The sequence below is a fragment of the Solanum dulcamara genome, chromosome 2 (genome assembly GCF_947179165.1).
Source record: "Solanum dulcamara chromosome 2, daSolDulc1.2, whole genome shotgun sequence".
Taxonomy (NCBI): domain Eukaryota; kingdom Viridiplantae; phylum Streptophyta; class Magnoliopsida; order Solanales; family Solanaceae; genus Solanum; species Solanum dulcamara.
Genome location: NC_077238.1, coordinates 73,194,150 through 73,266,238, shown reverse-complemented (window position 1 = coordinate 73,266,238; position 72,089 = coordinate 73,194,150). Strand labels below are relative to the sequence as shown.

At 35.8% G+C, this 72,089-nt stretch overlaps 3 protein-coding genes and 1 pseudogene across 4 annotated transcripts; 2 read left to right on the top strand and 2 right to left on the bottom strand.

Moving 5' to 3' along the window:
* Positions 1–19,472: 19,472 nt before the first annotated feature.
* Positions 19,473–20,636, top strand: LOC129876858 (mitogen-activated protein kinase kinase kinase 17). Its single transcript, XM_055952341.1, has one exon. The coding sequence runs from the start codon at positions 19,500–19,502 to the stop codon at positions 20,538–20,540; it is 1,041 nt and encodes a 346-aa protein (XP_055808316.1). The 5' UTR covers positions 19,473–19,499; the 3' UTR covers positions 20,541–20,636.
* Positions 20,637–31,177: 10,541 nt separating this feature from the next.
* On the bottom strand, positions 31,178–40,838 carry LOC129880706 (uncharacterized). The gene is made up of 2 exons (XM_055954878.1): positions 40,468–40,838; positions 31,178–31,915 (listed from the first exon to the last, which is right to left on the bottom strand). Exons 1-2 carry the CDS (start codon positions 40,757–40,759, stop codon positions 31,380–31,382), a joined length of 828 nt encoding a protein of 275 aa, XP_055810853.1. The 5' UTR covers positions 40,760–40,838; the 3' UTR covers positions 31,178–31,379.
* A 7,859-nt stretch (positions 40,839–48,697) lies between these two features.
* LOC129880704 (DNA repair protein RAD16-like) lies at positions 48,698–66,542 on the bottom strand. 2 transcript variants are annotated; one of them, XM_055954876.1, is made up of 16 exons: positions 66,388–66,541; positions 65,795–65,887; positions 64,385–65,532; positions 60,839–60,961; positions 60,677–60,750; positions 60,389–60,449; positions 60,142–60,288; positions 59,972–60,057; positions 55,744–55,813; positions 52,154–52,279; positions 50,888–51,115; positions 50,225–50,329; positions 49,980–50,132; positions 49,649–49,737; positions 49,499–49,579; positions 48,698–48,999 (listed from the first exon to the last, which is right to left on the bottom strand). In XM_055954876.1, the coding sequence occupies exons 1-16, from the start codon at positions 66,425–66,427 to the stop codon at positions 48,927–48,929; spliced, it is 2,697 nt and encodes an 898-aa protein (XP_055810851.1). In that variant the 5' UTR covers positions 66,428–66,541; the 3' UTR covers positions 48,698–48,926. The 2 variants fall into 2 exon arrangements, with proteins under 2 accessions (XP_055810851.1, XP_055810852.1); XM_055954877.1 differs by lacking the exon at positions 52,154–52,279 and having other exon boundaries at positions 66,388–66,542.
* Positions 54,864–55,649, top strand: LOC129880705 (60S ribosomal protein L23-like; annotated as a pseudogene).
* Positions 66,543–72,089: the final 5,547 nt, after the last annotated feature.

Here is a 72,089-nt window from a genome sequence, read left to right as displayed (position 1 = left end):
GTAGGCGGAAGAGATGAAGAGCAGAATCGGTCCCACTAGGCGTGCCAAATTTATTCACAAAAATTTTTCATAGTGCTAAAAATTAACTGCAATCAAAATAAATAAAAGAAAAAGGTATTTTTATTGATGAATCTTTAATGAGTACAATTTCGTTGTTCTTTTGATTCTTCTCTCCTAATATATTTCCGACAATAGCGTATTTCTTGAGTGTAAGATGATGTAGACTTCCTTAAGATGTGTTTGATCTTCGAAAATGTTGGGATGCACTTCGCTGTTTCAAGTCGATCTATGGGAAGAACTTCGTAGACCACTTCTTCAAAGAACTATGTAGTTGATGTTGTAGCTTTCTCCAATGCTTGTAGAATATCACCTCAGAAAATTATGTAACCCTCCTATTTATAGTTGTAGGAGGGAGGCAGTCCAAATGTGAATGAACTCTTTTGCTTTCTTCTGATTGTTTCATAGAAGTCATCAAGATTATCACAATTATGTGATAAGATTGCTTTTTGATTGGTTGTTGAACTTTGACGTGGATTGCCACATTATTTGAACACATGACATCCTCTTGTTGGTCTTGAACTTGACTGGGATGCCAAGTCACCTTGACACGTGGTATGAGCTTGGGCCTCAAGATGAATTTAATTAAATGGATTTATTTATAAATTGTGCAATCCAAATTAATTATTCAATTTAAAAATATGAATTTAATCTAAATTTGGTATGAATTGAATCCAATAAAATTTATGTGTCTACAAATACGCAGTGGAAGAAAACTTTATTTCTAGTAATAATTACTAGGGGAAAAATATTAAATCGAACCCTATTGAAAAATGAGTTTTTGAACTTGACATTTCAATTTCTTTTAGAATATTTATTGTTCTTGTTAAATTCTGGTTAATGCTATATTTATTAGAAACTCAACTGACAGCCACTAGCAGTTCATTACAAGCAGAAGTAATAGGTAGGAAATCAATGCAAAAGAGTTATTAACATTTGAGTAAAATTTATATACATTTTGTTTAGTACATGCATTCAAGTGAAGTTAGGTTTTATCTATTGTTAAAATTTGTAAATTGTGAAAGCAGAGAAAATACACAATGGTTGTGAAACTGACTTATTAGCTCTTTAATCTATGCGTACATCAATCTAATATATACATGAATTTGTAATTTATAATAGTTCAAATTCAAGAGATATAAGTAGAGGAAATTTCACAAATAGCTATTATAAGTATATTAATTATGCTTCTTAGCTATAACTTGTCTAATTACGTTTCATAACTATAGTTTCGTTTGCTATGTGTATTCCCTCTTGTATAATTTCGCTGTCAATATACAAATAGGGTAAGTATATACAAATTTTGTATTTATACATTTAAAAATTTTCCAGAACTTATACAAATTAAATGTATCAACATGATAATTATATACAAGCTAGGGTAAGCATATACAAATTTTGGACTTATACAATTAGAAAAATTATGAATTTATATAATTAGGAACCGAATTATACAAATTTTGGACATGGGCCACGTAATTGTGATTGTAAATTAACAATGAATGGTAATTTAATCAAACTGTAGTTATGTTAACTAATTACCTAGTGTATGTTCGTTTTATGCTTTTTTTGAGCCGAGGGTCTCTCGGAAACAACCATCCTATCTTGGTGGGAGTAAGGTCTGCGTACACTTTACCCTCCCTAGACCCCACGTTGTGGGATTTCACTGGATTGTTGTTGTTGTTGCATAATTTTTCCATATAATTATTAATGATGTGCGTAGCTATTACTGACTTATAGAAGGGTAAAGGAAAACAGAAAAGAGAGGGACGTAAATTAAGTCAGCATCCAATGAAAATATTAGGGAAATGCACACATGAATTGATAGACGATAACATGTATTCAATAGTCAAGTGCACCCAAAAGAGGTGGGTCTACTCGGTTACGAGCAAGGCAAAATCAAATAATTTAGTACAACTTATTTATTTTTGTCAAAAAAATTCTGTCAACCTTGAACTCCCCTTTTACATAGTTGACTACAAGGGATACGATGACACTATAGAGAAACAAGGTCATGTTTAATCTTATGATGGAGTACATGCCTGGTGGGACACTCACCGATGAAATTAGGAAACGAGGACGATTGAATGAGAAGTTGATCGGATATTTGTAAAGATATGAGATTTGGACCTAACTCAACCACAAAAGCTAGTTTACGAGGGGAGGATTGTCCAAGTCTATATAAGTAGATCGCCAACCAATGTGGGACTTTTACCAACTCTAACACCCCCTTGACACCCAGGCCCAACTGGAGCGTGGATCGAGAGTCCAAACAGGGATGAATCTGGCTCTGATATCATGTAAAGATATGACACCTTGCCTAACTCAACCCCAAAAGTTAGCTCATGAGGAGAGGATTGTCCAAGTCTATATAAGTAGACCACCAGTGCATTCTCCAACCAATGTGAAACTTTTACCCACTCTAACACCCCCCTCCCCTTCACGCTCAAGCCCAACTGGAGCGTGGACCGGAAGCCCAAATAGAGATGGATTTGGCTCTGATACCATGTAAATATATGGCACCTCAGCCGAAATTAACCCCAAAAAGCTAGCTCATGAGGGGAGGATTGCCCAAGTCTATATAAGTAAACCACCAGTCCATTCCCCAACCAATGTAGATCTTTTACCCATTCTAACACCCCCCCTCACGCCCAACGGGAGCCCAAACGGGGATGCTTCTTGCTCTGATATCATGTAAAGATATGACACCTGAGCCTAACTCAACCCCAAAAGCTAGCTCATGAGGCTGGGAGAATTGCCCAAGTCTATATAAGCAGATCACTAGTTCATTCCCCAACCAATGTAGGACTCTTAACCACTCTAACGATATTACATGAAGCAAATTACTCTAACAATATTACATGAAGCAAATTATTCAAGGACTAGAGCACCTACATTCAAAAGGCATAGTACATTGCAACATTAAGGGTCACAACATTTGTTAGGTAAATCTGTTGCCATATATAATTGGGGATTTTGATTATTCTAAATGGGTTGATGCTGTGCCATTTAGAAATTACTCTGAAAATAACATTATTTCTTGTAGGATACACATATTAGAAGTTCAGCAAATAAAATTCACTAATTCGATGTTTGTTTTTTCTCGCTGAAGTTTACCTTCGGACGCATACTTTTTCCTACTAGTTATTTTTCATTTGCTTGCCTTCACCTACCGATCAAAATAGTGTACATTGTGGAATGAGGAGTCGACTAAGATTTATGTACTAACATTTTGTACATTATCAAATCACATAAAAATTAGTAATAACTACAATAAGTTAAAATATATAATAATACAAAAAAAATTGTATGTTGTCAATATATATATATAAGTTTGAGGTGGAGGGTTGGGGCAGAGAGGGAAGGATCTACATCACAAGTTACGTGATAGGCAGAATTCAATTGCTCTGTCCAAACTGCGCATATTAAGTAATTCATTTAATAGAAAATCATCGTCCTATTTTAAAATGCAAATTTTACAAGTTAATATCCAGATTCCGACTCTGATTTAGATGGTTTGAAGGATGAGGGAGAGACAATTCAAGTATTGTGTGGAATTCTTTGAGCGTAAGAAGTGTATTAATGATCACCAACTTTGGAAAGTGATATTTATTTACGTAGGCTGGAGTGACATTTATTCCCTAAAAGATGTACTAAGTTAGGGAATGGATCATATTTTGACACATATATACTTACTAGGTTAGACTTTGGCAAACTAACTTAAAGAATGCTTAAAATTCTTATGTATGATAGGGTCTACCCATTAATGAAAAAAAAAATATCATTATTCCACAACACGTGGTTGCCAAATCTGATTTGGCAATGGTAACAAGTTTTGAGCCAACTTGCATTGGCAATTTGCAAATGTGGACGTCAGGTGAAAATTGCAACAAATCTTCATTTAGATTGGTCCATAAGGAGGTGATCTCTCTTATATAAGTAGATCATTGGCTTCCCATTTCACTACACAGAACACAGAAGCAACCAAGCCTTAAAGCAATTCAAAGATAGAGTGAAATAGTCAGCGAGGAAAAATAAAGAATGTGAGCAATGTTATAGTGAGGTGGAAAAAATTAAAAGAGGGTTAATATCTTTTGAGTGTGTAGTAATTTTTGGAGTATTGTACACATAACTATCAGTGAAAAATTTCTCATTGGATTACTATGCTCCTTTTGAACCCATGCTTTTGTTTTCTTATTTAGAAGGATTTTTCACATAAAAATATTTGTATCCTTGTTGTTCTTTTAATTTTTATTGATTACCGTATCTCTATGCTACATTATTATTTTATTGTTATTATCTTAAACATTATTTCTCTGACGGATTTATTCCCAACAATAGGTGTCAGAACACAAGTTCTGCACATTCACATAAATAATTTTGTGATCGGTAGTGCTATCCTCAAGAGAAAAAAATAATGTCTAAAGTAAAGTACAAGGTAGCTAAATTCAATGGTGATAGTAATTTTTCAACATGACAGAGAAGGATAAAGGATTTGCCCATCCAACAGGAATTACATAAGGTATAAGCGGCAAATCCAAAAAGCCCAAATCTATGAAACATGAAGATTGGGAAGAAATAGATGAAAATGCTGCTAATGCAATTAGGTTGAACCGAACAGATGTAGTCAATAACATCTTCGATGAAGAATGTGCATGTGGCATTTGGTAAAAGTTAGAAAAATCTACACATGTTCAAAATACTAACAAATAAATTGTACATAGAGAAGCAGTTATATGCCCTACATATGTGCGATGCTACAAATTTTTTGTCACATTTGAATGTGCTTAATAGACTAATCATGTAACTAGCGAACTTTGGGGTAAAGATTAATGAGGAAGATAAAGTAATCGTACACTTGAACTCGTTGTCATCTTCCTACGATAATTTGGCAACAACCATCTTATATGGTAAAGACTCTATTGGGATGAAAGACGTAATATCAGCTCTTCCACTCAATGAGAAGATGAGAAAGAAGCCTAAAAATCATGGGCGGGATTTCATCACAGGAAGTAAAGGTAGGAGTCACCAAAGAAGTTCGAGTAATTATTGTAGATCTAGAAAGTTCAATGGAAAACCTACTTATCCAGATGTAATTAATCATTGCTTGTAAAGTACACACTTATCCCCTTTTTCTTAGAGTCATTCTTCATTCATGCGGAGAATTTTTGGGTTTTAAAATATGTGAATGAAAAATGAAGGGTTGTGACTGTGATTTTTTCGAAGGGTTGTGACTTTTCCGATAAGGCACAATAAACGCATGTTCATACTACACTTTGTTGTCTATAAACAGAGTGGTTTCTTCTCATTTATTGATAACAGCCATAAGTTAAGTGTTTTTATTAATATGAAATAAAATTCAATGACTTTGCTAGATAAACTCTCATAATTAAATGATCTTTTAAGATATTAACTCGTGGTTATTATAAATATTCATATTTATTATTGTCGCTAAATATAATATAACAACAATTATATTATTGCCACTAAATAGTTTCACAAAATTCATTAATTGTTGTAATATGATAAATTCAACTACTTAGACTATTACATCTAACTTCTTCAAAGTCGAATGGTATGGTAAAATAACTACAAGTAGTATTTTTAGTTATACTTTCACTCAGATGCCTGCCTATATAGTCAAACAAAATCTTAATCTATTCGGATTGTCAACACATGGTGTTCGATTCGTTCCATACCAAACCCAATAGGTTTCTCACATTAATTTGAAATTGTTCTTTATTTAAGAAATGTTTGTTGTCTAGCTACATATATAAAAATCTACTAGTGATGAACAAAATACCAAAGAGATATGTATATGTTGGGTATACAAAATACAAACTTGAAGAATAAAATAAAAGGAAATCAACTAATGAAGATATTAGAACCTTGGTTATATCAGCTTAAGTGTTGACACCATTCGAGAAGGTTTTGATAATGACAACTGAGAACCAGATTATGTAAAATTGGTTCACTTGCTGGATGGTGCAGTAAGCAGACGCGGGAAATTGGACAAATCCTTGTACAAGTCAAAAATGCAGAAATAAGGAAAGACGCACAATAGGACTCCTATAAGGAAAAACAATAAAAAAAATTATACTTTCCTTGTAGGACTCAACTAGGTCTTCAAAAATCAATGCTATAAAAGGAAAAAGGCGTACAAAGGATTCCGCGGCTTTTTGCAATTTGATATCGAGAGTTTTTTCAAGCAAAAAGGCAAGGCAGCGTTCCAAGAGCAAAACATTGAAGAAAAAAGAACTAGAGTTAGTTTTTCTTTCTGAAAGTTAATTTATGTGTTTGAACTCTACTTAGGAATATTATTGAGTTATAATTTTCTAAGGTAGAAAGTGAGGCTTGTAACAAGAAGTGGGTTTGACTTCTTGGAGAGTTTGAGTTGTGATTATAGTTAATCGTTAGAGTTTAGGTACTTGAGTTAGTTCATTGATTATTGAGTTGTAATCTAAACTGTTCTTTGAAAGTTAGTGAAGTTTGGTGGAAATCCTACGAGGTGTAGGTTGTGGTTTTTCTTCCCTTGAGCAAGGAGGTTTTCCACAATAAATTATGTGTCTTATTTTTACTGTTTACATTTGTATTACTAGTTCAAGAACCTGGTTCTTAAAATCGTTAGGTGGTATAGATTTTTTCAATAAGGTTTCGTGTTGTTCATTGTTAATTGACTAAACTAAAGTGGTTACAACAATACAATAGACATGACTTGATTAGGAGCCCATTTGGATTAGTTGTTTTGTAAATAGATGATAAATTTTAAAGACGGAAAAGCTTTTTAAGTGTTTTAAAAAACAAATAGTTAGATGATTGAATATGTGTTGAAACGCTTCGGAATTGAATCTCGCACAATGCAGTGATTTTTAAGGTTGATGTGGTTTATCACTTTGAAATTTTCAAGTTCAAATTTCAAACTCTATAGTTTTATCAAAAAATAATAATAAGTTTTATAATTACTAATAAGCAATTTATGTATTGAAAAAAAGAGTTGATAAGTTGTTTATTATTTTTAGAATAACTAAAATATCCTTAATTTTTTTGTTAAAACGTGTAAATTTAAAAGTATTAATATAGAGAAAAGGAGGAACAACGGAAAGTGTGAAGAAAAGGTAATGAATTTGTTTTGAGAAGATATGTCAATTACTCAATGCAATATTTTGGTTGAAACTCTGTGAAAACTAAAAAACAAATGAGATGTAACTAACTACTAAAATGTCCAAAACAAATATGCAGAAATGCTAAATTGAAAATCAAACCCAGATAAACCCACTAAATATCCAACTATACACCCCAAATCAATCATGGAACCACTTTACCTTTATTGCTAGGGGTGTCAATATGGGGACGTGTATATATATATATACTGTTTGAAGTTATCGAGTTTCGCGACCCTCTTACCCTTAAGAGTATTATTCACCTCAATTTATTTCTTTCAAAAAGTGTGTATTTTTTAAAAAAATAATTGATGTTTGGCTAAGCTTTAGGAAGTAGAAAGATTTATTTTTTCATAAGCAAAAACATTTTTATTTTTTCTCTGAAAGTACACTTTTGAAAATCACTTTCTGAGAAATACACTTGGAAAAACTTTTTAGAAATTTAGTCAAACACTTCTCTAAGAATATTGTAATGACTTTGAAAGTCAGTTTTAGAAATTTTCATAAAAAGACCATTTTATCCCTCTCGATAGTTTTTCCAAGTCATATTTGATTGATATCTCATGTCGGTTTTGTGGTTTTTTTCAAAAGTTGAGATTTTTGGTAAATTTTGATTTTAGAGGTTTAGAATGACTCAAAAGTGGTATTTGAGGTCATTCGGAGTTGTGAGTCTCGGAACAAAATTTCATCGATTCCATCAGTTTCGGAACGTTGAAATTGGTCTATGAGAATTGGCGGAATCATATTCGGGTTGTATTGTGGATTTGAGGTGTGGAGTTGGAAACATTTGAGTTTTTAGCCATAGGGTTGACTTTGGTCAACGTATGGGGATTGAATGCTCGGAATCAAATTCCGACGAAACCGTTAGATTCAGAGGGTGACTTTACGCCTAGGGAGGTTCCTGTGTATTTTTCGAAAGCTCCAAGGGCGTTTTGGTCTTTTGAGGCAAAAGGTTGGTTTAGCTGTGAATTTTTGGTTTCAGGGTCAAGCAAACCTCGAAATCCAACTTCGATGGTTCTGTTGAGTCCGGAATATCGAATTTTGTAGGATGACATATATGGTTTGTGCATACGGACCTCCGATCGAATCCCGAGGGTCATTTGGAGACTTTGAGACTTAAAGGATATTGTTGATATCTCATGTCAGCTCAACCTTCATCGCGTTCGCGAGACTTGGTGTCGTGCCCGCGATGACTTAACTCTATAAGCCTTTGCGTTCGCGAAGCACTGGCCGCGATCACGGAGGGCCAAGTAGCCCGACCTTCGCGTTCGCGAGGCCAGTTTTGCGATCGTGGAAAGGAGATGGAAGTTATTCATTGCGATCGCGAACTAAGTGAGTCATAATCGCGAAGAGCAAATGACCCCTGAACAATGTAAAGACGGAATTTAGCCTATTTTCACAATTTTTGGTGATTTTGGAGCTCAGGGAGGCGATTTTCAGAGGAGATTTTGCGAGAAAACTTTGGGGTAAGTAATCCTCACCTCAAGTCTTGATTACCCATTGATTATTTAGGATTTCTAGCATGGAATTGAGGTTTTTGAATTGAAGAAATTGGAGTTTTCAACAACTTGAATAGTTGCAATGTTTTGATAATTGTTAGCTCGTTTTAAGTCTGAATCCACTTCCGTTTTCACTAGTAGATACCAAATACTTTGAGGATGTTGTTCATGTAAAACTTTCTGGTATTTTCTGCTCGTTTATGGAATCGAATTTTTCGGGCATTTCGAGTTAGTTTCGGCCTAATTTTTAAGGCTATGATATGGGTGTCGTTGGTTCCGTATTTTGATTGAAAATTTGAATTTGCATAGATTGTGTTGATTTAGAGTGCATTCAGAAGGGGAATGCTCACGTGGATTGATCGATCGCGTATTGTCTAAGACAAATAAACTCTTAAAACTCCGTGAATCTTTTAGAATCCCGAATTTTCCGTGTGCATATGTGTTGGGGAGTAATGAGAATGAGGTTATGGGTTGAATTGTGAAATGAACTAATCTAAAATGAATTGATGGGGTTTAATAAAAGATGATATGTGTTATTGTTGAAAATTGAATATTACTTACTGTGATCTAGATATCTATGTGTATTTGATGAAGTAATTGATAGTCTAATTATGATTGTTGTTTGTTGGAATTGATTATTCCTCGTTACTTGTGTAAGCATATTGTTGTATTGGTTCTGAAACACTGTGATGTGAGATATATGATTGTGAGACCGAGGTCATTTTTTATCAGAGATATTATATTACCGAGGTCATTGCTAGTGAGAGATTGATAGGACAAGATCATTTTCGGTATGATTATATTGCTGAGGTCATTTTTGGTGAGGTTGTGGGACCGAGGTCATTTTCGATCAGAGATGAGACCGAGGTCATTTTTGGTTAGAGATCATGAGACCAAGGTCATTTCCAGTTAGAGACTATGAGACTGAGGTCATTTACGGTCTGAGATTATTAGGCAGAGGTGTTTGTCGGCATGTGCACACATGCATGATCATTGAGTGTGCATATACATGTTCTACATAACTGTGTGTGACAAACTTGATGTTTATATATGACTTGCAATTATATCTATGTTATATCTTGTGATATTGAGCTGTAATTTGAACTTTATTAAACTGTTAGATTGAGCTGATTTCTATACAGGTTTTAGTTACGGAGGTTCGGTTGGGTTGTAAAGGAGTTCGTAATTTTTATTAGATTTACTTACTTTTTCTAGTTAGCTTGCTGGGTGCTGTGTTGTTTGGTACTCATCCTTGCTTCTACACTTGTATAGGTTCTGAGTCTGGACTTTGATCACAGACCCTTTTCTGATCTTCGAGGCTTCCAGGATTTTGGGAGAGATAGTGTAATGACCTTGAAGGTCATTTTTGGAATTTTTTTGTAAATGACCACTTTGCCCCTCCCTCTAGTTGCCCCGAGTTTTTTCTGATTTGTATTGAGTGTTGGTTTTGGAAAAATTCTACGAAAATATTGAGTTTTGGAAATTTTGAGTTTTATAAGTTTAATTGTATAAAAGTGGTATTTTATGTTAACCAAAGCTACGAGTCTCAAAATGGAATTCTGTCGATTCCAACAGCTTCAAAATGGGAAAATTGGTCTAGAAAAGTTTACGGAGTCAGAATTGAGGTCTTGAGTTGAGAATTTGATGAATTTTAAGCCAAGATTTGACTTGGGTGAACTTTCGAAGTTTCAACGCTCGAAATAGAATTCCGACGACTCCATTGGATTTAAGGAATTTTTTTTGGTCTAGAAGAAGTGTTAGTTGAACTTTTAGAGGTCCCGAGCCCGTGTTGATATTTTGGAGGCCTAAGTTAGTTTAGTTGCGACTTTTTGAATTTCAGGTCAAGGAGACCTCGAATTTGAATTCTGATGGCTCCATTGAGTTCGGAACATCGAAATTAGGATAGTAGCATATAAGGTTTGTGTGCTCAGAATTTCGAACGAATTCCGAGGGTTGATTTCGAAAATTGAGACTTAGTGATTTTGCTGTGAGGTGATTCCTTGGGGGAGGGTTTTTTGAGGCAAATCAATTGGGTACGTAATTTCTATTCAATTTCATCATTATCCATCAGTTATGTATTATTTTTAGCCTCTAAATCATGGATTTCTGAACTCAAACCTTGGGGGGTTTTCAAAAGACTAAAATGTCAATGTTTTGATAATTCTAAGTTGGTTTTAAGTCCAAATTCAATTTCGTTTTCACTAATAGTTTCTAAATACCTCAAGGATTTTTTTCATGTAAATTTTTTTAATTTTTGTTCTTTTTTGCAATTGGGTATTTCGGGTTGTTCGGGTCAGATTTGGACTCGATGTTAAAAATTCAAATTTGGTATAGACTCATATTCTTATTGGGATTGCTTATTTGAATAGATTATCTTGATTCGGAATGTCGACGTAAGGTAAGGCTCAGATTCCAGCATAGTTCGATATTGAAATCAAGGCAAGTAAATTTCTAAACCTATGTCTTAGCTTGTAGGATCATGTATTCGTGTTTTTACCTGTTTAGAAGTGATAGAAAGTGATTTTGGGTATTAGTTGAGGTTAATTGATGTTTAAATAAATTGATATGGAGACAAAGGGTAATAGATAGAAAACAAGAGGATTTATACATGTTGTGCCCTATATGAGTTGATACTTGACTTATCGTGAATATTTGAATATACTGTTGTGATATGAGTTGTGATTTGTTGATATTATCATTCCTTTATTGTATTTTACATGGATATTGCCTATTTGCATTGATTCTGATACTTTGAGATGGAATTTGATTTGATGATTATGCCGAAGGAAAATGGTTCTGGCGAGAAATGATTTATGCAGAAGAAAAATGGTTCTGTCAATGCCGAAGGGAAATGGTTCCTGTGAGAGATAAGTTATGCCGAAGGAAAATGGTTTCGACGGATACATGGTCCATGTATGGTCCCATGGGTTCCGACCTGCTAGTTAGCGGATGTGTATCATTTAGGAAATACATGCATCACTATGTGTGACATTGCATTGCATCTTACATCTTTGTCATTTTGGACTGTATTACCCCTGCTATCTACTTGATCTGTATTGACTGTTGAGATCCTATCTAAATAACTGAGTTGTACTATTGTGGAGGCTTATATGTATACTTATATTGTAATGTTAGAACTGTTCGACTGGACTAATATTTATGCAGGTTATAGTCTGAGGTTGGATGGTATGACAGGAGTACGTGTGTCTTATTAGCTTAGCTTAGTCTAAATTGTTCTCTTTTTGGGTATCGTGTCAATGGTATTCACCCTTACTATTTACATTTGTGTAGGTTCTAAGCCTAGACAATGATCACATTCTCTCATCTTCCATTTGTGGCTTACCGAGGAGATTCAAGAGGTAGTTGTTGATGTCGGACATCTTTCCTATTCCTCTTTATCTTTTACTTTGATCTATTTGAGATACAAAGGTTGAGACTTATATTTACTTCAGTTTCTTATATTAGAAGGCTTGTACATGTGACAACCACTCTGTGAGGGAGTTTTGTAATGATTAAGGTCTCCGTTTTATGGGATATTGGCGGCGTAGTTTATGGAATTCGGGTATGAACTATACTCTTGCCCAATTCGGTGCTCGACACTCCTCCCAAGACTCAATATGCACATATCTATCAAGTGAGTAAAATATTTAAAATACTCATTTAGTCTCATTGGACTCTTTTCAAAACTCAATCCATCTGGTCTCATTGGACCTTCTTTCACAATCAACTCATTTCAATAATCAAACTCTTCTTTCTGAATTCGATACCATCTCAACTCAATGGATGCAAAAAATATTAGATGCATTTAAAACATAATTTCAACTCCTCAACTCAAACTCAAATAGACATTTTTATGTAAAAATACTCAACTCGTTTATATTCAAAATACTCATATTCAAAAATAATTAAAAGACTTCTCAAACTCAACTCATGCTTAAACTCTTTTTAAATCATAGGTGAAAATAATCACTTTTTAAACTCAAAATGGTGTATAAATAGTTTATGCAAAAATGTTCACAAATCATTTATTTAAAACTCCTTCTCAAAAGATCATTTATTTTCAAATGTTCATAAGGATCAAATCCACTTCATCACACAACATCCTCATCAACATAACCTCTTCATTCACATCATCATCAAATATCATCATTCACGTCATCATCAAACATCATCATTCACATCATCATCAAACATCTACTTCAAATTCCTTATTTAATTCTATATTCAATTTATAGGGACAAAAGGACATTCTAGCTCTACCAATGTTTCATTTCTTTTTATGCCATTCATATTCATAACTATCCCAATTCTCATATAACTCAAAATCAATTTCATTAAACTCATTTAAAAGAGTACCTCATTTCACTATGAAAATAATATTATTTTTATTATACATAAAAACCATCAATCTCATCCTCAAGATAAATTATGACCAAAAAGAAATCTCATCTTGGGTTCATGTGAATGAATACATAAATCAATGCTCTCAACAAAGTCAACTCAAGAATACCATCAATACATATAAATTCATATACAAAGATTCATTTGTAGTCAATAATATGAAAGATAACTATTCAAGAATTTAAGTCATGAAAATCACCAATCAATTACTAACACATAAAAATATTCTAGAGTTTAGGAAAATTTCAAGAAAACCTTCATAGAAGGTTCAATCCCTTCACAATTTTCATCCAACATATCTATGGGGCATATGGAAGAACTCAATCCATATTTTAGGTTAGCCTTACATACCTTAGAGTAGATTTTTGAAGAAACCTTGTTGTTGGGTGTTCAATGGAAAGCTTAAATCCTTGAGCTTTTGAGAGGATTTTGTTGGAGATGATTTGGAAGAGAAAAGAGGCAAAAGTCTGAGAAAATATGGTACAAAATGTTCCAAGTGAGGATATATAATTAGGGAAAAAGTCCAAGTTGCCCCTCTTCAAAATCTGGAAAACTGGGCAAAAATCTTACTGGCGCTATAGTGGCGCGTCGCGCCACTGCAGCGCCAAGCCAAAATTGGCTTAAAACCCTGCACACCTAATAGTGGCGCATCGCGCCAAGGACCAAACTACTAAGGCTATTTTCTGGTGCTATAGTGGCGCGTCGCGCCCTTGCAACGCCAAGCCTAAATTTTCTGGGTTCTGGAAAATGGTCTTAAAAACCCTGCACATCTAATAGTGGAGCATCGCGCCAAGTTCCGAACTACTGAGGCTTGTATCTTGCGCTATAGTGGCGTGGCGCGCCCTTGCTGCGCCAAGCCTAAATTTTCTGGGTTTAGAGTCCAGGCCTGAAATTCCTGCAATACTAGTCTGTAGAAAAAGGGTCATAACTTTTGACTCCGAACTCCAAAAATTACATTCTTGGTGGCGTTGAAAAGATGACTCAAATACCTTTAATGTGGTAGGTCGTGGGCACTCAGTTCGTTATATTCAAAGAGATATGGTCGTTGGAAGTTGACCATTATACGAACTCATTCGGAAACTTAGTCGAGACTAATTCTTTGGACTCGACTTGGTGTTAAAGATCCCTTATGACCCCTAAACACATCTAACACACTACAAATACTTAGGAATTAATCCTAACTCATATATAAAATTATAAATCCTTCGGTTCGAGTCTACACACACGTAAAAAATATTTGAGTCTTTGCGAAAACAAATCTGGGGTGTTAAAGTTTTAGAGACTTAGAATGACTCAAAAGTGGTATTTGAGGTTATTTGGAATTTTAAGTCTCGAAATGGAATTTCCTCGAATCCATTGATTCTGGAACGTTGAAATTAGTCTAGGAGACTGACAGAATCATATTCCGGGTTGTGTCGTGGATTTGAGGTGTAGAGTGGGAAATATTTGAGTTTTTGATCATAGGATTGACTTTGGTCAACGTTAATAGATCGGATGCTCGAAATCGAATTTCAACGACTCTGTTAGATTCATAGGGTTATTTTAGGCCTAAGAAGAGTTCCTGTTTATTTTTTAGAAGCTTCGAGGGTGTTTTGATCTTTTAGGCATAAAGTTAGTTTGGTTGCAACTTTTTTGTTTCTGGGTTAAGGAGACCTTTCAATCCAATTCCAATGGTTCCGTTGAGTCCGGAATATCAAATTTATTAAGATGGCATGTGCACGGGATTCCGATCGAATCCCGAGGGTCATTCGGAGACTTTGAGACTTAAGGGATATTGTTTATATCTGGTGTCAGCTCACCCTTATCGCATTCACGATACCTGGTGTCGCATTCACGATGGCTTAACTCTATAAGCCTTCGCATTCACGAAGCACTGGCCGCGACCGCGGAGAGTCAGGTAGCCTGACCTTCGCGTTCGCGAGATCAAGTCCGCAATTGCGGAAAGGAGAGGGAAGTTTTTCATAGCGATTGTGGGCTAAGTAGTCGAGATTGCGGAAAGAAAATGACCCCTGAATAATGTAAAGACGGGATTTAGCCTATTTTCACCATTTTTGATGATTTTGAAGCTCGGAGAGGCAATTTTCATAGGATATTTTGCGGGGAAACTTTGTGGTAAGTAATCTTCACCTCAAATCTTGATTACCTATTGATTATTTAGGATTTCTAGCATGGAATTGAGGTTTTTGAATTGGAGAAATTGGGGTTTTCAAGAACTTGAATAGTTTCAATGTTTTGATGATTGTGACGTTTTAAGTCCGAATCCACTTCCATTTTCACTAGTAGATCTCAAATACTTTGAGGATGCTGTTCATGTAAAAAATTCTAAAATATTTTGCTCATTTTCGGAAGAGGGTATTACGGGCATTTAGGGTCAGTTTCGGCTCGATTTTCAAAATTATGATATAGTTATCGGTGGTTTCGTATTTTGATTGGGAATTTGAATTTGCGTAGATTGTGTTGATTTGGAGAGCATTCGGAAGGGGAACGCTCACATGGATTGATCGATCGAGTATTGACTAAGGCAAGTGGACTCTTAAAACTCCGTGAATCTTTTAGAATCCTGAATTTTCTGTGTGCATATGTGTTAGGAGTAATGGGGATAAGGTTACGGGTTGAATTGAGAAATGAACTAATATAAAATGAATCGATGGGGTTTAATAAAAAATGATGTTTGTTATTGTTGAAAATTGAATATTACTTACCGTGATCTAGATATCTATGTGTATTTGATAAAATAATTGATAGTTTAATTATGATTGCAGTTTGTTTGAATTGATTATTCCTCGTTACTTGTGTGAGCATGTTGTTGCATTGGTTCTGAAATATTGTGATGAGAGGTATATGATTGTGAGACCGAGGTTATTTCTGGTTAGAGATATTATATTACCGAGGTCATTTCTAGTGGGATTATATTGCCGAGGTCATTTACGGTAAGGTTGCTGGACCGAGGTCATTTTTGGTCAGAGATATAACACCGAGGTCATTTTTGATCAGAGATTAGGAGACCGAGGTCATTTTCGGTTAGAGATCATGAGACCAAGGTCATTTCCAGTCAGAGATTATGAGACCGAGGTCATTTTCGGTCTGAGATTATTAAGTCGAGGTCTTTTTCGGTAAGTGCACACATGCATGATCATTGAATGTGTATATATATGTTCTACACTGTGTGTGACAGACTTGATGCTTATATGTGACTTGTGATTATCTCTATGTTATATGTTCTGATATTGAGCTATAATCTGAACTTTATTGAACTATTTAGTATGAGTTGTTAGGTTGGGATGATTTCTGTGTAAGTTGTAGTTACAGAGGTTCGGTTGGGCTGGAAAGGAGTTCGTGAATTCTATTAGATTTACTTAATTTTTCTAGTTAGCTTGTTGGGTACCGTGTTGTTTGGTACTCATCATTGCTTCTACACTTGTGTAGATTCTGAGCCTAGACTTGATCACCGACCCTTTTATGATAATCGAGGCTTCCAGGAGTTTGGGAGAGGTAGCTATTGACATTCAACATATTCTCAGATTTTCCTGCACTTTTATGCTTTACTCTATTTGAGAGTTGAAGACATATTGAGACTTGTATTTTATTTCAGTTTTGTTTTCTTTAGCGGCTTGTACATGTGACAACCAATCTTTGAGAGTGTTTAAGTTGAAAAACTTCCGTTTTTGTTTATTATTTACTTATTTAGACTATTTTCCACTTTATTCACCGAAAATATTGAATTTAGGCTGACTTATCCGGTGGAAAAAAACAGATGTCATCACACTCAAATTCGGATCGTAACAAGTACATTTTTGGAAATCACTTGAAAATCACTTTCTGAGAAATTCACTAAGAAAAACTTTTTAGAAATTTAGCCAAACAATAAGAATTTGTTTGATCACAGATTTTGAAAGTACTGTTGAAAATTATTTCTGACAAATATCTATTTAACCATATAATTTGTCTATTTTTAAAAAAAATAATTCAAACGGTTACATTAAGTCTTCAGTCATAAAAAAGTTCCTTTAAAGGGGGTAGAACAAGAGCCATTTTGAATGAAATCATCACTTGATCATGATCATGCTTGCCTATTGCCCCTTATATAGTACTCCCTCCTCCTCTGTTTCAATTTGCTTATATTTAAGTTTTTTTTAGTTTGCTTGAAAAGATTGTCTTTTATTTTTTTGATAATTTTTTAATTTTAATTTTTCACATGATATGTTCGAAATAACAAGATTAGAGGACATTTTAATACATTTTACATAAATTTAGTTTAAGATCACAAAATTCAATAATCTTATTTATTTTCTTAAACAAATATTAAGTTAAAACCAAACAAATAAATTGAAACAGAACAAGTATAGGCCTTTGACTTATTTTTATTATTTTAGCTTAAATCAATTGATTAACTCTTCTTTTAATTTTATTCAAACACTACAAAAATACATAAAAATTATTTTAACTTAAAAATCACTTAAAATAAGTCAATCCAAATAAGCTCTAATAATTTGTTTGGATTGGATTAAAAGTTGGTCAAATCAGCTTTTAAGTTATTTTTTACTCCCTTCATTCCATATTAAGTTAATTTGTGAGGCAATGCACATATATTAAGAAAAATATTCAAGGACATAATTTGAATCATACTTTTCACTATTGCCCTTTGTAAAATCATAAATATAACTTTGCGAGTAGTTTGATTTATCTCCTAGAAAATATAAAACTTCAATAAATGAAAGGGCAAATATGGAAAAAATTTCAAACATCTATCTTGAACTTTGAACAATTCAATTATTTTGAACAATGAAAAATTTCTCAAAAATTCACTTAATATGGAATGGAGGGAGTAACTTTTAAAAGTGTTTGGCAAATCAAAAAAGTGTTTAACATAAGTTAAAATTTACAAAAAGAAGTCAAAAGTTAAAAGTTGGTCCTTCCTACTTTTTTCTAAGGAAAATTTATATTAAAAATCCCTCGAAAATTCAATTAATATGGAATGGAGGGAGTAACCTTTAAAAGTATTTGTCAAATCAAAAAAGTGTTTAACATAAGTTAAAACTTACAAAAAGAAGTCAAAAGATAAAAGTTGGTCCTTCCTACTTTTTTCTAAGGAAAATTTACATAAATGTACTATATTAAGAAAATATTTACCATTTATAGCAATAATATTTTTTTTTCACTGAACACTTATAATACAATTTTAATATATATTAGCGAGAATAATTTATAAAACTCATATAATACAAGTTTTATTCATGAATAATTTATTTATCACATACTTTAATACACTTATAATATATTGTGTCAATTTCTTACCAAACAAGTATAATATATTTTAAAACACTTATAATACATTTATATTGCATGCAAAATTCAATTTTAATACATAGTAGATATATCATAATATTGCTATAATAGCAATAAATAAAAAGTATCACTAAAATCAATAATTATTTATTAAAAAGTATTTTTTCTAATAATTTTTCCTTTATATTTTTTGACTTAAAAGTCATTTTTTAAGGCAACCCAAACAAGCTCCAAGACATTTTTTTTGTTTGAATCGCATTTTGCTTGTTTTCTCTAAAAGGTAGTACAACACAATTATGGTAAATTTTGTTCAAAAAACATTTAAGCCATAATTTCACTACCTACCAGGAAGTAGGTAAAAACTCATCAGTACAAGTTATGTATATCAAACTAATAAATACATGAAATATATCTTCACATATCGTTATCATTAAACCATAATTAGTTCATATATATTCTGACCTTAATTTATCATTTGATTATAATTAATTAATATAATTTTGTATAAATATTGATGCAAGGAACAAGAAAAATCCAATAGCAGCCATTTCTATTGGTCCAATCCAATCCACCCTCTCCAACTTGTTTTTGAAAGATAATTAACATTCAATTACCGATTTTACCATCAAAATATATAGTGCAGTGAATAAGGCTAATTCTTCCTTAATCAGAGTTCTCAGGTTCGAGCACTGGATAGGTAAGGAGCGCTACCTCTCGATGGGGTCCGACCCGGCACGAATTCAGATTAGTTGAAGCGGATACCGAACACCGAGTAATTAACAAAAAAAAAACATTTCACTTTCTCATTCCTTAGTTTGCCACGTGGCATTTTCCTAATAGGGCACATCACATTTAGTCCTCCTCCAGCCTACCCAAAGCTGCCTAAAAGCCACAAGTAATTGGCCATAATTAAAAGAACCAAACTTTTCAAGTCTTTAATAGGAAAAAAGGCAAACCTAAGCCTTACCAAACTAATTTAGACATTCACTATTTTATACTCTTATATAATATAACCACCTCTTTGTAACAGAACATGTCCTAAACTCTTTCCACTTTCTAACTGGCTCCTACCAAATTCTTCTCCAAAAAAAAAAAAATGCACTGGACCAGAGGCCACACTATAGGCCACGGCTCTACGGCTGCTGTCTCGGTCGCCATTTCACACTGCTCCGGCGAGATTTTTGCTGTCAAGTCCACGGAATTGTCTCGGTCTGAATTCTTGCAAAAGGAGCAAAAAATTCTATCAACATTGAACTCCCTTTACGTAGTTGGCTACAAGGGGTACGATGTAACTAGAGAGAACGACAAGGTAAAGTTCAATCTTATGATGGAGTACATGCCCCATGGGATACTCATTGATGAAATTAGGAAACAGGGAGGACGGTTGAATGAGAAGTTGATCGGATACTACACGAAACAAATTGTTGAAGGACTAGATTACCTACACTCAAAAGGCATAGTACATTGCGACATTAAGGGTCACAACATTTTGATAGGTAAAACCGGTGTCAAAATTGGGGATTTCGGATGTTCTAAACTGGTTGATGTCATGACAATTGGTGGCACACCTATGTACATGGCACCAGAAGTGGCTCGTGGGGAAGAACAAGGGTTTGCTGCTGATATATGGGCGTTAGGATGCACGATTATAGAAATGGCCACGGGTGGCTCACCGTGGACTAAAGTTAACAACCCTGCTTCATTGCTTTACCATATAGCATTTTCTGACCAAACACCAGAAATTCCAAAGTTTTTGTCATCACAAGCAAGGGATTTTTTAAACATATGCTTGAGAAGAGATCCAAAACAGAGATGTTCTGCTAAACAACTCCTCAATCATCCATTTCTTGATTTGAACACGAGTTCTCCAACAAGCATTCTTGATCAATGCATTTGGAATTCAAACGAAGAATCAGAAAACATTGATGATCCAACACAAGAAATTAGTCGTCTAACGGATTTTCCTTTACAAAGGGTAAGAAAATTGGAACTACAATCAAGAAAACCAGATTGGGAATTCGATGAGCGTTGGATCACAGTACGAAAGAGGAGTGAAGATTTGCTAACCTGTAAAAATGGCATGACAACAGCTTTTTCAACCTGTAATTGCCAAGATAACATATTTTTATTGCAGTAGTTGTAGAGTAATTAACAATCTCAATTCTGTCACACATAAAAGAGGTTCACCAAATAAAATAACGTGTTCATAAATCTAAATCTCTCTTTTAACTTCCATGACTTACTTTTCTTATTTTGCATTTGCTCATTTGCACTTAAAAGCACAAGAGATTAGCACAGAACTAAAATTCAACACCCAAAATAGTGGTGTAGCCACCCTTATCCAAATGGTGTTAATTGCACCTCTTCCATTCATTGCGTAGATAGGTATTTTTACTTATGTGTATATATATTATATGTTGGAGAAATTATAAGATTACAAATTACAATTAAAAAAATAAAATGAAGAAATTAACTTCACTTCTTGGCTGAGGCGCGGATATCTCGCTCTCTTTAAGGAGATTCAAGCCCACTGCAGTAAATCGTTTCACTGGTCCAGCAGTAGTCCTCTTGACTTGTCCCCTCCAGGATACAACAACCTTATCACAAAAATGTAACTCAACAAACTCTGGACAAGAGTTGAGTTTAAAGCTCTACACAAAGAACACCTCCCTTCAACTAATAAGAACTCTCTTTTTTATATAAACTTAACTCTCTCAATTTTTTCTTCTCTTATTCTACCTTCAAAACAAAGAAGACCTCTCTATTTATAGGAGAGAAAATCATACAAAGATGAAAAAATAATAGAATGCCATCATTATCATCATTTAGTGTACCATTATGATTTAGTGCACCATTATGATTTAGTGCACCACTTATTAGTGATAATTAAATTAAAAATACATAATAATATGATTTAGTGCACCACTTATTAGTGATAATTAAATTAAAAAATACATAATGGAATGATTTAGTCTTGCACTAAATAAAGATGATAATGAAAGACATTTTTATGCACTAAAGAAAGAATAATAAAGATGACATTAAATGTCATCAATGGACAATTGCTAAAATTGCAATTTAATAAAATGTTAAAATGTTCACACACTAACAATCCCCCACTCATTTTAATATTGTATAAGAGAGTTTATCAGCTGAAGGAAGATTACTATACATAATGAAGGTGTGCTCTGCATTGAACCTCCACTTAGTGAAACAATAACTTTTACTCCAGAGTCGTAGTGGTCTCAGACTTGAACTATGACTGCTTAAGGGACATAAAATATTACTGCTCACACATAGTAATCAAGGTACTGTCACGAGCTTTATAAGCCAGCACATTACGGCCTTGTGCTATCCCGGTTTTATGAGTGCTTTTGAGAATAAGCCTAATTCTCATAGGAAGCGGCCTACTTCCATACTCACATAGGTGAAATCTATCAAGAGTGCTCCTGTAAATTTAACACTCCACCCATACGGGCTACAGATTTTCATTAAGAGTTTTTTAAACTCAACCTCCTCAATTCACTACAGGAAACAATGCACTCACATCATAGGGAGGGAATAAAAATAGTGCATTTTTTTCACAACAAGTCATCATATGATTCGTTTTTCCCATTGAACCTGGTTATAAGATCTCTAGTCTCCAAGTTGGGTTTCCTCATATATGACTCATGTATTTATAGGCTTCAATCCCATCCCCCTCGATGTGCTCCAGACCTTTTCTCTTGTTAAGGCCTTAGTAAGAGGATCTGCAAGATTTTCACAAGATTTGACATAATCAACATTAATGGTACCACTTGTCAAATATGATCTTACATTACTGTGTTTCCTCCTTATAGGTCTGGATTTACCGTTGTAATAACGATTTTGAACTCTACCAATTGCTGCAGTGCTATCACAATGAATTAAAATTGGAGGAATTGGTTTTTCAAAATAAGGTATTTGAAATAATAAATCTCTTAACCAATTCGCTTCCTCACTAGCTGAAGCTAAAGCAATTAGTTCAGCCTCCATGGTAGAGTTAGCAATTATAGTTTGTTTTTTTGATTTCCAACAAACAGCACCACCACCCAATATAAAAATGTAACCAGTGGTAGAACAGGAATCACCTGCTAAAGTGTTCCAATCTGCATCAGAAAAGCCTTCAAGTACAGCAGGATATTTTTTATAGAACAAACCACAAGTTTTTGTTCCAATTAAATATCTCATAACTCTTGTTATAGCATGCCAATGTTCATTACCTGGCTTGCTAGTAAACCTGCTAAGTACTCCTACTGCATATGCAATATCAGGCCTAGTGCAATCAGTCACATATCTCAAACTTCCAATTACGCTAGCATATTCCTTTTGATTTATCACATCAATTTCACTTTGAACAGGAAACAAGTGTACACTTAATCAAAAGGAGTTAAAACATGCTTGCAATCAAGAAAGTTATATTTTTTTAAAATTTTCTCAACATAATGTGACTGGTCAAGGAAAATTCCATCACATGTTCTAGTAATTTTTATTCCTAGAATAAAATTTGCCTCACCAAGATCTTTCATATCAAAATGGCTTCTAAGAATGTTCTTAGTATCATCAATAACATTCATATTCGAGCCAAAGATCAATAAATCATCAACATATAGGCAAATAATAACATGTGTATTATTCCAAGACTTATGATATATGCACTTATCACACTCATTTGTTTTAAAATCATTTTCAATCATGCAGGAATCAAACTTTTCATGCCATTGCTTTGGTGCCTGTTTCAAGCCATATAGGGATTTAGTAAGTTTACATACTTTGCTTTCTTGGCCTGCTTCAACAAAACCTTCAGGTTGTTCCATATAAATTTCTTCATTAAGTTCTCCATTTAAAAAAGCAGTTTTTACATCCATTTGATGAATATGCAAATCAAAAATTGCAGCCATAGCAATTAAAAGTCTAATGGATGTAATTCTTGTTACCGGAGAAAAAGTATCAAAAAACTCTAGGCCTTCTACTTGCTTAAACCCTTTAGCAACTAGTCTAGCCTTATATTTATCGATTGATCCATCTGGTTTTAACTTTTTTCGTAAGACCCATTTGCAACCAATTGTTTTACAACCTGGTGGTAAATCAACTAACTTCCAAGTTTTATTAGAAATTAGTGATTCCATTTCATCATTTACAGCCTCTTTCCAAAAAATAGAATCATACGAAGATAAAGCTTCTTGTAAAGTGAAAGGGTCATCTCCAACATTAAAAACATAAAAATCAGGCCCAAAATCTTTTTCTACTCTAGCTCTTTTACTTCTTCTTACCTCAAAATCATCAATTTCTTTATTTTTTAAAATGGAAGAAGAAGAACTAGGTAGTGATAAAATATTTTGTTCAATTCTTTGACCCCCACTATTTTTAGAATCAAAAGGAAATTTATTTTCATGAAAAATAGCATCACCTGATTCTATTACAATTTTATCTTCAAGATTAAAAAATCTATAGGCTGTACTATTTGAAGCATAACCAAGAAAAGCACAAGTAGTAACTTTCTTACCCAATTTTGTAACTTTGGGATCCATTAGCCTCACAAAGGCTAGACAACCCCAAACTCTTAGATATCCCAAATTTGGCTTATGACCTTTCCACAACTCAAAAGGTGTTAGTTTAGTCTTTTTATGAGGCACTCGATTTAACACATAACACGCAGTCAAAATAGCTTCACCCCAAAAATTCAAAGGTGCATTTGACTCAATAAGCATGGCATTAGTCAATTCAACCAAAGTTCTATTTTTCCTTTCCGCTACACCATTAGATGAAGGTGAATAAGGAGGAGTAGTTTCATGAATTATTCCCAATGATCTAACAAAAGAATTAAACTCATTTGACTCATATTCACGGCCTCTATCACTTCTAATTCTTTTTATTTTCTTCCCAAACTGATTTTCAACCTCATGGAGAAAAAATTTAAAATTTTCAAAAGCATCACTTTTATTTTTCATTAAGTAAACATATGTAAACTTAGAAAAATCATCAATGAAAGTGATAAAATATCTATTTCCTCCACGAGTTAAAATTCCTCCAAGTTCACAAATATCAGTGTGAACTAATTCTAATAAATCAGTTTTTCTTTCAACTTTAAAATGAGGCCTTTTAGTGATTTTTGCTTTACTACAAGCTTCACACTTTTCAAAATTCTTTTTAATCACTGGGATTAATCCTAAATTACTCATGATTCCAACATAACGATCATTAATATGACACAAACGAGCATGCCAAAAATTAGTAGAAGAAAGCATGTAAACAGAAGTAGAAATTTTATTCATTTCAACATTCAGTTTAAACATCCCATCACAAGCATACCCCTTTCCCACAAAAATACCTTTTTTCACAATTACATATTGATCAGATTCAATAATTTGTTTAAAGCCTGCTTTATTAAGAAGAAAACTAGACATCAAGTTTTTTCTCATGGAAGGAGTATAAAGTACATCTTTCAAAGTTAATATCCTTCCAGAGGTAAAACACAATTCGACATCTCCCGTTCCAAGCACTTGAGTAGTATGAGAATCACCGAGCATGATGGTTTTGGGCTCTCCAAAAGGAGTATATTTTTTAAACCAATCTTTGTCATAACAGACATGACGGTTTGCACCAGAATCAGCCCACCATCCATCAACATTCTCAACCATGTTTATGTCTGTAATCATTGCCACAAAAGGCTCTTCGGTAACGTTTGCCTGAGGTATAGGACCACGTTTCCGGTATCTGCAAAATCGAGCAATATGCCCACTCTTGCCACAGACAAAGCACGGTCCTTTATCATAAACTTGTTGATTTTGTGCTTGGCTATTTTCACCATTATTTTTCTTGAAAAGTCTACCATTATTTTTCTTGAACTTTTTCTTCTTAGGCTTCAAAGAGGTATTTTTGTTAGATTCAGGAGTAATATATTTTGAAGTAACTAAATTTACCTTCGTTGTGATGTTGCTCTCTTCATTTTGTAAAAGTGCATCTTGGCCCCTTGCCTCCTCTTCCATGCGGATTTTCATGATCAAAGTCTCAAGAGAGGTTTCCTTTTGTTTGTGGCGCATAGTTTTTTGAAACTCCTTCCATGAAGGTGGAAGTTTGTCTATTATGCCACAAACAATAAGATTGTCTCCAATTTTGACTTCCTCAGACCTGAGCTCTCCAACGATCATTATAAAATCTTGAGCTTGGTCTATCACTGATTTATCATCCACCATTTGGAAACGAAAAAATCGACTAGCAGCATATTTTTTCGCTCCAGCTTCTTCGGTATCATATTTACTCTGCAATGCTTTCCATATTTTCTTTGCACTAGAGTAAGTTCTATCATAATAATCATAAAAATTATCAGATAGACAATTAAGAATATAATACCGACACTTGTAGGAATCATTATTGTACTTTTCCACTTTCTCTTGATGAGAAATTAGTTCATCGTTATCCATGGAGAGGATGTCAACTTTATTAGGATTTTTTTGAGTCAACACATATGAAACATTGAGAAGACTTAAGTAGAAAAGTACTTTACCCTTCCATCTCTTGAAATGATTACCATTAAACCGAAATGGTTTGTTTAGATCTCCCATCTTGATATCCGTGGATTTTTCAATTGTAGCCATATTGAATCTCCTTAAAATTGTTGGAGAAATTATAAGATTACAAATTACAATTAAAAAAATAAAATGAAGAAATTAACTTCACTTCTTGGCTGAGGCGCGGATATCTCGCTCTCTTTAAGGAGATTCAAGCCCACTGCAGTAAATCGTTTCACTGGTCCAGCAGTAGTCCTCTTGACTTGTCCCCTCCAGGATACAACAACCTTATCACAAAAATGTAACTCAACAAACTCTGGACAAGAGTTGAGTTTAAAGCTCTACACAAAGAACACCTCCCTTCAACTAATAAGAACTCTCTTTTTTATATAAACTTAACTCTCTCAATTTTTTCTTCTCTTATTCTACCTTCAAAACAAAGAAGACCTCTCTATTTATAGGAGAGAAAATCATACAAAGATGAAAAAATAATAGAATGCCATCATTATCATCATTTAGTGTACCATTATGATTTAGTGCACCATTATGATTTAGTGCACCACTTATTAGTGATAATTAAATTAAAAATACATAATAATATGATTTAGTGCACCACTTATTAGTGATAATTAAATTAAAAAATACATAATGGAATGATTTAGTCTTGCACTAAATAAAGATGATAATGAAAGACATTTTTATGCACTAAAGAAAGAATAATAAAGATGACATTAAATGTCATCAATGGACAATTGCTAAAATTGCAATTTAATAAAATGTTAAAATGTTCACACACTAACATTATATGTTGCATCATATTTTAATCCTTTTTGTTTTTTTTTGCTTTAAATTTTCCCTAAATATTATATTACTTTCAATTGTCCTCTTTTATATTTAAAACATAATATCCTTATTTCAGCCAAAATGAGTCATTGAGATCCTAGGACATTGATTTTATCAACAGTGAACTATTAAGGATCACATCCAGCGGATATTCTACGTATGTGCATGTTGGGCACAATTTGTTAATGTACCATATAAAATAACGAAAGTAGGCACAAGAATTGTAGAAAAAATTAAAGCATGAGACATGCTTCATAAATTCCACACAGGATGATGAGTCGATCATATCCCATGTATCTATCGATATGTAACCAAGAAGGATTTCTCTCATATTTTCTTTGGATTCGAGCCCAACCTAGTTGGATTACTAGTATTGTATATGATCGCATTACATCAAAAGTGAGATGTATTTTAAGCGTATCAAAAAATAGGAATATTAGTACATATAAAACGTGTACAGGTAAATAAAGTAGACAGAATAACAAGTAGACTTATAAGAATGCTGAAATAAAACTGATGTACCCAAGCTTGCCAGACTTTAAAAATATTTGTCACTTTAGAAAGCAACAAGTCGTTTATCATATATAGTTTTCCGAAATCTACACTTATAATATTAATTAGTACTAAAGTATTAATTTAGTAATATATTTAAGGATAAAAAAGGAGGGGATTAGACAAATAATCTTTTGATTAAACTATGAAATACATTTTCAAGAAATGTACAAAAAGAATTTAAAAAACAGATAATATACTCCCTCCGTTATTTTTTACTTGTCAAATTTTGATTTGGCACACCTATTAAGAAAATAACTATTGGTATAGTGAGCTTACCATTTTACCCCTATTAATTGATAGAGTTTTAAACATATTTACTCACTATATTTTTCAAAGATATTAACTCAATGTTAATAAATTGAGGGTATAATAGGAAGAAAAAAATTGTCATTTCTTAATTTGTCAAAATTGACAAATAAAAAATAAAAATAAATTAAAAAATATTTGACAAGTAAATAGAAACTGAGGGAGTATATGAATGAGAAGTAATACATTGGTAAGTTCTCCCACCGTTTGTTTTGGGTGTAAATTACTTCTTTATGCATTTATTATTTGTCTGCTCTTAAGGCCAAACCACACTAACTGTTTTAATTAATTCTTATTGCTCAGTTTAATTAGTACTCCCGCTATTTCATATTAAGTGAATTTGTGAGGTAATACATATATATTAAGAAAAATATTCAAGGACATAATTTGAACCATACTTTCCATTATTGCTCTTTGTAAAATCATAAACATAACTTTGCAAGTAGTTTGATTTATCTCCTAGAAAATATAAAACTTCAATAAATGACAGGGCAAATATGAAAAAAGTTTCAAACATCTATCTTAAACTTTGAACAATTCAATTATTTTGAACAATGAAAAATCTCTCAAAAATTCACTTAATATGGAATGAAGGGAGTACTCTGTTCCATATTAGATGGACATTTTACTATAAACATTTTTTCTCATATTACTTGATCACTTACTAAATCAGGATATAATTAATTAATTTTTTCCCATTTTACCTCTATAATTAATATGACCTTTGAAAATTTAAACAAATTTTGAAGACCCAAAAATTCTTTTTTTCAAGAGGCTAATTAATATGAACAAAGGGAAAAATAGTAAAGTTAATCAATCTATTGATAATTTCTTAATCGCCATGTAAAATAGAAAGTGTCCACCCAATATGAAACAGTGGGAGGAAGTATCTTTTAGACATATGGTTCCAATGCTTCATTTTTAGTCTTTCACCTTCTCTTGATAAGCAAAATGTGAACGAATAGAATTGGTGATATAATACATATTTAATTGTCAATACTTTCATGGTCCTGACAAAATGAAGAAGAAAAAAACCTTACTTGAATAGAAATTTGACAAAAATATCAAACCTAACGAGATTTTCCCCTGCCTAATCTTATTTAGGTCCCATTACAAAGTCATAAAATAGATACGTCATAATTAATATCTCAATTTGGTTTCGGAGATCATTACGAATGTTATTTTAGTTATATGACCCTTATCATCAGAGATCAGTAAAAGATTAAGAGTTCGGAAGCAAAAGGGCAACAAAATCTTTCGAAAATTCCAAAACAACATGTTATTTGAAAATGATACCAAAAGGATAAAGACGCAGGCTGCCGTGCGCCTTACCTTCGACCCCGGTGGCACAGGGCCATGCGACTTACAACTTACCAGAAAAAACCTAAAAACATCAAAGTAGAATTTTTATTAATCGTTTATAATTATTTAAAAAATAATTAGTTATTTTTCTATTATAAATATTGTAGTTATTTTTCTGTTAATATATAACTTGATTATTTATAGAGTTACTTGGAGTAAGCGTATTAAGTTTATTAATGAAAAGTTTATTACTGTTAAATGGAATGCATGCAACATTTTCAACTCTAAAAATATGAAGGATTTTTGTACTTCTTTAAAATTGTAAAAGCATGAAGGATTTTTGCAGCTTATTATTAGTTAGATTTGTAAGGATTTTTGCAGCTTATTATTAGTTAGATTTGTAAGGATTTTTGCAGCTTATTATTAGTTAGATTTGTACTTCTTGAACATGATGTATTGAGATGAATTTGACCTATTGCAGTATTCAAGCTGATTGAAAGTTCAAACACTAAGGTTTCAGCCTGTGCCCTTACCCTTTTGGTATTATTTCCAAATAACGTGCCGTTTTGAAATTTTCGAAATATTTTATTGCTCTTTGGGCTCCGAATTCAAAAGATTAATACCTGAGATGGATTAATAAAACATAAGAGATCTTTGTATGGTCATTTTCTCCTATCCTGAAGAGTAGATTTTTTTAAAGAGGATTTACTTGTGCCAGAATATACACTTTGTTGGGCTAATGCTATCTCAACCACTCCAGCTATTCATGGGAAAAGTAAAAGAAGTAAGTTTATTTGAGTGAATTATGTAATAAGGAGAAGCTCCATGAAGCGAGCATTTGATAAAATTGAAACGATACGGAACAAATTGCATGATCAATGGAACCCTTCAAAGCTGAAGTCATATAGGCAACCTCAGCTTAGCTTCCATCAAATATTCTATAATTGAATCATTTGTGTTCAGAAAACAGATCTAAGCTTCGGGTGTGCTCGGTACGGAGAAAATCAACAAAAGACCCAATGTGGTCTCGAAAATGGGGTCTGAGGAGGGTGGGTTTACACAAACCTTAATCCTATTTTTATGAGTTTGAGAAACTATTCCCAATAGACCCTTGACTCCTGATATGGAGGAAAACATCTTCAATTTTTCGATGAGTAGTTAGAGACGGACCCACATGTGTAGGAGGGGGTGAAAGTGCACCCATTAACTTAGGAAAAAATCATATATATATATATATATATATATATATATATATATATATATATTGAGAAACTTACATATAAGTAACAGTGCAACTCCATAAAAAGCACAGGAGTGCATCTTGGGTTGGTGGTTCAAGCTAGTCCTTTCACCCGCGCGATAAGGGTTTGATCCTTGTTAGAACCAAATTTATCTATTTTTATTATAATTTTTGAATTTAAAGGACTTATATAGGGAATTCGAACTCAGGATCATCCGGTTCAAGAAACCCCACCTTGACCAATGAGCTATCACACTCAATTATTTTAAGAAAGTTAAAGTCTATTATAACAAAGTAAAGTTTAAGTATTAGATTAAAGTTCATATTTATATTTAATATTTTCAGTATTATTTAAGCCATTAGTGACCAATTAGATACGACATTATCCGTGGATCGTCATTGAATATTTCGTTAACGCTTAAATTAAGATAATATTGATGCACTCATAGTCTTCAAATCCTGGGTTCGCCTCTGTGAGTAGTCAAAATATTTTGTAAACATCTTTTCTAGGAAAAATAAGTTTCTTAAATATGAGAAAAATGACTTCTCTAATAGAAGAAGGAAAAATAAATTTCATAAGTGACATTCCAAGTTCATTGTCTCTTTCCCACCCACTCAACGCTCCTAACACCATCCCTTGACCATTCCCACCCTCCACAACCTCCCGAATCCCACCCCATAGTATTTTGTTAGACTGCATATAAATGCTCTTGGGATAATCTTTTTATTTTTATTTTACTTACTAAATACTAGAAAATAAGTTAGAAATCTTATTGTTTTCCAAGAAAACATTTTCATTCATACCAAACACACCCTTAACAAAGTTCAGAGGCCCTTCCAACTAGCCGTGTTAATTTTGGATTTCAATGGCATTTACCAATAGATGTGATGCTTGTTGTTTCTTTAAGCTGGCCAAGCTCAGCCTGTGAGTACATGAATATGGCAACAAGCTAAATGAAGGAAGGATGACACAGGCAAATAAAAAAATGACTCCGCAAGAAAGAAGCAAGGTGAATTCGTCGATTTTATTCATCTTTCGAGTAACCAATAATTTATTATTATTTTTTTTAAAAAAAAAGGAAATTAAAGCTCAAGTCTATGCACATCCAACTTTCAGTCATCAGTTCTCTTTGAGAATTTACATAACTTACACTTGCACAGAAAAGCATCTTTCAGTGGAAGTAAGCTGGTTGGTTGTCCTCTAACACTGATAGACTGGTCTGCGGTGTCTGGGCGAGGATGATGAATGAGTGGCAGAGAAAGTGTACTCACCATATTTTGTCACTGTTTCCGTTACATTCTCAAAATCTACACATTTTCCATTGTTTTCAAGTGTTGGGAACCCAATCTTAAATTTCAAATTAGACCATCCATTTGACTCGTCAATTTTCTGGACCTCGTGGCTTATTGACTGCAACTGGTTCTGAAGTGTCTGATTGTAATCAAACAAACGATCATATTTAAGACGGAATTCTTCAAAGTTGCTCTTTAATTCCAACACGATAGCTCCTTCAGCTCGAGCCTTATTAACTTTCATCTGACAATCCATTTTCAGCTTCTTCATTTTAGCTGTCAATTCTGCAACCTTTCCCTGTAAAACTCTACGATGATCCTCCATATGCAATTTCCTTTCCTTGAGCATTTTTCTTTCAGCCTTGATATTCTTCCTAACAGAGATGGTTTCCATTATTACAGGGTGCACTTTGTCCAACACCATCCATGCAAATAGTGAAAATCCTGCAAATCACAGGTTTAGCATTAAAACCAAAGAGATTTGCAGAACGTATTTGAGTATATTCATCTGGTAAATATGCATCTCCAATCTTGGACTACTTATTTGGATGGGTAAAAATATACAGGAAGATTAGCAACATTAATATGATACCAGATTGTTACCTTCGTCAAAATAAAATAAAATATGGTACTAGCTAATTAACAATTATAATTGTTGGAATATGGTAATACAATAGATCAGCAGAAGTTTGAAATCTGAGTTTTGAAATGCAGGAAGAATGTATTGGCTAATTAATCGAATTACCTACAAAAAATAGAAAGAAGAAAAAAAACTAATCATGAAATTATGACAAAAAATGCACACATCTAGAATAAGAGAGTGTAGGACAGAGTTGAGCTTCAAAAAGGTTGAAGCTAATTGACCAAATGGCGACATCATGTTAGAGTGAGATCTGCCCAAAACTCTCCTTCTGTGAGCTACTTCTACATCACCAAATAGTAGAGATTGCAGAGAGATGCAAATTAATTGCCAATGGATTGAAAGCTTAGAAATAATGTTGTACAATTAATTGAGGAGAGTGAGGGGTCCAGAAAAAATAACTGAACATCAGTGCATGTAATTATTAATAAGATTTAATAAGTGAATATGGATGGTTTTGTCATTGGGGTTATTAGTATTTGACTACAAGGTATATACAACAATAACAACATATCCAGTATAATCTCACAAAGTGGGGTCTGGGGAGGATCTAGTGTACGCAGATCGTAACTCTATCTCAGAAGTAGAGAGGTTGTTTCATAGATCCTTGGCTCAAGGAAAAGTAGTCCCAAGCAGTCTAGAAAAAATTAACAGAAGTACAAGAAATATCAGATAGTAACTGTAAGACCCCGGAAGTTGGAAAGTAGGAAAAGAAAGGAGAAGTTGCAGAAATTGTTGGTGCAGGTGTTGTACGGGGCCATATACGAACCGTACAAAGTTACACGGTCCATAGAAGGCCATCATGAATGGTTCCTAGAAGCTAAGAAGATATCATGACTTCAAAAGTCCTCATACGAACCCATCTACGGAACGTTATGGTTCTACAGTCCGTAAGAGGGGCTGTAGATGGAGATTCAAGGACTTAGACTTTTGGGACTTATGCAGGACGAGAGGGTCTATGGTCCGTTGAAGGATCTATGGGCCGTAGAAATTGATCGTAGAAGGGAGCTTCAGGAAATTGGATTTTCAGGAACTCCGGTCTACGAATGATTTACAGGGTCGTATAAGGTTCTACATGCCGTAGAAGGGACCCGCAGACCTTGGATTCAGAAACTCAGAAAGGTTGATTTTTGGCCGATGGTTTCCATGAGACCCTATACGGTACGTATAAAGTTCTATGGAGGGCGTTCGTAGTTACTACCAACAGTTAATTCTCCAAGGGTAATTCAAACATTTTCTATTCTTTTAACTCCTAAACTATGTCGTTTTGGACTATTTTGGACGACCTATCTCTATCCAAACCCTTCAAACTTCCCCCATTCTCTCCTATTCTCCTAAATTTCTCTAAGGCACTAAAGGGTTTCTCTCCAAGGGTCATCTCCTTCTCCAAGCTAAGGTTTCAAAGCAGTCAAGTCTACTATTCAAGGTTAAGGCTAGATTCCATTGAGATATGTGGGACTTTCATCATGGATCATTTCCATTCATGGAGTCCCAAAGATCTCCCTCCTTTTTTTATGAATTTCAATCCTCTTTTCTAGGGTTCTGATGATCTTGCATAGGGTTCATGCAATTATGTTTTATTCAATCTCAATAATCTTATTATGTATAAATTGATCTAAATTTCATGATTTTGATGAATTTCACATGAACCCATGCCCTGTCTATTTTATGATTATGAGCCATGTTTTGAAGTCATGCATGCACTATGATCTTTATGAATTATGATCTAAGGATGCTTCTAGATGAAGTATCAATATGAATTTTATGAAAAGCTTATCATGATTAGGATGCTTTAGATAAGTGTCTTATATGAATATGTTATGAGATCATGGTATGTTTAAGGAGCTATTCTTATGATTCAAGTATGTTATGATGAAATTGGTATTACTAGATTCTTATCATTTTCTAAGATTATGATATGTTCATGTTTTTGTATGATATTCCGTTGAGAGCATTGCCTAGCACCAAGAGGACTTTGGGATGGAGGCTCTCCCGTTAGTAGAGGTTGGGTCTCTAGAAGCAATCCCCTAGTCCCATCACTACGTGCCGCCGTAGGAGAAAGGGTCATCCATTAGTTGAGGATTGATTCCTTATAGCTTAGTGGATCCACTTAGGCAATGTTTATGGTCCTTACCTTGGCAAGTAGGACAACCTCTTTTCGATGTGGGGAAGACATTGGACTCCATGTTATAGCTCACATGGATTATGTCGGTTAACGCTATCTCTCACAAAGCTTTATGACTCACACTTTGCTATGATTACCTTATGACTTCTTTACAAGTTTTTGCATTGACCATGTTTTACGCTTCTCTTGATGTTTTAAAGACTTTCACTATGTTTAGCTTGGTCATTGCATTATTATGATTTACGTCATGCATTGTATATTCTCCATACTCAGTACATTCTATAGTACTGATGCATACTCTTTTGCCTATATTGTTTCATAATATAGGTCACGACGCTCCTGCCCATTCTCGTAGCTAGTATAGGTTCCATTTGGCGTTACTTTCTTTGGTGAGTCCTTATGTTTCGAGGGCGCAACCACTTGTGTCGTCTTTCATTTCAGACTCATTTACTTTCAGATGCTTTAGGTGAGCTAGGGCTTGTCCTATGCCCTGTCTATGTTAGTAGAGGCTTGTCAAACTAGACTTAGTATGTTTTCCGTGTATTTCAAATGTTATGTTTAGATTCTCTTTATTGAGATTTCTATTTTGAGACTTATCTTCCGCATTACTCTTTTGTTGATTATATATTATCCTAAGTCATGCTATGTTATGTTAAGAGGCTTGCTTAGAGTCTCTCGGGATTGTAATTGTCGTGTCATGTCTAGGGTCTAGCTTGGGTCATGATAGCAACAAAATAGCAGAAAGCAACATGGCAGTAACTACAACAAAATAAAATGATAGTCAAAGTACAAAAAACAACAAGTAGTAACAAAAATCAAAGGACAAGCAACTACCGAAGTAATACTATAACTACTACCTACTAACCTTCTACCCTAGTATGTGTCTTCCATAACCTCCAACTAAATTCATGTCCTTAGTAAGCTGAAACCGCGTCATGTCCTGTCTAATCACCTTCTCCAATGCTTCTTCATTCTATCTCTACCTATCTTGAAACCATCCATAGCCAGCCTCTTACACCTCCGCACTGGGGCATTTGTACATCAACTCTTGACATACCCAAACCATCCAAGCTTGCTTCCCGCATCTTTTCCTCCACTGAAGCCACTCCCACCTTGTCCTGAATTTCCTCATTTCTAATCATATCTCTCTTATTATGCCCACCATATATTGCAGCACCCTCATTTATGCAACTTTCAACTTTTAATATGCAGTTAAAAAAAGAGTGATTGAAAAGGTGAAGACTCCTGAGCCTCACTTTTCAAGACTTCATTTTTTTTAAGCATGGTGGTTGGGACAACTTGCATGCATCTCAACTAATTCTACAGGGTACCTGCTAGCTCCCACCATTACAAGTACCTGTAATTTTGTCCACCAAGCCTTGGATAAATGGAAAGAAATCATCTAGTGCTTTTACACTATTCAAGACTTTGAATGCATAGGAAATATGTAATAAATTTTGTAGTTAAAAATTGTAACACCAACTTCCATTACATAATGTATTAGTGAGTAATGAGGAGCCCAATGTTTTATTCGAGCATACTCCTAGTCCATCAACTTTAGCGAGGTATTTTGGTCTCTTAACATTTTAATTTACGGATTCCCACTTCAATAATAGTTTAGATGATGAAGGGAAGGTTGAGGAGCTTGATTAAGTCACATCGAAGAGAGTACTATAGCAGAAACAAAAGATAGTTGTTGAGAGCTTTGCCAACGTGTTGTTAAAGGCCATTGCTTTGTCGTTAAAGCGACAAGTTATTGCTTCATCGATGAAGCCATGCGCATAGAAATATGGGCTTCAAACAATGACCTGCAAAGTGATCTAAACGAGATGAGTCGGTTCTTTGAGTCTCAACTTTGAAGAGTTAGAGCAGTATCGACATCATTATATATTGATGCTGAAATTTTTTATTTTAATTGCAACTCGATTATTATAGTACTAAATTCATGTGTGATACTTTTAAATTTTTAATAAATTGTGTACATCACCCCAGAGAAGTGTGTGCTTCACTTGAGTCTCATAGAGAGAAGCATTGTTTATTGAAATTACTTTTTGAACATTTTGCTTTTAGAAACATTATTTGCCGAGAATGGAAAGAGATAGTGCAATTAACTATGATAAAAGAAGGGGAAAGTGAGAACACGCATGTGCAATTAACTATGATAAAAGAAGGGGAAAGTGAGAACACGCATGAGGCTTAGTAAACCTTGAAGATATCTCTAGGGTGTTCTATAACTCCATATTGTATCGAACTCTTGGATATAGGGGGGATTACCCTGCATTTCATGCAGCCTCATCTTAGACTAAACAAAATACAATTATATAGTTTGACAGAAGACCTCATTACATTTTTTTTCATTATAGTAATAGGTGGTTTAATCGCAACGAAGTAACTAGCAAGTCTTAACATGGGGTTCTCTGTTAAAAACTTGAAAAGCCATTTTGAGACCTGCTAGCATGCTGTATATTCAAGGGAGGAGTTGTTAATCAGGATAGATGATGGAAAACCTTACCTCAGAGTATATGGTGAATGCTTTGATTGAATTCCCACACAGAGACTGAAGATAAAATGCCTATTTTTGTTTTATTTTTGGTGTGAACATAATTTTATAGAAGACAGAATCTCTACTAGGCATTATATTATTTTTGAGAGAAGAAAAAGGATTTAGTCTAGGGTTTTTTCTCTTTTCTGTAAGCTGTAAATATAGCTCTCGTCACAACCTTTTGTACTCAATATATAACAATGTTACCTTTCCCAATCAACGTTGTATACATCATTTGCATCCTTTCTGCTTTACTCAGGTAACCGTTATATTAGAGATTTCATTAAGGCTATCTTTTTAAGCTAGCTGTCAACGAACCCAACATAACTCTCAATTATCTGTGTCTGGGACTAACTTTGCTCTGGTGAAGCTCAGATAGATATAGTTAGCAATTAGCATTGAACCATATAAATAGTTCCTTTTTACAAAAGTAATTCTACTTTCTTCTTTGAAGCATTTTACATCTGGATATCCTGAATTCTTGCAAAAAAATTCATCATCTCTGCTACTTCCAATCATGGCATTGCCCTCTGAAAGTAATGATCTAGCTATTGTTTTGTCTAAGCTGCTTCATTGTGGCTTCCGTATCAACAGCAAAACTGAACAAAGCAGGTAATCTTCTTTTAGAGAACTGCTGCTATTCCATTTGTCTAGCCAGAAGAGTGTGTTTTCCCTGTTTCCAACTTGAATAGACACTTAAGCACTGAAATCTTGCCATAATTTGCTAATATGTTTCCATGGACCAACACCATGTGATGATTTATCGACCCTGATTCTTCAGTTTTTGTTCCCTCCATGCTTAATGCTCATCACCTTCCTGAGGGAGGCCCCTCCCTTCTCCTTGGTCACTCTTGCCCACTTCAAAAGATGAAACTTTTGTTGTGTATTATTCCCTACCAATAAAAATCTCCTTCTGATTTTGTCTTACTGCTTGAGTATCCTACCTGGATTGGAAACAAGGACATGAAATAGGTTGGAATGTTATCCAACACACTATTGATCAAAGTTACCCTCTCTCCCCATGAAAGGTATTGTGACTGTCACGTGACCAACCTTTTTCCAAACTTCTCTATCACTCATTGCCATACTTGAGTGCTTTTATATTTAGCTCGTAAAGGTAGTGGGAAGAGTGCCTATGTTGCATCCAAGTATCTCTGCCAACTCCTGTGTGATGTCCACTGTATTAACTGGATGATTGACTGATTTTCTTCAAGTTAATGAGCAGGCCCGAGGCTACTTCAAACACAATAAGCAACAACTTCAGATGTCTCAGTTGGCCAGTTTGAGTTTCACAAAAAACTCAGTGTATCATCAGCAAATAATAGATGAGAAACTGAAATTTCTTCTCCTGTTTTGGACCCAACTGTGAACCCCTTATCCATTGGTTCTGGACTGCTTTTCGCATCATACTACGAAAAGCTTCCATTACAGAAATGAAAAGAAAAGAAGCACAGGGTCACCTTGTATCAACCCTCATTGAGTGGAAAGGATTCCACAGCTTTAGCACTCACCAAAATAGAATACGACACAAAACTTAACCCATTTAAGCCATTTTCTTTACAACCCATTTGCTGCAAGATGGTGAATAGAAATCACAAACAATCATTATCCCTTCTCCACATCAAGTTTACATAGAATCTCTGGCTCCCTTCATTCTCCAGTTCAGTACCTCATTTGCAATACAAGAAGCATCTACAATTTTCCTTCCTCTTAAGAAAGCATTTTGTTTGTCAGAAATCAAATTTTCTAAACCCTTTTTCAAACTTTCTGCCAGCGGCTTAGATATAATTTATACACACTTTCTATCAGATTAATGGGCCTAAAATCTTTTAGATCGTCGGCACCCTTATTCTTAGGAACTACAGCAATAAAGGAGGCACTGCAAGCTCTTGCAAAGCTGCAGGTCTGCTGGAAGTATTCTGCTCAGCCTAACATCCTTGGCTAAGCCGCCTGCAATCAGCATTCTAATTCAGATCTCGAGTTTTGCTAAAATCTCCTTTTTTTCTCTTATCTAATGTTCCAAAATCTTCCTTATTACATTTCTTATTTCTCCTCTTAACCTTTTTACCGTCTCCATAAGTACCTGATAAGGACTGCCAGTAAAATCATAGTTCTCCCACCACTCCTTTAAATTCTCCATGAAACCTTCAACCTGAAACCACATGTTCTCGAATTTGAAGTAAGAAGTGGTTTTCACCCATTAGTCACATTCTAGCATCACTGGTTTAATCTGAGAGCATTTGAACGTAATAGATTGTTTGATATCTTTTATAGGTCTCATCCCATTCAGCTGATATCGAGAACCAATCAATCCTTGATGCTTGTAACCATATTTCTTCATTTGTATTCATTTCAGGCCAATATTATACAGTAAAAATGAAAAGGATAATAAGTTTCCTATATTCCCTACTAGCATAAAAATCTCTGATAGGGATAAACAAATCATAGAAAGCATAGGACCTAAAGTAAATGTACTAACATGACTGAATTAGTTTTTTCAAATATTTTTCTTCCATTGTGCCTCATCTTGCTAAATTTGCATGAATTCCAAGACATTGTTGGTCTTTCGAGATAACTTCCTTTCATGTGATTTTAGGTCAATCTCTCATCTATTTAACACTTTCACATACCAAGTTTTCACACCAGTCTGGGAAATCTAAAGCTCAACACAGAACATGTTTAAACTATCTCAAATGACCTTCTTATTTTTTCCTCAATATGTACTACTTGTACCTTTGGGGAAATGTGGTCATTTTTTGTCTCACCTAACTCGTATGACTGCATATCCATGTTAGCATCTGTATTTCTGCGAAACTCATTTTGCGGATGTGTTGGAATTTAGTAGCCCAGCATTCACTCTCATATCACATTGTTAGTCTTATATTGTTCTATAGAACTTACCTTTCCTTCTATCAGATAATACCCCAAAAACACTTCTCTATTTCAACCATCCTTTTAACTATTCATGCAAGCTACTCCTACTAGAATTTAGAACCAAGGTTCCTCAAGCCCTAGTCATGAACTCAATTTATTCATTGTGAGTCAATCACTCAAATATGTCCCTTTTTCGGGTTTCGAACCACATAGAGGCCAGAGTAAATCTGAATTCACGCCTGGAAGTCCCATTGAGTGACAAAGCACTCCCTAACAAAGGCGTCCCCGTTCTAATAAAGGATGAAGGAGTACTTGTCATGTCTCAATCCTAAACAAGTTGGAGTTCACTATATGAATTTTCTATACTAGTTCCTCTCTATTATTTTTAAGAAAAATTGTACCTTAACAAAAATCCCACAAGTTGAGGCTGGGAGTAGGGGCGGACCTAGAGGTAATCCAGGGGGTTAGGGTCGGCAAAAAATTACATTCTATATATAAGGTATTTTTAAGAATTTTTATATCTATATATTAATTTTCAACCTCTTGAATATAAGATTAGAGGTTAGCTTAGTAGTCGAGGGGTTCAAAACTAACCTTGAGGTTCCAATTTCAAATCTTAAGCACTATAAATTTTTTTCCGAACCCCCTTAATGGAAATCGTGGATGAAAAATCATCTAGGGGCTCTGTAAAACTAAAGCACTTCTCCTAAAGTTGTAAATCAAGATTCACTATGAAGCAGTACATTCAACAAGGATTATATTTTCAGTCAATAGAAAGAAGGAGAAAAAATAAAAAACAAGAAATGGAGCATTACCCATGAGTGAAGCTTGTAGAATGAGTAAATTGAGAGCAACCCCATCAGTCCAATTGATGGGGCCATAGAAAATCCTGCCGCTACAGAAAATGGAAATACCGGTATATGCCCAGAAAACGAAAATGGCGAACATCAATATCCGTATCCATAGAATCAAAGTGTTGTTTCCGCGAGACAAAGCCAGAAGAATTGGTTCTTGAAATTGGGTGTGGAAGAAAATTCCAAAATATACAAGTACTTCGCCCAAAACTAAGGAGGTAAGTATGAACAGTATAAGGTATGTGGCCAACATTTTTTGTTCATCTAAGCTTGACCTCCCATGGCGTTTATTTTTATTCTATGCTATATGCTCAACTGAAATGAAATTTGACAATTTTTTTTATTTTTTATTTTTTTACGGGAACAGACCCTACACGAGGCTCCACCTCTCGTGCACAGCCAGGGGTTGAGCCGCACACCCCCAAGCCTTATTATACATGAAACAGAGAAATACACGGAGGGGGACATAAACCTAACCTCCAATCCTATGGCGGTTCATAAGTCGGTCATCCTACTAAGGTCAGCCAACTCATCTCCGATACAAGCACACGAAAAGGAAACCTAGAAACTATGCACCTAAAGAAGAGGACTCCTCTCGATACACAGAAACTAGGAAAGCATAAATAAGGGAGACTCGCCCTTTACATAAAATAAAGGAAAAATCTAAATAAAACTGGGGATGAATCCTCATAAAAGCTATATACAACAAAATTTTAGCGTCAACGAGGATCATCAAATAACAAGGCTAAAAATATAACATGGAGACAAACACTGCAATTGGGCGCTCAATCCAATGCTGCAACACTAGTAGTAGATCATGGAGGCTTCTTAATCATTTTGGTCTTCCTCCGTCTAAAGCTAGGTAGGCCGGCTCTATCTAGCATGTAGTATCCTCGTGTACCCCGAGGTAGCTGCTGGAGGATGGTGTAGTGGCCTGGAGTGGTAAGAGTGTGACTGTGCTTGGAGAGAGCATCCGCAGTGAAGTTTGCCTCCCTGTATACATGACTGCAAGAAAAGAAAACAAATAATTCGAAAATAACAACAAGGTCATGAGTTATCCGGTGAAGGCTCCACGGAGATTTTTTTTTTAAAAGGTATTTGTTTGTTTAAAAAATGATTATAAACAGATATGGAGACATGTAAAGTTTGACATAATATTTTACTTAGAATATGTTCCAATTAAACATTTAATTTGTTCAAAAATTGTCATATTATAAACTATGCGGTTGTTTGGCTGAATTTATCTAAAGTAACTCGTAAATTGTTTTCAACTTACAAATTATTTTAGATAAGTTAATCCAAATAGATTCAATTATTTTTTTGAATTTGTTTTAAATTGGTCAGTTAAACATTAAAAAAACTGAAAATAGTTTATCAACAAGTAATAAGCCAATTCAAACGGGCTCCATATTGACAATCACCAAAGAGCTCTCTATTGATGTGGCAAAATAATGAATTAATTGATTACATGTGATATTTTGAATTATTTCTTTAAGAAAAAAACTTTTTGAATTTGTTTGATAAAGAAAATAAAAGTAATATTCTAGAAAACCTTAACAGCAAATCTTGGAAAAATATAAACAAAAACCTTACTTTTGACAAAACAATAATAACAAATCTGCTAAAAACTTTTGTGAAAATAAATTTCTGGAAGCATACTTAGCAAATAACTTTTAAAAATTTCACGATTTCATGTAAGACACTAACATAATGGTCAAATTAATGAATCTAATATATATCCAAAAGAGGAAAAGATAAAACTAATATAAAAATAAATAGTGCGGGTCTATGTGGGGCAGAGCAGGATGAAAACAACAAATTATATTATGTAGGGCGAGTTGAAGTCTTTGCGAGTATATACGAATTCATCCCAACAAACACACTGCTTCACTTGCCATCTGTAAACATCAAAGATTTGTAGAACTCTACAAGACGAATCATATTTCAGTTATGGTTTCTTGGAGTCTATTCTATTCTAAATCTTAATTCATGTCTATATAAAGGGTATTATATTCCCTTAAAAGGCATCTCAAAAATTTCACAAATTCATTAAATATTCATAAAGATATCAAAATTTGTCAAACTCTTCTTCATAATCAAATACTTCAAGAAGATTCACAAATTCTTTCATTGAAATCAAGTTCAAATCATCCTAGCTAGTTTGAGAAATACGCCACTAATGGCTCTCGAATCAAGATGGAAATCAAATTCAAATCATCCTAATTCGAGAAATACGCTACCAACAGCCCTCGAATCACGGAGAAATCTAGAAAAAAGAATTAAGGGAACAAACAGATTTGTACCCGTACCTTTTATCAATAAAATTATGTTTCTTCATATTTTATTTGTGATTATAATTTAATTTATTTTTTCATCACTTTAAAATCTGGTACAAACAAATTGGCACGCCCAATGAAACCAAATCCGCCCCTCACCTCTTCTCGCAAAAATCAAATATGTAAATCTGAAGCCACAAAATCGCAAAGGTGAAGAATGAGTACTTCAAGCCTTGTCGTTGAGTTTCATCAAGGCTATACTCCAACAAACCATGAAATATGAGACATTTGTAGACATCAAAATTTTGCAGGACTCTACAAGATAATTTCTATTTCAGTTAGGATTTCTTAGAGGCTATTCTAACATCTCGAAAATTCCACAAATTTGTGCACTATTCATAAAGAGGTCAAAATATGTCAAACTCTTTTTGATAATCAAATACTTCAAGAAGATCTGTAAATACTTTCATGGAGATCAAGCTCAAATCATCCTAACTAGTTCGATAAATACGCCACTAACGGTCCTCGAGCCACAATGAAAATCAAATTCAAATCATCCAAATTCGAGAAATACACAACCAACGGCCCTCGAATCAGGGAGAAAATCCGGCAAGAAAAATCAATGGAACAAACAAATTTGTATCCACATATTTTATCAATAAAATTATATTTTTTTCATATTTTATTTGTGATTGCAGTTTATTTTCTATCACATTAAAATTTATTGCAAACAAATTGGCATACCCAGTGGGACCAAATATGTGCTTCACCTCTTTTTTCAAAAATCAAACACGCAAATCTTAAGCCACAAAATCACAAAGGTGAAGAATGAGTACTTCAAGTCTTGTCTTTAAGCTTCATCAAATCTACACTCCGACAAGTTATGAAGTAGGGGGCATTTGTAGACATTGAAATTTTATAGGACTCTACAAGACAAGTCATATTTCAGTTAGGGTTTTTTGGAGGTTACTTGTCACGCCCCGAGAGGGTACCCTAGACGTGACCGGCACTTAGGAACCATTTCTGGCTCCCAAGCGAACCACATAGCCTGATCACACATCCGTTCATTCATTCAATCAGCGGAAGACTTAAAATAAAGAGAATATTTGGTGGACAAATCCCAAATCGACAATCTAGCTCAAGAAAGAAAGGATGTGGGCCAACAAATCAAACTTCAATCTTTGTCATTAAAATACTTTGACAAGAATAATTCAAGGAAATAAAATATTCAATCGACCCATCACTATCTAGTCTATGAAGCCTCTATCACTACTATCTAATTGGTGCCAATGACATGTTCATGACTACCTCAAATCAAAATGAAAAGGGCTAACTCGATGCAAGAATAACATAAGCGGTGTCCTCCGAATGTAGGGGAGGACTCACCAATACGCTGAGTGTGTATAGATCCTCAATGATGCTCCTATTAACGATCTCTTTGAATCTGTCTCTGCATCATGAAACGATGCAGGTCCAAATGGACGTCAGTACATGGAATGTACGAGTATGTAATAAGGCAAAATGAAACATACCTCAAGGAAGAATAACGTTGGTTCAAATATCTCAAAACCAGAAAGATAAGAGAGACTCAATCAAAGTGTCATAAGTCTAAAGTAAGAATACATTTTTAGACAAAGACCAATCAAATACCATACAATCCAATCCAATCATGTACAATACAGTTCAATCAAATCATTTACAATTCGATCCCATCCAATCACATACCACTCTATTCAACCCAACCATGTACCATCCAGTCAAAATGCATCTAACTCAATTCGATCATATACAATCAACTCAACAATCAAGTCAAAGGACTCAACTCAATAAATATGCAAATTAGAACTTAGTAATATTATACAATCCAACTCAATCATCAAACAATCTCAATCAAACCAATCATATCATGCACAATCCACTCAATTTGGGAGTTTCTCTAACCGACAACAATCCCACCACCTATATATAGGTGATGCACAACGAGTCACGCCATTGCTCCGTTCGTTCATACTTGCCAAGGTATGAACGACTCAAACCAATCATGGATCCGTCAATCAATCAAGTCCTATCATTTCAGGACAATGAAATAGGGAAACATCCGACACGGTACAATCACTTCCTACGTTGGCGGCATAGTTTATGGGATTCTAGTATGGACTATACTCTTACCCAATTCGGTGCTCAATACTCCTCCCAAGACTCAATACGCGCATAGCTATTAAGTGAGTAAAATATTTAAAATACTCATTTAGCCTCATCGGACTCTTTTAAATCAACTCATTTAGTCTCATTGAACTCTTTTCAAAACTCAATTAAATCTGGCCTCATTTGGACCCTCTTTCAAATCGACTCATCTCCAATCATCAAACTCTTCTCTTTAAAAATCTATACAAATCTCAAAATTTACATTTTAAAGAAAAATAATGCTCAACTCATTTATACTCCAAATACTCATGTTCAAAAATAATTAAAAGACTTCTCAAATTCAACTCATGCTTAAACTCTTTTTAAATCGTAGATGAAAATAATCATCTTTTAAAACTCAAAATAGTGTGTAAATAGTTTATGCAAAAATGTTCACAAAATATTTATTTAAAACTCTTTCTCAAAAGATTATTTATTTTCAAAATATTCGTAAGACTCCAACCACATCAAATTAGGTAAATCACATATCGCATGGTCACATTAGACTCCAATCTATTTCATCACACAACCTCCTCATCAACATAATCTCTTCATCAATCATTCTACATATATTAAATAATCACCATTCACATCATCATTCACACCATCATCAAAACATCATCATTCGCATCATTATCAAAACATCATCATTCGCATCATTATCAACATCATCATCCACATTGTTATCAATTATTATCATCACCTCATTGTCAAATATCATCGTCACATCAATATCAAATGTCTACTCCACAATCTTTATTTTAGTCCTATATTCAATTTATAGAAGCAAAAGGACATTCTTAACTATCCAATTCATTCTTTTCATTCAAATCAATACACATATACACAAAATCATCCATCTCAACCTCGAGACATTTATGACAAGAAATCTAATCTTGGGTTCATGTGAATGAAACATGAATCCATACTCTCAATAAAACTCAACTCAAGAATATCGTCAATACTTATAAATCTATATACAAAGATACATTTGTAGTCAATAATATGAAAGATAACTATTTAGTAACTCAAGTCGTTAAAATCATCAATCAACCAATAGTATCTAAAAACATTCTATAGTTTAGGAAAACTTTCAAGAAAACCTTCCTAGAAGGTTCAACTCTTTCACAACTCCTATCCAACACATCTATGGGCATATGGAAGAACTCAATCCATATTTTAGGTTAGCCTTACATACCTTGGTGAAGACTTTGAAGGAACCTTGATGTTGGGTCTTAAATGGAAAGCTTGAACCTTAGAAATTCTTGAAGGCAATTTCTTGTTGGAGATGTTTGGAAGAGAAGAGGGATGAAGATTAGGGTTTCTTTGGAGAGGCAAAAATCTGAAAAAATATGGTCCAAAACATTCCAAGTGAAGGTATATATAATTAGGGAAAAAGTCCAAGTTGTCCCTCTTCAAAAATCTGGAAAACTGGGCAAAAATCTTGCTGGCGCTATAGTGGCGCGTCGCGCCACTGTAGCGCCAAGCCAAAATTAGCTTAAAACCCTACACATCTAATAGTGGCGCGTCGCGCCAAGGACCAAACTACTGATGCTGTTTTCTGGCGCTATAGTGGCGCTGGGCGCCACTGGAGCGCCAAGCCTAATTTTCGCCTAGGCCTAAAATTCCTACAGTACTAGTCTGTAGTAAAATGGTCATAACTTTTGACTCCGAATTCCAAAAATTTCAATCTTGGTGGCGTTGGAAAGAAGACTCAAAGACCTTTTATTGGGTGGGTTGTGGTCCACCAGTTCATTATAACCTAGGAGATATGGTCATTTGAAGTCGACCCTTATACTAACTCATCCGAAAACTTAATCGATTGGAAATCTTTGAACTCGATTTGGCGTTGGAGATCCCTTATGACCCCTAAACACATCTAACACACTTAAAATACTTAGGAATTAATCCTAACTTATATATATAATTACAAGTCCTTTGGTTCGAGTCTACACACACGTAAAGAAATGTTCGAGTTTTTGCAAAAAAAAAATCCGGGGTGTTACACTACTCTATCTTAAATCGTAATACATGCCTATATAAAGGGTTCTATATTCCCTTGAAAATGCATTTTAAAAATTTCACAAATTCATTGAATATTCATAAAGAAATCAAAATATGTCAAACTCTTCTTGATAATCAAATACTTCAACAAGATCCACAAATTCTTTCATGGAGACCAAGTTAAAATCGTTCTAGCTAATTCGAGAAATACGCCACTAACGGCCCTGATCACGATGGAAATCAAATCAAATCATCCTAGTTCAAAAATATGCTACTAACGGCCCTCGAACCATGGAAAAAATCTAAGGAAAGAAGAATCAAGGGGAACAATTTGTTTGCAATAAATTTTAGAGTGATGGAAAATAAATTAAATTACAATCACAAATAAAATATGAAGATACATAATTTTGTTGATAAAAGGTGCGGGTACAAATCTGTTTGTTCCCTTGATTCTTCTCTCTAGATTTCTCCATGATTTGAGGGTCGTTGGTGGAGTATTTCTCGAATTAGGATCATTTGAATTTGATTTTCATCGTGATTTGAGGGTCGTTAGTGGCGTATTTCTCTAACTAGCTAGGATAATTTGAACTTGATTTCAATGAAAGGATTTGTGAATCTTCTTGAAGTATTTGATTATCAAGAAGAGTTTGACATATTTTGATCTCTTTATGAATATTTCATGAATTTATGGAATTTTCAAGACTTCTTTTCAAGGGAATATTATATCATTTATATATGCATGAATTACAATTTAGGGTAGAGTAGCCTCCAAAAAATCCTAACTGAAATATGACTTGTCTTGTATGGTCTATGAAATTTCACTGTCTACAAATGCCCCCTACTCCGTGGCTTGTCGGAGTGTAGACTTGATGAAACTCTATGCTTGAAGTACTCATTCTTCCACCTTTGCAATTTTGGAGCTTCAAATTTGCATATTTGACTTGTGAGAGAAGAGGTGAAGAGCAGATTTGATCCCACTGGGCGTGTCAATTTGTTTCCAGCAGATTTTAAAGTGATGGAAAATAAATTGCAATTTCAAATAAAATATGAAGAAACATAATTTTATAGATAAATAATGTGTACAAATCTGTTTGTTTCCTTGACTCTTCTCTCCTTAGATTTTCTCCATGGTTCGAGGGTCATTAGTGACGTATTTTCAAACTAAGATGATTGGATTTGATCTCCATCGTGATTCGAGGGACATTCGTGGCGTATTTCTTAAACTAACTAGGACGATTTTAACTTGTTCTCTATGAAAGGATTTGTGGATTTTCTTGAAGTATTTGATTATCAAGAAGAGTGACATATTTTGATCTCTTTATGAATATTCTATGAATTTGTGGATTCAAAATGCCTTTTCAAGTGAATATATAACCTTTTATATAGGCACAGATTAGAATTTAAAGTAGAATAACCTCAAAGAAACTCTAATTAAAATAAGACTTGTCTTATAGAATCCTATAATATTTCCCAGGGCCGGGATGTGGCCCAAGTTAATACTTTTGTGCATCCCACAACGATGAGTGCCCAACTCACTCTGCACTTGTAGTATTATAATATTAAATCCATTTTGCACCAAAAAAAAAAAACATGAGAAGAATGAAAGTGATGTAATATTGAAAGAGTATGTCAGATTGTTTTTTTTTGTTTGTTTGAAACTGGTAATGCGAAGTATGAAAAAAATGATACTGGAGTGTTATGTAATAACAAGTTGTATATAATAGCTATAAGACTAACAATATTATATTATATTTATATAGAAAATAAATGTTGGAACAATAATTGGTAATTCCAACAGGTGATAAATAAAGTTAAGGTTGATGCAAAACCAACAGCAAGAGTATTGACTTTCCTACTTTGAAAAGACAACAACAGTAGGGACAAGATTCAAGCAAGAAACTAAACAAAGATCAAATGATCTTTCTTGCTGAACCAAGTAACAGAACATAATCTAAGTTAGGTTACAAACAAAAACTTCAAGTCTGCCTCCGTTAGTTTCCCCAAGGCCTCAGAAGAGCCACCGACCGTCCTACACAAAATATCAATATTGGACAATCAGAACATCAGAGAGAGAGAGAAGGGAGGAGTGTTAGAGTAAAAGAGGAAAATCGGAAGCCAAGTGTAAAACGGTATAGGCCAATAATCTGTCCAAATGAGATTTGGGGGGACAGGCATTTAAGTGTTTATCGTTGCAACTAATATAAATGAGAAAGAGCTCTCTCTCCATGTATGACCCCTGTTCCAGTTTTTAAGAAAAAAAGGAAAGAAGATAAAATAGTGTTATGACTCTACTCCAATCCTTAGCCCAACCGTCTTAATGATTAGGTGTCACTTGACCATAACGCTCCATTTAAAACTCATCTCAGCCCGATATTATATATTCTAGAGAGCACAAAAAATATTCGATTCTCTTAATTTATCTTGAAATTCTGAAGAAAACGTATCAAAATTACTCTACAGTTTCAAGTCATCAAATTATTTTCTTTGAATACCCATGCAACTAGCACAATGAAGTTGGAGAAACTTACCCTTCAAAAACTAGCTCCTTCTTCTCTTGCAACTTTAAGATCCTCTCCTCAATTGTATTCTCAATCACAAATCTCACAATCCTAGAAATGAGAACCCAACAATAAGCTTTCTTCATTGGTATAGCTGGTTAATGAAATACAAACACACACCTGATTGGTTTATACTGCCCTATTCGATGGATTCTATCTTGGGCTTGCCGCTCCACAGCAGGATTCCACCAAGGATCCATCAAGAAAACCTAGTAAAATGCAAGAGGCGAGCGACACATCAAGGAAAGTAGTCTATGTCATTCAACGAAAAATTACAAGTCCAAAAAGTATTTGTTCTTTAGGTGCACAGAGAAGGAAGTTAAAATATCCCAAACAAAGTAAATATTTGGAACCTGAAGAGAAGAAGGAATCCAACAATAGATTCAAACCACTTGGTTTTGACAAGAAATGAAGAATATGCATTGACAGAGAAAGGAAAGAAAAACTTTACTTGTGATGCCACTGTAAGATTGAGGGCAACACCTCCGGCTTTCAAGCTCATAAGGAATATCCTGCAATCTGGATCCTGGGTGAATCTTGTAATTGCAGAATCTCTGGCAGTGATAGACATGGATCCATCTAATTGAACACAACTGATGCCCGACTGCCAAATGCACACAAGACATGTTTTTTTGTTGTGACTACTGATGGCAACAAGAGGGTAGGTGTGGAGGGGATAAAGATGACATATGCTACCTTCTGTAGAGAATAGTGTATCAGATCCAAAAATGATGTAAATTGACTGAAGACTATTGCTTTCGCGGAACCATCTCTTTCAATCATGAACCTTATTTCTTCTCTCTAGAACCAATAAAATAAGCAGCAATGAGAACGAAGTATAGTGGTTCTTTTTACCATAGCAAAGATACCATAGATATTCACAAGAATAGGATTTGGACGAGTTTAAGCCATAATGTCAAAAGGATATAGATAAGATTGAGACCACAATGAGAACTTAGTATTCCTCAATTAGTTTCCACTCAAAGAGGGGGTGGTATTTGATGCAACATTTCCAATGGTAAGCAAAATTTCAATTAGACCTAATGTATCCCCCATTTTGCTCACAGCCAAACTTGACAAGAAATTATCAATTTTCCTAGGTGCCTATCAAGCAAATTCACCAAGATACAACATCTAGAAAGACTGAAACCTTTATCCTGAATTTCTGCATGCGTAATATCATCTTGATCCTATACCTCGTAAGTTAGATGGTATGGGAGCCTTAGGAAACATATCTAGTTCCTGCAAAAGATGCAGTTTTGCGGCCCCTTGCACTCTTTGTGAGAGGAAAATAAACAAATAAAGCAACATATAAAGACAAGATAAGATATATTTATTGATTGAAAAGTAATTGGATACCAAAGCCTCTATTTTTGTGCTTGTCTGGAAATCATCAAGATGAATTCTGTTCAGTATACTTGAGGACCTAAACCCTTTGATAGTCACTTTAGATTTCTGATCCCCCTTATCATTTGCCGTGAAATCCACAGTAAGTGGCTTAGAACATGAAGGGCATGAAACTTGTCCCACACTTGCAGAAAAATTTATTAGACATGACTTGCAAAAGACATGTGTGCAAGAAGTAACCTGCAATAATCAGAATAGGTGCACATTTTATAAGAGAGTCGGTTCAAAATTCAAACGACAGAATAATGTAAAAGAATTCATAGCATCTTTCTTAGATTGTCAAGAAATGAGGTACAAGAATTTAAATCATGACGTCCACAAGTTTTATGGAAGTCCTTTTAGGTGTTTAAAGGCATTCCTAAAAGCATTTCTAGTTAAATATTGAGGTCTTCCGTATGGTGTTGGAAAAGAATTTGCAAAAGCTCAAGCACTTAAAGAAGGCTTAAGAAGCTATTCTGAATAGCTTTTCAAAAGACATTGTAGATGTAAATGCGGAGAAATATGGCCACATTAAGATTTGAAATATCCATCATATAATACACGAAATATTAATGTAGAGCAAGTAGGAACTCCGTCAAATTCAATTTTAGTGAATTATCAAGTTTCTCGGTGGAAGACAAGATGCGGAAAATGCGACTGAGATGGTTTGGGCATGTCAGGAGGAGAAACACAGATGCCCCAGTGCAGAGGTGTGAGAGGTTGGCCACGGATGGTTTCAGAAGAGGTAGGGATAGGCCGAAGAAATATTGGGGAGAGGTGATTAGACAGGACATGTCGCAGTTACAGCTTAACGAGGATATGACCTTAGATAGGAGGGTGTGGAGGACCCATATTAGGGTAGAAGGCTAGTACATAGTTTCGTTATTCTTCCGTATTAGTAGGCGCATTAGCACATTATAATTTCTTGTGCTCTGACTTCTGTTATTATCTCTCTATTACTTTCTGTACTTTGATTACTCTATTTTATCTGTGTCGCTTTCGTTATTTGCGTTATTCGTTATTTGCTTTTCCATATCGCTTTGAACTTCTTAGCTTTATCTGATCTCTTTTTAGGCTTCTTTTGAGCCGAGGGTCTCTCGGAAACAGACCCCGCGTTGTGGGATTTCACTGGGTTGTTGTTGTATCAAGTTTCATGGTGAGCCTTATTCCTTTCTTTTTTTCCTTCTTTACTACTTTTTCTTTCTTTTCTCAGGGAAAGGGGAAAGGATGCAAACTCACAACTGGATCTTCTACTGGATCATGACATAAACCACATGGTTGTTCAACATAGCCAGCATCATTTGTGCTTCCTCTTCTAGCTAAAGCAGTACTTGAGTATACCACAAGGTAAGGATGATCAACTGCCTGTGGTCAGATCAAAAATAAAATAAAGGAAAATAAAATCTATCAAATATAAGCAAAATTTTGCTAAGTTATCGCTTTTGAGATAGAATCATGCATAGATCATTGAAAGACAAATTGTGTGCTTAAGTACAAGATGTTTGAACAGTTTATTTCTTTAAGGACCTAAAATTATTAAGGAAGTTCAGAAGATGCAAACGGAGAAGGCAAGGTTTGTAAATAAGGTCATATACTGGAGGATAACATCCCAAATACGGAAAAGCTAGCCAAGACATGCTAAAAACAGCAAAGTAATCAGAGTAACCACTTCTTGCTCTTGCGTGGCACTTCTTCATTCAAGGATTTAAAAATAAGAAATATAAAATAGGCACTTTAATATGCAGAGTTTCAGAAAGAAAAAAAAAACATAACTTTAGATATATGCATTTTTGACATATTCAATGCTATTGCTTAAGGACCATTTAACTAAACTGGATAATTCAGGATTGTATCCCAAAAAGTTAAATTATTAGCAAAGGGACGATAGGCCCGATTGGAATCCTTGTCTAACATTTCGCCACACTGGATCACACCTCATGTTGGGTTTCTATAATCCAAACCAACGGTTAGCACCTTAAAGTTTGTTTCACATAATGTTTTTTCTTTCCACTAATTTGGCATCCAAATGTTGCATCCCATAACGCGAACTTAAATTCAATAACAAATAGTGACTTAAATACTACAAAAAACAGATGGATAGCCTAGTAAGAAACTCAGTCCACCTCAAATCATACAAATGTGGATTCAATTGACCAAGGAAACATAGTAGGAAAGGATCACTGTTAGACCCCTTGGTAGGGGGTTCTCATGGGTGGAGTTTACACTTTATCGCATAGAAAGAATAGTAATGAAAATTACAAGACGAAAATATTAAATAGTGCTGAAAAAAATGAAGAAAAAAAGATAAATCAAATTGAAAGAAAGTGCATGCTAGTACAAAATGGATTAAGAAAAGGAAAAAGCAAGATAAAAAAATTACTGAGGGAAAAATATAAAGGGGTGAAAGAAAAACATAATGAAAATGGTTACACAAAAATAGCTTAAGGGAGGAATATATATTCTGCGATATGGGGAAGGGATGTCAACACTGATCTAGGCACAACCAGTAGCAGCAGGTGAAGTCCAAACTGCGACGGATGTTGGAGAATGGAGTAAAATACTTACGCAGAATGACAAAAGTGGGATTTGAAGTTGCTTTGGAAGACTTGGTTTTACTTGCTGCTTGTTTGGATTAGGCCATCTTCCAAAATTAAATAGATTTTTCAAAACTAACTTTGAATTATTTCCTATTTTGGAGACCAAGTTCCAAAATTAATTAGATTTTTCAAAACTAACTTTGAGTTGTGCTTCCTATTTTGGAAACAAAGATACTTGTTTAGTTCACTAAATCAAAAAGGTTTATTTTTGTTTTTAGAAATGTTTTCCAGTGTATTTTTTGAAAATAAACTGGACAAGGAAGTAAGGGGTCGTTTAGTTTGAATACAAGTTATGATGGGATAAGTTGTGTTGGAATTAGTTATGATGGGATAAGTTATGCTGAGATTATTTTTATTGGGTGTTTGGTTTGTTGTATTCAAAATAATATGCATTGCATAAATTTTAAGAATAAGTTGTTTATTTACAAAAATATCTTTCACTTTATTTAATTTTTTATATTATTAAAATTATCTACATTTTAATTGATATATAAAATATAATTTTTAAGTTAGTAATAAACTATTTAATTAAAAATATGTAATTTAGTAGTGGAGTGAACATTTTAAGAGAAAAACAAATATAAATAAACATAAGAATTAGAAAAATAAATTCAACTTATAATATATTCATAAATAGAAATTGTATTTATAAAATGTAATTTTTTGATAGAAAAATATATTATCATAAAAACAACGATTAATTAAAATTATGAATGTTATTATAAGTTGTTAAAAATTATGTTAATGTACATGAATGTAAAAGTGGTGTATAAAAGAGAGTTTAAGGGTGTATTTTTGTTATTTTACATCTTTATCCCAGGATAACTATTCCACCCTCAGGGAGGGATAACTTATCCTAGCACTAATTGTTAATCCTGGGATAAGTTATTCCAGTCTTTGCAACCAAACAAGGGATTAAAGGCCACTCAAAAATTATCCCGGGATTAACTCGCTTTATCCATCACACCATACGACCCCTAAGTGATTAGAACGAAAGAAGGAAAACAATATCACAAGAAATTGTATTTTTCTATTCATAGTTGAGGTGCATGTTCATTTCACCTTGATTCAAGGTGAGTAGCATCACCGGACTATAATCTCACACCATCCCAACCTTACTTTATTTGGTGATTGCTGATAATTTGTTCTGACCCAGACGAACTGCGGATAACTCTATCCAACCTAATTTAGAGGCTAATTCTACAAGCCAAGTGATCCTAATAAATGAGGTTCTCAAAAAATGATCCTAATAAATAAACTATAACCTATATCTCTAGTATTTGCCCCAAATAATATGATTCCAATCATTAAAAATGCATTAGATCCACTCTTCAGTTTTTGAGTGATAGAAGAGAGACCGTGAAGATCAACGCCTTCCACAATGTCAAAATGAGGACAAGGAGTTCAGGATGATGCTGGGTTTGCCAGTAGTGTTGATGGTGAGCTGCGCTAATAACACTGGTGCAAAGACGCTGTACATTATTTAACTTCAGCTTATGTTGGAGACATGGTTACGCCCACTGTCAACAAGGGTAAGCCAGATCTTAAGAAGAAGGTTACTCCTGCTGCTATTGTTCGCAAGTCATAGCATAGAAAGGATGTTGTTAACATGTACTTTGAAGATAACGTTGGGGTGATTGTGAGTCCAAAGGGTGAAACGGAAGGGTCTGCAATCACTTCCCCGATTGGGAAAGAGTGTGCTGATCTTTAACCTAGGATCGCTAGTGCTGCCAATGCTATTGTGTAGAAGTACATTTTCCAAGTAATTTGTAATTCATGTTTTGATGGTTTATCTAAGTTTTTGGACATCTAAGGGTTTTGTCTTGGTAAGAATTATTTGCTCTGAGTTTTGCAGTACTAAAAAATTCACCCATTAACGACATCAAATATTTCATTTCCATGGTTTCGCTCTTTCACCCTAAGTTGCGCGGACTCTTCACTTTCGATGCCGCACCTATGTCGGATTCTCCAAAAATACACTACTTCTGGTGAATCCGACACGCATCCCTTGACATTTTTGAAGAGTCAAGAGCAACATAGCTTTTACCACATTGATATAGAAGTATTGATATATTTCTTCATAAGGGAAAAAAATACATCAGATCCACAGTTTGAAGGTTAACAATGAACCTATAGCAGCAACACAGACTGTCATTCACAATTAAAACCAAATACAAGCAGATACCAATACATTATTCAAAACAGTTCAGATTGAAAGAACGATCTCCATACCTGTCGCAGGCGTGTGAGTAGATCAAAAATGTGAGCATAGTTATTCATCAATGTACCAGCTTGAATGTATCTGCAACAAAATACGTCAGGAAGAAACAGTATATTGATAACAACAACAACAACAACAACGAACCCAGTGTGATCCCACCATGTGAGGTCTGGGGAGGGTAGAGTGTACGCAGACCTAACCCCCACCTTAAAAGGTAGGGCGGCTGTTTCCGAAAGACCCTCGGCTTAAGAGAGAAGAAACAAGGGAGGAGAAACAAGGAAAAACAAGACATAGGTCAGTAAAGCCAGGCATATAACAGACAATATAAAGATATGAATAATGAGAGCGATAAAGCGATAAAGTCAGGGTAGGAAAGATCGGGGGTAAAGGAGCATTAACTACTATAGATAAAATAGGATATCCAAAGTAGACTGGGCCAACTAATATAAGCAGTAATCCCATGCAAAATCATATGTTAAGACAGATGAGCGCGACTACGACAACTATGGAGAACCGATCGGCCACCTAGCCCACTATCTTAGTCCGAGTCCTCCATAGCCTCCTATCTAAGGTCATGTCCTCGAAGAGCTGCAACTGTGTCATATCATGTCTAATGACTCTTCCCAATATTTCTTCGGCCTCCCTTTGCCCCTCCTGAAACCGTCCATAGCCAACCTCTCGCACCTCCGCACTGGAGCATCTGTGTCTCTCCTCTTCACATGCCCAAACCATCTCAGTCTCGCTTCCCGCATCTTGTCCTCCACCGATGCCACTCCCACCTTGTCTCGGATATCTTCATTCCTAATTCTATCCATCCTAGTGTGCCCACACATCCACCGCAGCATTCGCATTTCCGCGACTCTCATCTTCTGGACATGAAGTTTCTTGATTGGCCAACACTCCACCCCGTACAATAGGGTCGGTCTAACCACCACTTTGTAAAACTTGCCTTTGAGTTTTGGTGGCACTTTCTTGTCACACAGCACTCCGGAGGCGAGCCTCCATTTCATCCACCCTGCACTGATGCGGTGTGAAACATCGTCGTCGATATCCCCATCTTCCTGTATAATAGACCCAAGGTATTTAAAGCTTCTTTTCTTTTGAATGGCCTGGGTACCAAGCCTCACTTCCCCGTCAGCCTCACGCGGCAGGCCACTGAAACTGCACTCCAAGTATTCTGTCTTGGTCCTACTCAATTTAAATCTTTTAGACTCCAACGTCTGTCTCCAGCTTGTCGTTAACTCCGTTGTGAGTCTCGTCAATCAGGACTATGTCATCCGCGAACAACATACACCAAGGCACCTCACCTTGTATTTGTCTAGTCAATTGATCCATCACCGGGGCGAATAGAAACGGGCTAAGAGTCGATCCCTGGTGCAACCCCATCGTAACAGGAAAGTGCTCCGAGTCCCCCCCTACCGTCCTTACCCTGGTCTTAGCTCCATCATACATGTCTTTAATCGCTCTAATGTATGCCACAGGTAAACATTTCGCCTCCAAGCATCTCCATAGGACCTCCCTTGGAACTTTGTCATAGGCCTTTTCTAGGTCAATAAATATCATGTGTAAGTCCCTTTTCCGCTCCCTATACTGCTCTACCAATCTCCTTAAGATATGAATGGCTTCTGTAGTCGAGCGCCCCGGCATAAATCCAAACTGGTTCTCTGAAATAGACACACTACTCCTCACTCTCATTTCTATCACCCTTTCCCACACTTTCATAGTGTGACTTAGCAGCTTGATACCTCTATAGTTGTTGCAGCTTTGAATGTCTCCCTTGTTCTTGTACACGGGAATGATTGTACTCCACCTCCATTCTTCCGACATCTTCGATGTCCTGAAAATGACATTAAACAGCGCAGTCAGCCACTCCAATCCTACCCTACCTGCATTCTTCCAAAATTTCCCCTGCTTATCCTACGAACAGCTCCCTTAACCTCCTCAACCTTTATTCTCCTACAATACCCAAAGTCGCGACGCCTATCCAAGTGCTCCAAGTCTCCCAACACAAAGTCTCTGTCCCCTCCTTCGTTCAAGAGTTCGTGAAAGTATGACTGCCATCTCTGTCTAATGCGGGATTCCTGTACCAGTACTTGACCATTCTCGTCCTTGATGTACTTCACTTGATCCAAGTCGCGTGACTTCCTCTCTCTCGCCTTGGCAAGCTTAAATAGCTTCTTATCCCCGCCTTTTTCCTCTAGTTCTGCATAGAGGCGTTCAAAGGCTGCCGTTTTGGCCGTCGAAACTGCCATCTTCGCCTCCTTATTCGCTAACTTATACTTTTTCCTGTTCGTTCGCTTCTCTTCATCATCCTTGCTATATACCAACTTTGCATATGCCTGCTTCTTTGCTTCTACCTTTTCCTGGACTTCTCCATTCCACCACCAATCCCCTCGATGCCTGCCATGGCAGCCTCGTGAGACCCCCAGCACCTCTCTAGCTGTTTCCCTAATGCAGCTGGCCGTCCTATCCCACATACTGCTCGCCTCCCCCCTACTATCCCACGCCCCCATAGCCATCAGCTTCTCCCCCATCTCTAGGGCACTAGACGGAGTCAAACGACCCCACCTAATCCTCGGTCGGTCATCCACGACCCTCTTCTTCTTCTTCCTTCTTATCTCCAAGTCCATGACCAATAGTTTATGTTGGGTCGTAAGGTACTCACTTGGTATGACCTTGCAGTCCTTACAGAGGCTTTTATCCTCTTTTCTAAGGAGCCAGAAGTCTATTTGCGTCGCCGCCCTCGAGCTACGAAAGGTTACCAATTGTTCCTCCTTCTTTGGGAAACTCGAGTTGGCCACCCTTAAACCAAAAGCCTTTGCGAAATCCAAGAGTGAGGCTCCTCCACTATTCCTGCACCCGAAGCCAAATCCTCCATGCACCTCGTCATAGCCCGTCGAAACAGACCCAATGTGCCCATTGAAATCTCCTCCTATGAATAGCTTCTCAGTATGCGGTATACTGACCACCACTTCGTCCAAGTCCTCCCAAAAGCGCCTTTTTGTCTCCTCGTCCAACCCCACTTGCGGCGCATAGGCACTAATAATGTTCAGGGTGATCCCTTCAACGACTAACTTAATCGTCATCATCCTATCATTTGTCCTCTTAACCTCTACCACCTGATCTCTAAGCTTGCTATCTACTAATATCCCTACTCCATTCTTAAACCTCGACTTGCCCGAGAACCAAAGTTTGAACCCATCCACCTCCTTAGCTTTAGGTCCTACCCATTTAGTCTCTTGGACGCAAGCTATATTAATCTTCCTCTTCTTAAGAATCTTAACTAACTCTATGGACTTTCCCGATAAGGTCCCAATATTCCAAGACCCTACTCTCAATCTAGAAGCTCCCTCCGCCCCCTTAGCCCTCCCAACCCTGGCCCTTGATCCCAACCGAGGACATGACCCTATTCTACCATCGCACACTAAAGCCAGAAAAGCAGAAATACGCTACTGAAAGGTTATTCTCAGATAAACGGACGATCAATAGTATAGCACAAGTTAGCAATTGTTTAAGAACAGTGAGACAGGTACTTAATTTGGCACTGCAATAAATATTTATAGGCTAAAATATCGGAAATGGACTATTGGAGGTACCAACTCCAAGTTAGTAAAACCTGATCACTGTCGAAACACTGTTCACTGCCGAAAAGTACTGTTCACTGCCGGAAAGTACTGTTCACCGCCGGAGCACTGTTCACTCGCCGGAAAACAGTATACAAATATATGGTCAGCCTCGGAATGCAGAGGCGACCACCCTGGGAGAAAAAACGGAGCCGAAAAATGGCCGGAAACTGCCACACGCGCCGGAGCGTGTAGCGCGTGGCGTCGCAGATCTGGGGCTGCTGGCGGCGCGTGACGGAGAAGAAAAATACACTGCTCATTCTAGCTCTCATTATTTACTTTTTCACAAGTGAAATAGCTAGTATTGAGCATTTTCGAAGAAAAAAAGTGTAAATATTTCCATGAAGAAGCCAAGGAGTGTCAATATATATATATATATATTTCCGACAAAGTAGTGTCGGTTGACAACCTAAAGTACGTGTGGCTCCGCCATGCAAGCACTCAATCCAAAAAACAGAGAAAAATAACACACAAGAAAAAGACATGAGCTGTCCCATTAAAACAAATTGAATAAGAACATTACCATGAGTAGCAAGTCGAGAGCAACAAAAAAGCAATGACTTTCAAACAAGAAAGTGTCTGGTTGCATAAGTATTGACTAAAATAGATGACATACGTATTAAATTGTGCCTGGCTTTCATTGTACAGTGATGTGTAGTAGTCTTCTTCTTTAACATCCAAGGAATCTTTCCGCAAGGTAACCTAAACGTGAAAGTAACTAACAGGCTGAGTGGAGAGAAAAGGATTATCAACTCAAGCACTGCGTTAATGTGAATCAAAACTTACAATTCTTGGAGGAAGTGCAAGATCAGCAGCCCTTCCCTTTTTAGTACGTCTTAGCAATATGCTTTTCAAAATTTTGTGTTTCAACAAAACCATCGCATCTCTACCAGTCCCATGATTCCCTTGAGATTGTATGGGTGAGGCAATATACTAGAGACAGAAGAGGTATCAATGTCTCCATGTCAGCAATAGTTTTTTTGTCAGAAAGAACAGGAAGCACCAAAATAAGTAAATCAATTTGATAACTTACTCTATTCCACCAGCAAAAGTGCCGAACAGATTTGTGGGGGCAATGTGGGCACTCGGATGAGCTAAAATAAATACAAACATAAGAGGGAACAAACGAGATTTCAAAATGGTGAAAAATAAAGAGAGATTCAAGTAAGAAAGATTTCAACCGTCACTGAAACATTCAATGACAAATTCTATGGTAAAAATGAACAAATATAACGGAGTAAAAATAAACAAATCTTGAGAAATATGTTATTCTCTCCAACCAAGTTAGATGCAAAGATCAGAAAGAAACTTTTAAGTCTACCTATAGTCCAGAACTCTGCAATCACAATCTTTGCAGAAGTAGTATGAGTAAGGAACAATTTGCAGGAAACGGACCTGTCCAAAAGTAAGGATGTATTAGTTTCAGAGAATGAAGATACAAATTATGTTAGCCACAAAAGAACATTAATCCCAAGAAACTTACAAGTGAGTACAGCTCTCCTACACGGTTCTGGAGGGGAGTACCACTTAAGGCCCACTTATAAGATGATTCTAGCACAAGAATAGCTCTGGTAGTGTTGCAGCGTCTATCTTTTACATAATGGGCCTATTCCACAAAAGTGCAATAGTTAAAGAACTGCAGATGAAGGGTTTATATATATATATATATGAGAGAGAGAGAGAGAAAGCTGCAGATGAAGGTTTGTATCACACGTAAAGAAGAATTTTTAGATGCAGCCGCAAACTCTTCATGCCTATATATATATATATGAGAGAGAGAGAGAGAGAAAGCTGCAGATGAAGGTTTGTATCACACGTAAAGAAGAATTTTTAGATGCAGCCGCAAACTCTTCATGCCTTATGTATACAATAATCACATAGAGCCCGTTTGGATGGGCTTTAAGTTGGTCAAAACCAACTTCAAGCCCCTTTTTAGCTTTTGGACGTGTTTGCCTAATGCTAACTTTAAGCCATAATAAAGTTCTTAAAGTCAGTCAAAAATGAAAAGTTAGGATTTCTAACTTTTTTTTCTAAGTGCTTAAAGCCATTTTATTTGACCATGGAAATTACTTTTATATCCCTTATAAGATGGCGAATAAGGAGGCGAAGATGGCAGTTTCGGCAGCTAAACCGGCAGCCTTTGAACGCCTTTATGTAGAACTAGAGGACAAAGGCGGGGATAAGAAGCTATTTAAGCTTGCCAAGGCGAGAGAGAGGAAGGCACGCGACTTGGATCAAGTGAAGTACATCAAGGACGAGGATGGTCAAGTACTGGTACAGGAATCCCGCATTAGACAGAGATGGCAGTCATACTTTCACGAACTCTTGAACGAAGGAGGGGACAGAGACTTTGTGTTGGGAGACTTGGAGCACTTGGATAGGCGTCGCGACTTTGGGTATTGTAGGAGAATAAAGGTTGAGGAGGTTAAGGGAGCTGTTTGTAGGATGAACAGGGGAAAAGCGACCGGACCTGACGAGATCCCGGGGGAATTTTGGAAGAATGCAGGTAGGGTAGGATTGGAGTGGCTGACTGCGCTGTTTAATGTCATTTTCAGGACATCGAAGATGCCGGAAGAATGGAGGTGAAGTACAATCATTCCCGTGTACAAGAACAAGGGAGACATTCAAAGCTGCACCAACTATAGAGGTATCAAGCTGCTAAGTCACACTATGAAAGTGTGGGAAAGGGTGATAGAAATGAGGGTGAGGAGTAGTGTGTCTATTTCAGAGAACCAGTTTGGATTCATGCCGGGGCGCTCGACTACAGAAGCCATTCATATTGTAAGGAGATTGGTGGAGCAGTATAGGGAGCGAAAAAGGGACTTACACATGATATTCATTGACCTAGAAAAGGCCTATGACAAAGTTCCAAGAGTGGAGGCGAAATATATACCTGTGGCGTACATTAGAGCGATTAAAGACATGTATGATGGAGCTAAGACCAGGGTAAGAACGGTAGGAAGGGACTCGGAGCACTTTCCTGTTATGATGGGGTTGCACCAGGGATCGACTCTTAGCCCATTTCTATTCGCCCTGGTGATGGATCAATTGACAAGACAAATACAAGGTGAGGTGCCTTGGTGTATGCTGTTCGCGGATGACATAGTCCTGATTGACGAGACTCACAACAGAGTTAACGACAAGCTGGAGGGCTGGAGACAGATGTTAGAGTCTAAAGGATTTAAATTGAGTAGGACCAAGACAGAATACTTGGAGTGCAGTTTCAGTGGCCTGCCACGTGAGGCTGACGGGGAAGTGAGGCTTGGTACCCAGGCCATTCAAAAGAAAAGAAGCTTCAAGTACCTTGGATCTATTATACAGGAAGATGGGGATATCGACGACGATGTTTCACACCGTATCAGTGCAGGGTGGATGAAATGGAGGCTCGCCTCCGGAGTACTGTGTGACAAGAAAGTGTCACCAAAACTCAAAGGCAAGTTCTACAAAGTGGTGGTTAGACCGACTCTGTTGTACGGGGTGGAGTGTTGGCCAATCAAGAAACTTCATATTCAGAAGATGAAAGTCGTGGAAATGCAAATGCTGCGGTGGATGTGTGGGCACACTAGGATGGATAGAATTAGGAATGAAGATATCCGAGACAAGGTGGGAGTGGCACCGGTGGAGGACAAGATGCAGGAAGCGAGACTGAGATGGTTTGGGCATGTGAAGAGGAGAGACACAGATGCTCCAGTGCGGAGGTGCGAGAGGTTGGCTATGGACGGTTTCAGGAGGGGGAAAGGGAGGCCGAAGAAGTATTGGGAAGAGGTGATTAGACATGATATGGCACAGTTGCAGCTCACCGAGGACATGACCTTAGATAGGAGGCTGTGGAGGACTCAGACTAAGATAGTGGGCTAGGTGGCCTATCTTTTCTCCATAGTAGTCGTAGTCGCGCTCATTTGTTTATTAACATATGATTTTTGCATGGGATTACTGCTTATATTAGTTGGCCCAGTTTACTTTGGATATCCTATTTTATCTATAGTAGTTAATGCTCCTTTATCCCCGATCTTTCCTACTCTGACTTTATCGCTCTCATTATTCATATTTTTATATTGTTTGCTATATGCCTGGCTCTACTGACCTATGTCTTGTTTTCCTTGTTTCTCCTTCCTTGTTTCTTCTCTCTTAAGCCGAGGGTCTTTCGGAAACAGCCGCCCTACCTTTTAAGGTGGGGGTTAGGTCTGCATACACTCTACCCTCCCCAGACCCCACATGGTGGGACTATACTGGATTTGTTGTTGTTGTTGTATATCTTAACTAAATTCCCCAACTACCCTTTTTATTCTTTTAACCCTAAAATTCAAACACTTATTTTCAACATAAGCACTTTTATCCAAACACTCAACTGCTTATTTATAAAAATAACTTTCAGCACTTCAAAGTTCTAAAAGCATTTCATACATGAAAGTTACTTTTTTACGCCCATCCAAACGGGCTCATAGTTGGAAGGAACAGACTACTCATGCTTCAGTATGAAGACCAAAACCAAAAACTTTGTTAAAAATGGAAAAACAAGGTAACGAAGACCAAACAAGAGTGCACATAATAATTTCATGTCATGAGAAATTGAGTATTCAATCTGCTTTAGGACAAAGACAAACTTTTTTCAAGCTATCATTATTTCAAAAGCTGATCAAGTAAAGCCTTGTATAACACATCCATGCTGTCGCCCAGAATGTTAAATCAGTTCTACATGCACCATACCAATCTTCATTCTCTAGCTCCTTAAAAAATCACCATTTTGATTCCCACATTTAGCTTTCTTTATGAATAGCTTTATTGTTCGGAAGAACTGATGCTTGAGATCCAACTTACTAGGGGGAGGATAAAGTTTACAAGAAGAAAATGCAAGAAAAGCAAATGGGAACCATATCTAGGGAGCATACAAGTTTGAGAAACATCAGACAAAACATATAAGAGTGAACTTTGAGAAGATGCCAGTCAAATAAAGCAACAGCATCTAAATGTATGTGCAAGTAGGGGGCGGGGGGGATCATCCCCAAGTTCTGAAGGTTGCAATGATTACCTCATCCAAAATGATACGATTCCACTTCACAGAGTGCAACACTGACTTCCTCATGGACATATCTTGACCGACACAGGCTGAATCATCAACAGAACCAGCATCAGTTTCGCTTTTGCGCTTTATTCCCTTTCCACGACCTCTTTTACCCGTATCAATCTTTAAATCACTTTCAGTAGAATTCTTTTTCAGCATTGACGTTTTTCCTCCAGGCTTGCTCTGTTGCTTTGATTGTTTAGCAGTTTTAACAGCATCTGGTCCACAAAAGTACTTCTGGTGAACAGAAAGCTTTTGTTCATAAAAAGACTTTCCACACCACTGGCATTTTTGCTTTGGTGGCATCACATTTTTCCTATACTCAGCCTCCACTGTTGAGTACGTAGTGATAACAAAATCATATTCCGCAAATTTGTCAATATTTTTCTCCCTGTTGGCACCATGATAAACAAGAATTTTGTTGCTTCCTTTAGTGGTGAAGCGGTCAATCTCACTGACCCACTGAATCACAGCAACAACAGGACATATAACTAGGGTTCCTTTCACTGCAGGGAGCTCCTGGGAAGTACAAGGGGCAGGTGAGAGCAAACTGGAATCAGAAATTGCTTGCCCTAGTTCGCGTTTAGCAAGCACAAGAGCTATGGCTTGAACAGTCTTCCCCATCCCCATCTCATCAGCAAGAATACCGCCTCTAGCAGTAGATTCTTCTTGCTTCAACGCCCAAGCCAGCCACTCTTTCTGGTACCTCAGCAAGGGCATGATCAAATCAGATGGTGGCTTAGCAGTTTCAGTCACCAACTCATTCTGACTATTGAAGTCTAGATCATTTGTATAGTTTTCAGCCATCCACCTATCGTTATCTTCTTCCCAGATCTCCCACATCAAAGTGGGTCTCTTCTTTTTATTCTTTTCACGGTTCTTCTTCCTATCATCTATCCTCCCCATCAACTGAAAGTAGCCAGCATCTACTTCACCACCCCCTCCTATTTCATTCAATACCCAATCTGCATGTTCCTCTTCTTCTACCTGATCTTCTTTTGTTTCAATACTCTTTTGGCCCCCATTTCTTTTTGTTTTATTGGAACATACCACTTTTAAATTACTATCAAGAACTCCATTAGCTTGGGCTTCGTCCAACAAATTAACTACTTCATCTGCATATATGATTAAACCAATTAGTACAATCACATAATTAACCTCTTGCATTCACTATTCAACACGCATCCATATTTGTCTGCATGAGTTTTTGCCTTAGGTTAGCCTATAGGTATCATGCATCAGTGAAAAGAAAGTCCCAGCACACTACAAATTGTCACTGTAGTTGCAACAGTTAAAAAAGACAAAAATCGAGGGCATATTAGTTCTGTCTCATAAGCAGATAATATTTGCATGAAAGATAAAATATATATGGAATACCTTCATCACTGCTTCCAATGTAATCAGAATCCGAGGCTATAAAAAGAACGTCATCCTCATCAGAGCTGTCCTGATATTGGCAGCTTTGTTCTCCTAATATCACAATTCACATTCAAGTCCAACCATATCATTTACCTTTATATACAACACATACTGGATATAGATATGTACGACATATACCATCTCGGAGAAATACTCTATCACACACACCAAAAAAAAAATGAAAAGTACAATTTTTAAACAAATTAAGCCCACTTGTTTCTAAGGATGGGGGCAAACACAAAACAGGACTTCCTTTTGAAAAAATGACAGAGAAGGAAAAAATGCAAATTCACATTTTACTTGCGGAATCAGTACAATTCAAGCAAAAAAAAATAATGCAAATTCACATATAAAAAAAAAAACAAGATGTACGATCGCACACGTATAGAGCACCAGAAAAAATGTAAATTGAAAACACACCCTAAAAAAATCCATTTCACTCTAGCAATCAGTAAAATTCAAGTAAAAAACGCAAAAACTCACATCAAAAGGGGAAAAAAAAAGTATGATCGCACACGTATAGAGCAGCAGAAAGGATTTTTCGAGCGAACCTCTGGCGGAAGACGATGAAGGACGAGAACGGAGCCTCATTGATTAGGGTTTTGCAGAGAACGGAGGAGGAAACACCCAACAGTTATGTGAACAGTGTGTCTCTTCCCCCGAAGAGAGAGAGAGTGTGTGTGAGTTGAGTAAGACGTTTGTGCGGCGGGAAAGGCATTTATACCACAGTTGATATGCCAAAGAGTTGACCAACTTATAAAAATTTAGCAATTTATATAAATTTGAGCAACTTATAAATCTAAATTTTCGGATGTAAACAATTTAAATCTAAATTTTAGGATTTTACCAATTTAAATTTGATCAACTATTAAGTCTATAAATTTTAGGAATCTATAAATTTGACCAATTTTTAAATCTATATTTTTGGATTTTACCAATTTAAATCTAAATTTGACCAACTTTTAAATCTAAATTTTGGATTTTACCAATTTAAATTTGATCAATTTTTAAATCTAAATTTTCGGATGTTACCAATTTAAATTTGACCAACTTTAAAATCCAAATTTGACCTAATTATTTTTTATATATCTTTTAAATATTTTTAAATTGTTAATTATTATAATTTATAGTACTTTTTATAAAATTTTCAAGTTATATATGTTACTTTCACTATCCCAATTTAGGTGGCACCCATAGAATTTCGAGAGTTAATCCAATCTTTTAAATATTTGAATTTGTTAATTATTATAATTTATAGTACTTTTTACTTAATTTTCACATAATATAAGTTACTCATTGTATCCCATTTTATGTGGCACTTATAGAATTTTGAGAGACAAATAATTTTTTTATATGTCTTTTAAAAAAATTTAAGTTGTTAACTATTGTAATTTATAGTATTTTTTTACGTAAGTTTTAAATAATATATGTTACTTTCTCTGTCCCAATTTGTCACGACCCAAAAATCGAGGTCATGATAACACACATTCCAAACTTCATCCCGATGTGTAAGCCAAAAAGTAAAACCATAAGAGACTCCCAAAGGAAAGTCAGACCACGAATAAACACAAAATAAAGGACAACAACAAAATTATCCCAAAACCTGGTGTCATAAGTGTAAGAGCATTTAAATATAAATTTGAGTCTAAACTCACAGTTTAAGTCTCCGAATATAAAAAGACTGTAAATGAAAGATGGACTAGCGACGATCAGGATCCCAAGATCTCACCACTGATCCGATGATGATTTGTTTGCTAAAATCAACTATCGCGGTGAACACCCTTACTAGTATCTGCATAAAAAAGGGACACATAAGTAGAGGTGAGTACAATCCACATGTACTCAGTAGGTTTAACCGACTAAGTATAAGAAATTAATCAAAAACTATGAAATAAATTAAGAAACACTTCCACCTGCATGCAGAAAAGTCTCACTCCGACTAAGTTGCCGCCAATTTATATAGAACAACGCGAATAAAATAAACACATAATTACAGTTCAATATCACACTTAAACATATAGAACAAATATCACAGGTATCAATGCAATGAAATGCATTATGATGATGCAATGATATGATGGTACGGTGGGATCAAGGTTGTCGCACAACCTGTCGTATACACCTGCAGAGCTGTGCTACCAAGCAGTATCCATGGGGATCTTGCAGACTATATACCTCATCACAATCTCAATGTATCAACTACCTCACCACCAAACTCGTGGCCAAGGACTCATGATACCACTATCTCATTCGCTTGCCACCTATCTCGTGGTCAAGGATATAAAAAGGTGTCACATTTTCTTTCTCAAACAAAATTCCACAGTTTTCAACTTCCTAATGATCAATGATAATATGAATGAGGATATGCATTTAAAACACATAAGGCAAGGAGGTAGTATTCAACTCAGCATGTAGTACAAGGTTCAAAATTCTCAAAACTTAACTTGAATATAGACAGAATGAGAAGGAAATACTTCAAATTAAGTGTTCAACCTTTCTCAACAAAATTTCAATACTCAGGCATGTTGAAAATCACAACTCAACCCCTCAGGCGGGCATTACAAGTCAAATAACCTCTTCACATATCTAACTCTTAGTTAATCATGGATTACACAGCCTCAATCACAAATAAAATATCACATAAGGCCCCCACACGGGCTACACAATACATATAAGCCCCTCCATACGAACATCACAATATCAATTATCAGTCCCAAACTACACTACAACCCCATCCCAAAGTCTAGAACATAGAATTTGACTAATCACCCCAACTCAGCCCCAAGAAGGATAGTCAAACCTACCTCAATTGTCGAACGCTCTACCGGATGAACCACCTTAGAATTCAATGCCCAAAATGATAACCCACTATCAAGAATGAAACATACGTGTCATAAGGATTCCAATGACACCCATATTGATAGATTTTAGAATTGAGGGTAAAATAGTCCAAAAATTGATCATTTTCGAAAAGGGTCAAATCTAGAATTTTATTTCAAAATCAGATTCTACACAAAAAATGGAGTTCACAGGTGAAAAACCCATAAATTGAGTAATATTTGAGGTAGAAATCACCATTTAAAGTTTCATAAAAAAAAGTCCAAAGTTTGAGTTCAAAACCATGAATTTCAAGGTTACATCACCAGAGAATGGAAGGAAATCGAAGGATTTAGGTTATAAATACTTACCCAAACAAAATTCTCTGAAAATATACTTCACAAATCGCCCCTCCAAGCTCTTGAAAATCAAATATGAAAGAAAAGACCAAATCTCATTTTTGGACCACTCAACTGTTGCTGAAGCAACCAAAGGGTCGCTAAAACGGAGGTTTGCTACCCACTTAAGTGAGCTCCTTCGCTTAAGCGATGAGTATTTCTAAAGTCCACTTTAGCGAACTTGGTCCTTGCACCAGCAACACAGAAACAGGTCAAAATCCCATTTTCAAATCTTCGATCGGACCCTAGGGATTCGTTCAGAATCTCGTACACATAAACCATATATGCACTCCTACTATATTCGACGTTCCGGACTCAATGGAACCATCAAAATTCAAATTCGAGGCCTTCTTGAGCCAAAATCTGATAAGTCGCAACTTAAATAGTTTTGCCATTTGAAATACCTAAAATACCCTCGGTACCTCTAAAAATTACAACGAAGTCATTTCTAGCATTAGAATCACCCCCTGAAACCATTGAAATCATCAGAATTCCAATCCGAGTCTCCGAACTCAATTTGCTTACCAAAGTCAAACTTAGTTCACATAAAACTAACTTTCCAACTTGAGATCTCAAATTCACATATTAAATCCAAATCAGATTCGGACGACTCGCCTAGACCAATTTTCACATTTTGGAGCTAATGGAACTAACAGAATCCCATTCTGAGACTCGTAGCTCCAATTGATCCCAAAAACTACTTTTTCACCTCTTAACTCTATAAAATTCAAGAATTTGCCCAATTCACTAACTATTAAGACTTTAACATATTCAACCACATAACCTGAACAAATAACACTCGGGGACACTAACGGTAGTGGTAAAATGGTAATTTTGTGCAAATTTCTGAAAATGACCCTCAAGGTCATTACAATATCCACCACTAAAAATAATGTTCGTCCTCGAACATAATATAAATGAAAGTACCTAGAGTTTTAAAAAGCTGAGGGTACCGAACCCGCATATCAAAATCCAACTCCCAAGTCGCCTCCTTAACAGGCCGATGCCGCCGCCACACCTTGATCGAAGAGATCTTCTTGGTCCTGAGCCTACGAATCTGCCTTTATAGGATAGCTACCGGCTCCTTCTTATAAGTCAAATTCGGACCTAACTTCACTGCATCATAAGAAATCACATAGGACTCATCCGGTATATACTTGCAAACCATAGAGACATGAAACACTAGATGGACAGCTGACAGTGTAGGGGGTAAGCCCAACTCATAAGCCATTCCACCCACTCTCCTCAGAATCTTGAATGGGCCAACAAACCTTGGGCTAAGCTTTCCCTTCTTCCCAAACCTCATCACCCCCTTCATGGGTGATATTTTAAGCCACACACAATCACCCACCATGAACTCTAAGAGACGAACCCTTCAGTCAATATAGCTCTTTTAACGACTCTGAGTTATCAATAGTTGACCCTGAATCAAACGCACCCACTCCATAGCATCCCTGAGTAAGTCAGTATCTAATGAATCAACCGCAACTGAATTAAACCACCTAATGAGTGACCGGCACCTACAACTATACAATGCCTCAAATGGTGCCATCTGAATGCTTGAGTGATAACTGTTATTATAGGCAAACTCTATTAAGGCCAAGTGTTGGTCCCATTGGCACCCAAATCAATCACACAAGCCCTAAGAATATCCTCCAACACGTAAATAGTCCACTCGGACTGGCCATCAGTCTGGGAATGAAATGTTGAACTCATCTCTAGTCGCATACCTAAACCATGTTGCAATGCCTCCCAAAAGTGAGAGGTGAATACTGAACCCCGATCCGACATAATAGAGATAGGCACCCCATGCAACCAAACAATCTCAAGAAGATAGATCCTTGTTAACTGCTCTACATTGTAACTAGTCTTCACCAAAAGAAAATGGGCTGATTTGGTTAATCGATCCACAATCACCCAAACAGAGTCATACTTACCCAATGTCATGGGTAATCCAGACATAAAGTCCATAGTGATACGCTCCCACTTCCACTCAGGAATAAGCATCCTCTACATAGGACCACCCTATTTCTGATGTTCATACTTCAATTGTTGGCAATTTAGACACTTAGTCACAAAATCAACAATGTCCCTCTTCATGCCACACCACTAATAATGTTGTTTCAAGTCATGAAACATCTTTGCCACTACCGGGTGAATTAAATACTTAGAGAAATGAGCCTCCTCTAATATCATACGTACCCAATCACCAACCTTGGGTACACAAATGCAACCATTAATACTCAAAACTCCCTCCAGATCAAGATCCTCAAACTGGTGTATATGAATCTGGTTCATCAAAGTAGACCTAGCCTCCACAAAGGCAAAAATGCTATGATGTATAGAAATATCAAGTTGGACAAACTGCCAAGCCAATGACTGAACCTCCAAAGCCAAAGGACTCTCATCCATCTTAAGGAAGGCCAAACTACCCATGCTAGATGTTTTGCGACTCAGGGCATCCTTTACCACGTTAGCTTTTCCCGGATGATAAAGAATAGTGATGTCATAGTATTTCAATAAATCCAACCACCTACGCTGCCTCATGTTCAGATTCAGCTGAGAAAAGATATACCTAAGACTTCAGTGGTCAGTAAAGAACTCACAATGCACACCATAAAGATAGTGCCTCCACAACTTCAAAACAAGCACCACCTCCGCCAACTCTAAGTTGTGGGTAGTATAGTTCTTCTCATGTACCTTCAACTGTCGAGAAGCATACGCTATAACTCTACCCTTTTGCATCAATACACCACCCAAGACAACATCTGAAGCATCATAAAACACAATAAAGGCCACACCTTTCTCGGGTAAAGCTAGAATATGTGCTGAAGTCAATAACTCCTTGAGCTTTTGAAAGCTCGCCTCACACTTATCAGTCCACTAAAATGCCATGGTGTTTTGAGTTAGCCTATCAATAGGGTGGCAATAGAAGAGAAACCCTGAACAAACCAATAATAATAGCCTGCCAATCCAATAAAGCTCTGAATCTCGATAGTTAAAGTAGGTGTAACCCAATCACAAACCGCTGCAACCTT

What these genes read in the sequence shown, in the direction of transcription:
- LOC129880706 (XM_055954878.1), bottom strand. Translation starts at nt 40,759, where the DNA reads ATGTTGGCCACATACCTTATACTGTTCATACTTACCTCCTTAGTTTTG. An exon ending in TCTACAAGCTTCACTCATGG is followed by an intron (nt 31,916 to 40,467) that starts GTAATGCTCCAT and finishes TGTGATTTGCAG; the next exon opens with GATTTTCACTATTTGCATGG.
- LOC129876858 (XM_055952341.1), top strand. Translation starts at nt 19,500, where the DNA reads ATGCACTGGACCAGAGGCCACACTATAGGCCACGGCTCTACGGCTGCT.
- LOC129880704 (XM_055954876.1), bottom strand. Translation starts at nt 66,427, where the DNA reads ATGAGGCTCCGTTCTCGTCCTTCATCGTCTTCCGCCAGAG. An exon ending in TAGGAGAGCTGTACTCACTT is followed by an intron (nt 60,751 to 60,838) that starts GTAAGTTTCTTG and finishes ACTTTTGGACAG; the next exon opens with GTCCGTTTCCTGCAAATTGT. An exon ending in TACACTATTCTCTACAGAAG is followed by an intron (nt 50,133 to 50,224) that starts GTAGCATATGTC and finishes TGCATTTGGCAG; the next exon opens with TCGGGCATCAGTTGTGTTCA.